Source organism: Drechmeria coniospora, chromosome 02, assembly GCF_001625195.1.
Source record: "Drechmeria coniospora strain ARSEF 6962 chromosome 02, whole genome shotgun sequence".
Taxonomy (NCBI): Eukaryota; Fungi; Ascomycota; class Sordariomycetes; order Hypocreales; family Ophiocordycipitaceae; genus Drechmeria; species Drechmeria coniospora.
Genome location: NC_054390.1, coordinates 1947714 through 2019802, shown reverse-complemented (window position 1 = coordinate 2019802; position 72089 = coordinate 1947714). Strand labels below are relative to the sequence as shown.

General features: G+C 36.6%; 5 protein-coding genes across 5 annotated transcripts; 2 read left to right on the top strand and 3 right to left on the bottom strand.

The window, feature by feature from the left end:
- Positions 1 to 57404: 57404 nt before the first annotated feature.
- Positions 57405 to 57868, bottom strand: DCS_03720 (histone H3; the record flags this gene model as incomplete). The annotated part of the gene is made up of 2 exons (XM_040801034.1): positions 57405 to 57602; positions 57656 to 57868. 2 exons carry the CDS (start codon positions 57866 to 57868, stop codon positions 57405 to 57407), a joined length of 411 nt encoding a protein of 136 aa, XP_040656067.1.
- Positions 57869 to 59660: 1792 nt separating this feature from the next.
- On the top strand, positions 59661 to 60100 carry DCS_03719 (Histone H4; the record flags this gene model as incomplete). Its single annotated transcript, XM_040801033.1, has 3 exons — positions 59661 to 59670; positions 59723 to 59860; positions 59937 to 60100. 3 exons carry the CDS (start codon positions 59661 to 59663, stop codon positions 60098 to 60100), a joined length of 312 nt encoding a protein of 103 aa, XP_040656066.1.
- A 4127-nt stretch (positions 60101 to 64227) lies between these two features.
- Positions 64228 to 65646, top strand: DCS_03718 (26S proteasome regulatory subunit-like protein; the record flags this gene model as incomplete). The annotated part of the gene is made up of 1 exon (XM_040801032.1): positions 64228 to 65646. One exon carries the CDS (start codon positions 64228 to 64230, stop codon positions 65644 to 65646), a length of 1419 nt encoding a protein of 472 aa, XP_040656065.1.
- Positions 65647 to 67009: 1363 nt separating this feature from the next.
- DCS_03717 (uncharacterized protein) lies at positions 67010 to 69737 on the bottom strand (the record flags this gene model as incomplete). Its single annotated transcript, XM_040801031.1, has 2 exons — positions 67010 to 67087; positions 67143 to 69737. The coding sequence occupies 2 exons, from the start codon at positions 69735 to 69737 to the stop codon at positions 67010 to 67012; spliced, it is 2673 nt and encodes an 890-aa protein (XP_040656064.1).
- A 1072-nt stretch (positions 69738 to 70809) lies between these two features.
- On the bottom strand, positions 70810 to 71787 carry DCS_03716 (uncharacterized protein; the record flags this gene model as incomplete). Its single annotated transcript, XM_040801030.1, has 1 exon — positions 70810 to 71787. The coding sequence occupies one exon, from the start codon at positions 71785 to 71787 to the stop codon at positions 70810 to 70812; it is 978 nt and encodes a 325-aa protein (XP_040656063.1).
- Between the last annotated feature and the right edge of the window lie 302 nt (positions 71788 to 72089).

The following is a 72089-nucleotide window of genomic DNA, read 5'->3' as shown; positions in this document are numbered from 1 at the left end:
ACTACTTCTCTAAACTATAACTCAAAGCAATATACAGCAGTACTACTACCGACTAACTTACTACTATAATATAACCTATATATATAGTAGCTAGTCGACTACTAGAGCTAATTAATTAGAACGATAATTACTACTCTCCTAATTGCTACTAGCGCTTACTAGCCTACAATACTAACTTAGGCCGGACTACCTATTTATTATATAATAGAATTAGCTAAGCTAATAACTAAAACAATCTATCTAACCTTATAACGGAAGCAGCTAACTAACAAGTAACTAAAACAATTATCCAACTATATAATAGTTTTAGCTATTTAAGCTATAGTATTATAGCGCCTTTAATCTACAATAGAATTTCTAATTAAGCCATTATTAGGGATTATTCTATAGATATAAATAGCTACTTTTTTCCTATACTATAGCTAGAATAAATAATTATATTTATTTATATAATTTAGTACTATTAATTATATACTCTTACCTAGTTACTAACTAGTACTCCCCTTATTACTATTACTAATAGTATAATTAATTTACTAGTCCGTACAATATACTTTTACTATTTCCTCCTCTTGCGCATTAATTGCAAAGAACAAAAACTACCTTCCTAAAAGTCCTAAAAGGTATCGGCCCTATCTCCTAAGGACTTTAATAACTACTAAGTCCTAGCCTTTAAGGACTAAAGTTAGAGGGGGAAATTAAGATAGAAGACTATACCTCGCAAAATACCTCTAGTCCCCTAATACCTAGGGAGACAAAGGGGGCCAACGGACCTACTAGTCCTACTAAGACCAGTAAGTTACAAGGAACTAATAGACCTACTAACCCTACTAGGGCTAGTAGACCTACTAGTCCTACTAGGACCAGTAGGTTATAAGGAACCAACAGACCTACTAGCCCTACTAGGGCTAGTAGACCTACTAATCCTACTAGGACTAGTAGACCTACTAATCCTACTAGGACTAGTAGGTTGCAAGGAGCCAACAGACTAACTAGTCCTACTAGGACTAGTATATTATAGTATTAGGCTTAGCCCAATATAGGAGAACAAAGAGAACCAAGGGACCTACTAAGAGGAATACATACAACTAGAAGCCCTAGTTACTAAGTAGTTTTCCTATCCTTTAAGTCTTTTAATAAATATTATTAAAAGTCCTAAAGCAATTGCCTAGTAACTCTATAATATTTAAAAGACTTTACTTATACCGGTTAGGAGGAAGGAAAAGCCTAACTATTGTAAGTTAAAATAGATAAGGGGAAGCCTAAAGAAATTAACCTTTAGTAAGTTATAAAGGACTTTATAGCAAAAGTCTATATAGAGTTTAGCTAAATATATACCTAAATAGAAATATACTCTATTTAAATCTTAGCTCTATAGAAGAATAAGTAGTAATAAGTATAGTAGGACCTAGGGTACTTATTAGCCTAGCTAATAGATACCTTAATAATTAACTCCTAGTAGGAATAAACTAGGGATAAATTAAGTATACTATAAGCCTATATTAAATATAAACTAATTCCAGTTAGGGACCTATATAATAGTAATAAGAGTACCTTTATAGCCTAGAAGTTCTATATAGACCGTAAGCTTTAGGTAGATAGGGACTTTATTAGGTCTACCTAAGACTAATAGATCTTTATTTAGTAAAACCTTTTAGCTAAAGTCTAGCAATAAGTTATAATATACTTTAAAGAAGGCTCCTATATTAGTTATAATTTATTTTAATTTTTAATATACCTTAAATTAACTTATAGTAACTCCTACTATTAGTAACTAATAGTTATTAAACTAAAGGATATTAGGCAAGGGACGTTAAAGTTATTCCTAGTATTCCTTATATATTTTAAAGAAAAGCTTATACTAATAGGAGGGATATATTAGCCTAGTAAAGTAAAACTTATAAAGCTTTATATTAGGCTAACTAAGAGAATAAAGAACTATATCCTTTAGTAAGGGACTATAATAAATAACTATAATAAGGTAGTTAATATATATAAATAAATTATATCTAAAATAGAATTGCAATATATAGAGAATAAAATTAAGGACTAAAGTAGGCCCGGCTAGGGAATAGCTAAAGTAACCACCTAACCTAATAAGAATAATAATACCCTAGTATTAAGGGTTAATACAGTAGGCTCTAGGGCTATAGCTAGGCCTAAAGTAACTATAACTAAGCTAATAATAAAAACAAACCGGAGCTAAGGCGGGCCCTAATAGTAGGTAAAATAAGTTATATAAAAAGAGAGAAATAAATATAAAGTAGCTAGTATATATATCTACTATAGGAAGGAAGGCTATTATATCTAATAATACCTATAATAAGTGTTATGGTATTGGGCTTAGCCCAATACAGGAGAACAAAGGGAACTAAGGGACCCACTAGGAGGAACATACATAACTAAAAGCCCTAGTTGTTAGGTAGTTTTCCCTCCTTTAAGTCTTTTAATATTATTAAGAGTCCTAGAGCAGTTGCCTAGTAACTCCGTAATATTTAAAAGACTTTACTTATACCGGTTAGGAGGAAGGAAAAGCCTAACTATCGTTAGTTAAAATAGATAAGGGGAAACCCAAAGAAATAAACCTCCAGTAAGTTATAGAGGACTTTATAGCAAAAGTCCATATAGAGTTTGGCCGAATGCACGCCTAAATAGAAACGTACTCTGTCTAAATCTTAGCTCTACAAAAGAATAGGCAGCAACAGGTACAGTAGGACCTAGGGCACTCGTTGGCCTAGCCAATAGACACCTTAACAATCGACCCCTAGTAGGAACGGACCGGGGATAAGTCGGGCATACTACGGGCCCGTATTAAACGCAAACCGATTCCGGTCGAGGACCCGTACGATAGCAATAAGGGTACCTTTGCAGCCTGGAAGTTCTGCATAAACCGCAAGCTCTAGGTAGATAGGGACTTTATTAGGTCCGCCTAGGACTAATAGATCTTCGTTTAGCAAAACCTCTCGGCCAAAGTCCAGCGATAAGTTACAACATACTTTAAGGAAGGCTCCCGTATTAGTTACAACCCGTTCCAATTTCTAACGTACCTCGAATCGGCTTATAGCAACCCCTACTGCTAGCAACTAGTAGTTATCGAACTAGAGGATATTAGGCAAGGGATATTAGAGTCGTTCCTAGCATTCCTTATACGCTTTAAAGAAAAGCTTATACTAGCAGGAGGGATGCATTAACCTAGTAAGGTAAAGCTTATAAAGCTCTATATTAGGCTAACTAAGAGAATAAGGGACTATATCCTTTAGCGGGGGACTACAATAAATAACTACAATAAGGCGGTCGATATATATAAACGAATTATATCCAAAATAGAATTACAACGCATAAAGGATAAAATTAAGGACTAAGGCGGGCCTAGCTAGGGGACGGCCAGAGCAACCTCCCGACCCAATAAGGACAGTAATACCCTAATATTAAGGGTCAATACGGCGGGCTCTAGGGCTACAGCTGGGCCTAAAGCGGCTATAACTAAACCAATAACGAAAACAAACCGGGGCTAAGGCGGGCCCTAACAGCAGGCGAAATAGGTTATACGGGAAGAAAGAAACAGGTATAGGGCGGCCGGTATATATATCCGCTACAGGGAGGGAGGCTACTATATTTAATAATACCTATAACGAGCTGCAATCCTATATACCCTAGGGATAAGTATTTAGGCCGCTTAGGGAGAAGAATATATTCGCAAGGAATTAAAGACTAAGGAAAAGGAGGGAAATAAAGCGCCTTTAAGCTAAGTCTTATACAAAGGTACAAAGGGTTTATAGGTAAGCGGACTATAAGGAACTAGGGGAATTAGAAGACTAAGTTTAAAAAGATTATACTAAGGATAAATAGACTACCCTTTCTTATTGCTATACTTATAAACTCTATAAGATTCCTTAATATTTAAATCGATAGTAGCTATAACTACTATAGGGCTATTAGTAAAAGGATAGCCTAACGCCTATAACTTAAGCTTATCCCTCTTCCAACAAAACGGCTACTCCAAACGGCTATTATAACTTCTTAGCGGAATATAAGCAATACCCTCGCCTACCCTACAATAACTAATATAGTCCGTACAACAATCAATATAAATAGCTAGGAGAGCCTAGTACTCCTATACGTTATCCTAGGCCTAAGTCGAGACACTATACTAGGTCTACTATAAATAGAATACTAACGGGTTACCCTAAATGCAATAGATCGGACCCTTACAATCGGGGCGGTAGGTAACTAAATCGTATAAGTAAACGACATCCGCCCCCCCAATAGGTCCCAGGAGGTATACCTTACGCTAGTACAAACCTTTTTACGGAAACAATAGGGAGTACTAATAGTAATAAGCTTGCGAGAAATAGCAATAAAACTACAAGAAACAGCACTACAAGTACCCAAAAGTACAAATATAACAGCAATAGCCCTACCCACTCTTCCGGTAGCCCTCTAGGACTATACTAATCTCTTCGATAAGGAACAAGCCTTAGGCCTACCACTATACTAGGGTTCCCAGAACTACTATATCCAACTATAACAAAACGATAAGGGAGAAATACTATAGCTACCCTAGGGCCTACTATACAATTTGCTATAAGACTAACTACTCGAAGTCCGAAAACAAATTACAGACCTACTGGACAAGGAATAAATACAGGCAAGTTTATTAGCAGTAGTAGCACTAATACTACTTACTAAAAAAGAAAACAAAGGATAAAGGCTATATATAGACTACCGGGCCCTAAACAAGATTATATAATAGGATTACTACCTACTCCCGCTAGTTAAAGAAACGCTACGCTTACTCTTAGGGGTACGCTAGTTTACTAAACTAAACGTATAAGCAGCATTCTATAAGTTACGTATAGCGCTAGGAGATAAACCGCTTATAGTATTCTGTATACAATTTAGTCTATTCAAATAGTTAGTCTACCCCTTCGGTTTAGCCGGAGCACTAGCTTTATTCTAAAGATATATTAATAGGGTATTGCAGGATAAATTAAGGGAGTAGGTTATAGCCTATCTAGACAATATCCTAATCTATACCTCCGGATCGAAGGCCGACTACCTTACTAAGGTTAGGGAAATCCTTAAGCGGCTCCAGGCAGCCGGTCTATACCTAGATCTCAATAAGTATACATTTACAATAACAGAAGTTAAATACCTTAGGTTTATTATCCAAGCAGGCATTAAGGTTAGGCCTAACCCAGCAAAAATTACTGCAATTTAAGAATAGCAACTACCTACTAAGGTAAAGGGGATTAGGAGCTTCCTAGGTTTTGCAAACTTCTACTGCAAATTTATTCCTAATTTTACAAGCCTTACGGAACTACTTATAGCCCTTACAGGGAGGGGTATACTATTTCGCTAGGGACCTAAAGAAAATATAGCCTTCCAATCCCTTAAGCGGGCCTTTTTATTATACCCAATCCTAATACAATAGGACCCAAATAGGAAGACTCTCGTTAAGACTAATTGCTTAGGCAAGGCACTAGGCGGATACCTTTTGCAAATTAATAGCAAGGGGGTCCTACGACTAATAGCCTACTACTTAGCCAAACTTACTCTAGCAGAAAGGAATTATATAATCTATAATAAGGAACTCCTAGTAGTTATTAGCTACCTTAAGGTATAGTTAGTAAACCTATAAGGCGTTATAGAACTATTTACTATTCTAACGGACTATAAGAACCTTAAATACTTTACTAAACTACAGGAGATATCGGAACAATAGGTACAATAGGCAGAAGTCCTTACAAACTTTAATTACTCGCTACAATATAGACTAGGCTTATAAGTATAACGGCCGGATACGCTCTTGCGTTAGGAACAGGACAAAAAGGACACACTACGCCTAGGACAAATACTTCGGCCGGTATTAATCTCTACACTACAGGAGGCGCCCAAAGGCCAACCCGCGCAAGAAGGTCCTAACGCCTAGGACATCTAGAATACAGCAATTATAAATACAAGAATAAATCGGGCAAATACGGGGACAAACCGGGCCCGGGCCGGCTGCAAAGTACCAAGCGCCCAAGATATAATAGCTACAAATACAGGGGCAGACCGGGCCCATCTAGAGACAGAAGGGGGACAAGGAGCTATTAATATATCCCAACTACTCCCAGCAGTACAAGGATAGACAGGAAAGGAGATACTATTTTTACAGGATACACTAGCCGGCCGACTGCTCTTCCCAGAACCCTACCTATAGGAATTATAGGACCAAGCGTTACAAAACAATACAATATACAAAGCCCAACGACAAGCAGTTGCAATAAGCATACGGAAATTCCCGGTAGAAGCAAAGACAAAAGAACAAACGGCCAATTATACTATTAGTACCTATAGCGCAATACACTATAGGGGACGCCTATAGTTACTAGTCTAGGAACTACTAATAACGCAAATAATATAATAAGTATACGAATTACCTATATCGGGCCACCCAAGTCAAAACGGAATATTCCAAGTACTTTAGCGGGACTTCCACTAGGATAGTATATTACAGGACGTAGTACAGTATATTCGGAATTACTACTACTACTAGAGCCGCAAGAGCCGTCTATAGAGATAAGGACTCCTATAACTAATCCCCCTACTAAACCATTATTGGAAGTAAATATTAATCGACTTTATAACTAACCTACTAGCATAGAACAATAAGGACCCCTAATTCTTAATAGTTATTACAGACCGCCTCTCTAAATTTATTTAACTAAAGGTAATAACTACAATAAGTACAAAGGCCTATACGGAACGGTTTAAGACCTATTAGTAGCAATTTAGGGGTTTTCCTACCTAGATTATAACAAATCGGGGATTAGACTGGCTTAGTAAGTTCTAGATATCCCTATACTCCCTTATTAGTACGGAATAACTCTTATTAACGTTATACTACCCCTAGACGGATAGGAGTACTAAGAGGGTAAATTAGGAAATTTAAGCCACCCTACGGATCCTAATCTCGTTTAAGCAATTCGACTAGCCGGCCTACCTAGCCGCCTACCAGCTTACCCTAAATAATAGGGAGTCTTTAGTTATAGGAGTTAGCCCAAACAAGCTATTGTTAGGCTACAAAATCGGTATAATACCTAAGGTAAAGGACGACTAAGTAAGCGTAATAACACCAAAAGGGAGGGCTATTACTTTCCTATAATACCTAAGGGAAGGAACAGAAATTATACAAGCAGCTATTACCTTTATACAATAACGCTTATATAAGTCGGTAGTAGCTTTAGGTCGCCCAGTAGAGAAGTTCCAAGTAGGTAATAAGGTCTAGCTTAGCCTTAAATATATTAAAACCAATAGGCCATACAGGAAGCTAAACTAAGTAGCTTTTAAGTTTACGGTACTAGCAGTACTAATACTACTTACAGTAATATTAAATATTCCTTAGGGCTTATACCCTACCTTCTATATAGACCTTATCGAAAGGGCAGTAAATAACCCCTTACCTAGTTAGGTAGTACGGAATTCGGAGCTAGGCCTACTATTAGTCTAAGATAAGGACGGTACCTTACAAGAGGAATACTAAGTTAAACGCATCCTTGCAATAAGGGGGGCCCAAGGCCAAGGGGGATAACGCAATACCCTTATAAAATAGCTAGGTTACAAACAACTAACCTAGGAACTAATAGAGGCTTTAGTATAAACAGAAGCCCTAAAGGAATTTACGCAGTAATAGGGAGATCCCTATACAAATAGTAAAGCGCAAGTAAGCCGCAAAACGAAATATAAAATTTTAACTATACCGAAGGAAAAAATTAACCCTAAAGCGCCCCCGATAAGGGCCTAACCCAATACTACTACTACGGATACACACTAGCCGTACTACTTAAACTTATCGGTCTCTATATCCTCCTTACTCTTGTCCTCCTTAGTATTCTCCTTAGGGAGGGTCTCGAAACTATCCGTTACGGTACTTAGGTAGGGGCGGAACGTTATCGAGGGGGGTAGGGGTAAGGGTATAAAACAAAGGCGCTAGGCAACTTAGGCAATATAAGAGGTAAAGGCAACAGGGCAGTATAACGGAGATATACTATCTATATAAGACGGGCGCAACCTACTAACGTTACGGGTAATACGGGGAGTAAAGGGGGCAGAACAGTACACTAAGGGGGAACTATCTACATAAGACTCGCGCAACTCGCAGATATTGCAGCGCATCTCGGCTAGGGTAGCTACTAACTCGGTACTAACGCCCTCCTGCGCTTACTAACGGCAGGTAAGGCTACGTACATTACTCTAGATACCCGTTAGGGCCCGAGCTACGCCCTAGGCAAAAACACCAAGCTATATGCTTAGTACAGTACCGGTACGACTACCCGCTTAAGTCGGGGTTAAGGCGTTAGCGGTAAGGATAAGAGTACAGTTCGGGTCGTTATTATCGTTAGTAGCAGCAGGGGGAAAGGCAACACCCGGTACAAGGGCAAAGGTATAGGTAGGGCATACGGGGGCAGGCTCCATCTCGGCCAGAGCCAGGGTACAAACCTAAACCCGGCCCAGGGCCAGAAATTCAGGCAAAAGGACAACGCAAGCGCCCGGTACGGTTCCGACCTTAGGGCGGGCCTCGACCAGGATATAGACGTTACGCTAGGCATAAGCACAAAGGTCGCACAAAGCGCAATACAGCTAAGGGCGCACAGTAAATAAATACAGTACCTAAACGCATTTAGCATACGCGCGCGCGCACGTACGGCAACTAGTACTACGGCCCGGTACGCAATCGTTGCGGCTACTAGTAATAAGGCAGTTAACGCAGGGGAGGTACATTCCGCGTACCTCCTCCGGAGGTACGAACTCCTCGTCGGAGGAATCACCCTCCACTAAGTATTCGCCTAAGGCGCAGCGACGGTCCGACTTATCGGTATAATGGCTATAATGCGGGCCCAAGCCGCATCCGGGGGGGGGGGGAGGAGTACCCGCAGCGGCAGATATAATAGCAGCAGCGGTAGTAACGAAAAGGTAAATAAGTCCTCCATAAGGGAGGAGCAACAATAGCAAGAGGGGGATTAACAGTTCCTATTATTACCAGCTTATTAACCAATAGCCCAAAGGACATACGGAACGGACCCAACAAGGAAGTAGCAACCTACCTTACAGGGGAGGAATAACAGCAATAGAGGAGTAAGTACAACAGAAGGCAGCAAAGGGGTTAACAATAATCATACAGCAAGAAGCTAGAAAACAAGTAGGTACAATAGTTAAAGGAAGAAAAACAATAAAGTACAATAGGAAGGGAACGGAAAGGGCAATATAGAGGGAGTAGCAAGGGGGAAAAGCAGGGTAACGCTAGGCGCCTTAGGCACCCGGTAAGCACCCGGAGAATACCTAAGGAGGGGATAGAGCGGGATAAAATTAGTCGCCCTAGGTAACTAGCAAACTCTAAATAAGGGACAATACAGGGAGAAAATAGTATACGCTAAGCACCCGACAAATACCCAAAAAAAAAAAAAAAATTTCAGGGGAGCTACAGATTAAGAAAACCAGCCTTAGGAAGGGCGGATTAGCTACAGCTATAGCTAAACCTTACTTCGAACGAGTAGAGCGAGACGGTATATTATAGTATCGGGCTTAGCCCAATACAGGAGAACAAAGGGAACTAAGGGACCCACTAGGAGGAACGCATACAACTAAAAGCCCTAGTTATTAGGTAGTTTTCCCTCCTTTAAGTCTTTTAATAAACATTATTAAAAGTCCTAGAGCAGTCGCCTAGCAACTCCATAACAATAAGCTATAATTTTATATACCCTAAGTATAAGTATTTAGACTACTTAGGGAGAAAAATATATTTATAAGGAACTAAAGACTAAGGAAAAAAAAATAAAGTACCTTTAAGCTAAGTCTTATATAAAAGTATAAAAGGTTTATAAGTAAGTAAACTATAAGGAACTAAGGGAATTAGGAGACTAAGTTTAAAAAGATTATACTAAGAATAAATAAACTACCCTTTCTTATTACTATATTTATAAATTCTATAAGATTCCTTAATATTTAAATTAATAGTAGCTATAATTACTATAGGGCTATTAGTAAAAGAATAACCTAATACTTATAACTTAAGCTTATTCCTCTTTTAATAAAATAGCTACTCTAAATAGCTATTATAATATCTTAGCAGAATATAAGTAATACCCTTACCTACCCTATAATAACTAATATAATCTATATAATAATTAATATAAATAGCTAAAAGAGCCTAGTACTCCTATATATTATCCTAGGCCTAAGTTAAAATACTATACTAAGTGTACTATAGATAGAATACTAATAAATTACCTTAAATATAATAGATTGGACCTTTATAATTAGGGTAGTAGGTAACTAAATTATATAAGTAAATAATATCTACCTTCTTAATAAGTCCTAGGAAGTATACCTTACGCTAGTATAAATCTTTTTACGGAAATAATAGGAAGTACTAATAGTAATAAGCTTATAAGAAATAGTAATAAAACTATAAAAAATAATACTATAAGTACCTAAAAGTATAAATATAATAGTAATAGCCCTACTTACTCTTCTAGTAGCCCTTTAGGACTATACTAATCTCTTTAATAAGGAATAGGCCTTAGGCCTACTACTATACTAAGGCTCCTAAAACTACTATATTTAACTATAATAAAACAATAAGGGAAAAATACTATAGCTACCCTAAGGCCTACTATATAATATACTATAAGACTAACTACTTAAAGTCTATAAATAGATTATAGACTTACTAAATAAGGAATAAATATAGGTAAGCTTATTAGTATTAGTAGTACTAATACTACTTACTAAAAAAGAAAATAAAGAATAAAGGCTATATATATACTACTAGGCCCTAAATAAGATTATATAATAGGATTACTACCTACTCCTACTAGTTAAAGAAATACTTTACTTACTCTTAGGGGTATATTAATTTACTAAACTAAATATATAAGTAGTATTCTATAAGTTATATATAGTACTAGGAGATAAACTGCTTATAGTATTCTATATATAATTTAGCCTATTTAAATAGTTAGTTTATTCCTTTAGTTTAGTTAAAGTACTAGCTTTATTCTAAAGATATATTAATAGGGTATTATAGGATAAATTAAAAGAGTAAGTTATAGCCTATTTAAATAATATTTTAATCTATACCTTTAGATTAAAGGCTAACTACCCTACTAAGGTTAGAGAAATTCTTAAGTAGCTATAAGCAGTCGGTCTATACCTAAATCTCAATAAGTATATATTTATAATAATAAAAGTTAAATACCTTAGGTTTATTATTTAAGTAGGTATTAAGGTTAGGCCTAACCTAGCAAAAATTACTATAATTTAAGAATAATAACTACTTACTAAGGTAAGGGGGATCTAGAGCTTCCTAGGTTTTGCAAACTTTTACTATAAATTTATTCCTAATTTTATAAGCCTTATAGAACTACTTATAGCCCTTATAGGGAGGGGTATACTATTTTGCTAGGGACCTAAAAAAGATATAGCCTTTTAATCCCTTAAGTATACCTTTTTATTATACCTAATCCTAGTATAATAGGACCTAAATAGGAAGACTTTTATTAAGACTGATTACTTAGATAAGGTACTAGGCGGATACCTTTTATAAATTAATAGTAAGGGGGTCCTATAATTAATAGCTTACTACTTAACTAAACTTATATTAATAAAAAGGAATTATATAATCTATAATAAGGAACTCCTAGTAGTTATTAGCTATCTTAAGGTATAATCGGTAGACCTATAAGGTATTATAGAACTATTTACTATTTTAACGGACTATAAGAACCTTAAATACTTTACTAAACTATAGGAGATATTAGAATAATAAGTATAGTAGGTAGAAGTCCTTATAAACTTTAATTACTTACTATAGTATAGACTAGGCCTATAAGTATAATAGCTAAATATACTTTTATATTAGGAATAGGATAAAAAAAATATACTATACTTAGGATAAATACTTTAGTTAGTATTAATCTCTATACTATAGGAAGCGCCTAAAGGCTAACCTATATAAGAAGATCCTAACGCCTAAAATATAGTAATTATAAATATAGAAATAAATTAAGTAAATATAGGGATAAATTAAGCCTAGGCCGGCTATAAAGTACTAAGCGCCTAAGATATAATAGCTATAAATATAGGAGTAAACTAGGCCTATTTAGAAATAAAAGGGGAATAAGGAGCTATTAATATATTCTAACTACTTCTAGTAATATAGGGATAAATAGGAAGGGAAATACTCTTTCTATAGGATATACTAATTAATTAACTACTCTTTCTAGAACCCTACTTATAGGAATTATAGGATTAGGTATTATAAAATAATATAATATATAAAGCTTAACAATAAGTAGTTACAATAAGTATATAGAAATTCCTAGTAAAAGTAAAAACAAAAGAATAAATAGCTAATTATACTATTAGTACCTATAGTACAATATACTATAGGGGATACCTATAGTTACTAGCCTAGGAACTACTAATAATATAAATAATATAATAGGTATATAAATTACTTATATTAGGCTACCTTAGTTAAAATAGAATATTCTAAGTACTTTAGTAAACCTTTTACTAAAATAGTATATTATAGGATATAGTATAATATATTTAGAATTACTATTACTACTAAAGCTATAAGAGCTATCTATAAAGATAGGAACTCCTATAACTAATCCCCCTACTAAATTGCTATTAAAAGTAAATATTAATTAACTTTATAACTAACCTACTAGTATAAAACAATAAGGACCCCTAATTCTTAATAGTTATTATAAACTATCTCTTTAAATTTATTTAACTAAAGGTAATAACTATAATAAGTATAGAGGCTTATATAAAACGGTTTAAGACCTATTAGTAGTAATTTAGGGGTTTTTCCGTTTAAATTATAATAGATTAAAGATTAAACTAGCTTAGTAAGTTCTAGATATTCCTATACTCCCTTATTAGTATAAAATAACTCCTATTAACTTTATACTACCTTTAGATAGATAGGAGTATTAAGAGGGTAAATTAAAAAATTTAAGCTACCCTATAGATCTTAATCTTATTTAAGTAATTTAACTAATTAGCCTACCTAGCTACCTACTATCTTACCCTAAATAATAAGAAGTCTTTAGTTATAAGAGTTAGCCTAAATAAGCTATTATTAGGCTATAAAATTAATATAATACCTAAGGTAAAGAATAACTAAGTAAGTATAATAATACTAAAAGGAAGAGCTATTACTTTTTTATAATACCTAAGGGAAGGAATAGAAATTATATAAGTAGCTATTACCTTTATATAATAATACTTATATAAGTTAGTAGTAGCTTTAAGTTACTTAGTAAAAAAGTTCTAGGTAAGTAATAAGGTCTAGCTTAGCCTTAGATATATTAAAACTAATAGGCTATATAGGAAGCTAAATTAAGTAGCTTTTAAGTTTATAGTACTAATAGTACTAATACTACTTATAGTAATACTAAATATTCCTTAGGGCTTATACCCTACCTTTTATATAAACCTTATTAAAAGAGTAATAAATAACCCCTTACTTAGTTAAGTAGTATAGGATTTAAAGCTAGGCCTACTATTAGTCTAAGATAAAAATAGTACCTTATAAAAGGAATACTAAGTTAAATATATCCTTATAATAAGGGGGGCCTAAGGCTAAAGGGGATAATATAATACCCTAATAAAATAGCTATATTATAAATAATTAACCTAAGAACTAATAAAGGCCCTAATATAAACGGAAGCCCTAGAGGAATTTATATAGTAATAGGGAGATCCCTATATAAATAGTAGAGTATAGGTAAGCTATAAAATAAAATATAAAATTTTAAATATACTAAAGGAAAAAACTAACCCTAAAGTACCCCTAATAAGGGCCTAACCTAATACTCTTTGTAATTAATGCGCAAGAGGAGGGGATAGTGGAAGTATATTGTACGGACTAGTAAATTAATTATACTGTTAGTAATAGTAATAAGGGAAGTACTAGTTAGTAACTGGGTAAGAGTATACAATTAGTAGTACTAAATTATATAAACAAATGCAATTATTTCTTCTAGCTATAGTATAGGAAAAGAGCGGCTATTTATATCTATAGGATAATCCCTAATAACGGCTATATTAAAGATTCTATTATAGATTAAAAGCGCTATTATACTATAGCTTAAATAGCTAAAACTATTATATAGTTAGATAACTATTTTAGTTACTTATTAGTTAACTGCTTCCGTTATAAGGTTGGATAGATTGTTTTAGTTATTAGCTTAGCTAATTCTATTATATAATAAATAGGTAGTCCGGCCTAAGTTAGTATTATAGGCTAGTAAGCGCTAGTAGCGATTGGGAGAGCAGCAATTATCGTACCGATTAATTAGCTCCAGTAGTCAACTGGCTACTATATATATAGGTTATATTGCAGTAGTAAGTTAGTCGGTAGTAGTACTACCGTACGTTGCTCTAAGTTATAGTTCGGAGAAGTAGTATATTGTATACTATTAGTTAACTTAATATACTTACTAATACTTATAGTATAGTATAGTATCCGTACTAATAGTACTAGTACTAATACTCTTAAAATGAAAAGGGGAAATACCTCTTGGAATAAAGGGGTAAAATAGGAAGGGTGCGCAGTGGAAGTTCAGTTGCACGGACTATCCAAAATGGATATCAATCGATGCTGTTAGTAACAGCAGGAAGTGCACCAGTTAGTAACTGGGCAGGGAATACAGATTTGAACAAGTCAAATAGTAGTGCCAAGGGACAATTCAGAAAAGAAAGACTGTTGTGTTTCTTGTGCTTGCTTGCGCGCGTGCGTGTGTTCAGCGTACGTCTTGTGTGTGTGTTGTACCTAACTATCTAAGAGTGTAGGAAAGGGAGGACCATTTTATACCTGAGAGGTAGTACCTCAATCAGTGCAATGTGCACGTGTTGGAATTCTGTCTGATTCCATACAATGCATCTCCGAACAATCTGCTTGCATTCAATGCAGCTCCAAATACTCTGGTTGAGTCATACTGCAAGTTGGTTGCAACTAGCAGGGTTGATCAGTATTAGGGTTCGGTCGCGACAGTACAGCAGCAGTGCTGCAGTAGTCGAGTGGGCCAGTAGTAGTACTGCTGGCAAGCAACTGCTAGTTGCAGTTGGGTGGGTCCTTCCGCGCAACAGTAGTACTGTTGGCGGGCAACTACTAGTAGTAGTTGGGAGCGCGTCAATTGACGGCCCGATCAATGATCTTGCTTGGTTGACCAAGTACCACTTTGCACGTGACGTGCGACAGTAGTAAATTGGCTGGGCAGTAGTACTGCCATCAATTGTACCAAGTCGGAGCGAGGAGAATTTGCATAGCAAGTGCAATTCGTCAACTCAATATACTACCTGTACGTGCAGTACAGTGGTAGTATATGGGCAAACAGTAGTACTGCTGCCCGGTGTTGCAAATGGCAACACATAGGATAGTATCCTATTTGGGTAGTCTTACTAGTATAAATACCAGTAATTTTAACAAATACTAATAGGATAGTATCCTATTTAGGTAGTCTTACTAGTATAAATACTAGTATTTTAATACTCCCTCTATTTAGCTAGTATAACTACTGCTAAATAGGGATTCCTTAGAGACCTAGTAGGCTAAGGTAGCGTTAGAAGAGATAGGCAGTAAGAGCCTTAGTAAGGCTATCGGTAGGTATAGACTTAGTACTTAGGTAGCTAATTTTGGCTAGTCCGTTAATTGCCTCTTACTGTATATACCGGAACTTTAGTAATATATACTTTGTTCGGTTATACTAATTAGGGTTATTAGTATTAGAGATAGATCTATTATTGTTATATAATAGTGGAATAGGTTTTTAGAGACCTTTGCCTATTTTAGTAAATAGACTATCTAGCTATTTAAGTTCCTAAATAGCTTCCAATAGGGTATCTAATTCTACCTCTACGGTAGAAAGAGTAATAGTACTAGCCCTTTTTAATTTCTAGTAAATAGGTCCGCCTACTAAGGTAAAGAGGTACCTATAGGTTAACTTAAAGGAATCTAAGTTACCTGCAAAATTACTATTAGAAAATCTAAATAAATTAGGTACTAGAGACTTAGACCTAAACTAATAGTAAATAGCTAGATCTATAGTTCCTTTTAAATATCGAAGAAGGTTCTTACTAGCTAATAGTTATAGGCTAGTAGCCTGGTGTATATACCGAGATAGCTATTGTATTGCAAAGGCTATATTTAGTCGGGTTAATAGCATAAGGTATATTAGGGTCCCTACTATTTATTAGTATACTAGTTAGTCGGTTGCGGATAAGGGAGTAAGGGGTATAGTAATAGCCTGTTTAAGTACCCCTGGCTATAGTGGGATTACTACTGCCTTAGCCTCTGTTAGCCTAAATCGGAATAGGGCTTCCTCGATATACCCTTTTTAACTAAGAGTAATTCCCTTAGTTGTTTGACTAATCTGTACGCCTAGGAAGAAAGCAGTCTGCCTGCAGTCTTTAATTGGGTAAACCTTATGTAGTTACTGTTTTAGCTGGTTGATATATGTAAGGTCTGGTCCAATAAGTAGGCAATTGTCGATATAGCTAACTATATAAGTACTAGTAGTATTATTATAGTAGATAGCTGGGTTAAATATAAGAGGGCTATATCCGTATTGTTATAGTAGTTTGGTTAGTACCTCTTGCTACTCTTTAGGTCCTTGTTTTAGACCGTAAAGTGCCCTTTTTAAAAGGATACCTTATTTAACTGCTAGGTTGTAGCCTAGCTTAGCTAGTAGCTTAGCTAAGTTATTATTCTTATTAAGACTAATAAATGCTTTTAGTCCCTTAGGAATTTTAAGATAATTAACTTTAGGTAGCTTACTATTTAGGAAGGTACTAATAAAGTTAATTTGCTCAACGTACTAGTTATTCTAGGCAGCTAGGGCTAATAGTATCCTTTGGGTAGGTAGAATGCTAGTAGTTATAAAAGTCTCTATATAGTCGAGGCCTTTAATTTGCATAAATCCCTTAGCTACTAGTTGTACCTTAAATTTAACGGGGTTATTTTACTAATCCTTTTTAACTTATAGTATAAGTTGGCTTTTTAGAAGTTGTTTACTAGTTAGTATTTCTTAAAGGGGAATAAAATAAAATACCCCTACCTAAATAAGCTGCTGGAATTCCGAGAATATAGTACTTATCTACTAGTCTTTGTTGTCTAACTTAAGTACCTGTTTCTAGCTAGTAGGCTTACTACTAATTAGTATTTGCTTTGCTTTGGCTTAGTAGTATAGGTCCTGGATCCAATACGTTAGGTTAAGATCTATTAGGTTAGGGTTGTCTTTTGGTTCTGGTAGTGCATTTAGGAGAGAGGTATTTAGTAGATCCTTTATTGGCTGGGCCAGGACCCCCTTTGTTGTACTAGTCCTAGTAGGACTAGTTGGTCCGTTGGCTTCTTGCAGCCTACTGGTCCTAGTAGGACTAGTAGGTCTATTAACCCCCTTTGTCTCCCTAGGTGTTTAGGGACTAGAGGTAGTTTGTAAGATATAATCTTCTATCTTAATTTCCCCCTCTAACTCTAGTCCTTAGGGACTAGGACTTAGTAGTCGTTAAAGTCCTTGGGAGATAGGGCTAATACCTTCTAGGATTTTTAGGAAGGTAGTTTTTGTAACTGCCCTTCTGGAAGGTATATATATAAGGTATGTTTTTGAACCTAGCGTTACTAGTAGCCTTACTGGTTCTGTGCGTTATACTAATTTAGTACTTTAAATCCGTTTCTAATAAGGGATTAGGACTTTGCAGTAGGTACTAATAGCCTTATAGGCTGTAAGGTTTGGTAGTATTTTTAGCCCTTATAGTTCCTGCTTAAGCAATTAATAGGGGCTTAGGTCCCTATTGGTAATTGCAGTATAGTTAACTAGGTTAACTATAGTAGGAAGTATAGTAGACTAAAGGAAAAGTAGGAGGCCAGCCTAAATTATAGTTACTTATAGCCGGTCTAGGATAACTTATATAGACCGTTTGGTAAGTCCGTTTTGTTCGGGGGTATACGGGTAAGATATATCGACTAGTATTCCTTTAGTACCCAACTAGTCCTGTAATAATGTATTGATTTTAGGTCCTCTATTATAGAATAGCCTTTTTGGGTAATGGCTATAGTGTGTTTTTAGGCTTTAAAAGAAATTCTTTATAGCCTGAAGAATTATTAGTCCTTCCTTATTGGGTAGGATATATACCTAACGGAATCGGGATTTTCGATTAATTAGTATTAATCCAATAGATTTTCGATTATAGGATATAGGTTTAATCCTAAATGTATCCCCTTCGATTGAGTTAAGTATATAGTCTGGGTCCTTAATTAGTTCCCTTAACTAGCGTTTTATAGATTTTACCTGTATATAGGCAATGTATTGGAAGTCGGTAACCTTAATAGATATAAAGTTAGGTAGCCTACTAGTAATTTTACTAGTCTTTTTTAAAAGTAGTAAACTAATATATTTTAGTCGTATGTGCTAAATGCCTGCTTATTGCAATAGTCTTTAGTAAGACTAGTTGCTGGATTCCGTACTGGTAGTCGGAATAGCCTGTTCCTTAGTACTAGTAGTTAGGGCTACTAGTAGGTTTGTTGCCTCTATAGGGACTGGGTCCTCTACAGGGTCTTTATATAAGGTAGCCTTAGTAAGGTCCCTTATACTAGCCGAACTAATAGTTGGGCTAGGACCTGGTCTTAGTCTAGGTCCCGGTTTTAGTATAGGACTAGGTACCGACTTAGGTACTAATCTAGGTACCGACCTAGGTACCGATCTAGGTGCCGACCTAAGTACTAATTTAGGTATTGTATAGTCTTTTGCCTTGTTGGCCTAGGAAGGTTATTGCATAGGAATTTCTACTATAATTCCGTAGCTGCTATAGTAGCAAAAGTAGGCTAAATCCGACTTATTTAAGGTAGGTATATCTAGACCTTCTTATTATAGGAAGAAGCCGTACCTTTAGAAGTTTAATAGGCCGTATACTTTTCGGTTCGAGTTAAATAGGGATTCCTTAATAAGTATTCCCCCTAATCCGTAGTAATATATCCTACTAATAATATTAACTTCTAGCTTCGGAATATATAGTGCCTCCTTTAGTATAAGTATACTATAGGTTGGTAGGTTAGTATTAATTAATACTATAAATTCTATATTCCTAATTCTACTAGGGTAGATAGGACTACCTCTAGTTGTAATTAGTTTTAACTGGGATTTTGCAATTAGTCGGAAATTTAAAAACTTAGACCGATTATTTACTAAATAGCAGGTCGAGCCAGTATTGTAGATTAGGCCCTAATTATATATATTAGTATTAGTAATACTATATAGTATACCGATATTATCTAAGTTAGGTAATATCTCTAATTCTTGTATAGAATTAGTATCTAATTCTTAGTAGGAATTAGGTAAGTCTATACAGCTAATAGTTAGGCTATAGTTACTAACTAGGAAACTAATAGTATCCTTTAGTTACTTAGTTAATTAGTTGGATTTATTTAGTTTCTTGGATTAAATTAGTTTATTGGGTTAACTCAATTGGTTAGATTTATTAAACTTATTTTCCTTCTTCTTTTTCTTAGGTCCTTAAGATATTTAGTAACTAAATGTATTCGTTCCAGTAGTACTAGAGTTTCGATTTTCTTTTAGTAAGTTAGCTATAAGGTATTATAGGTTAAAGATATTTAATTTAAGTCCTAGGGCTCTAGAAGATATAAGGTTATTTTCCTAAATAGCTGCCTATTGTAGAAATATAGGTTTAACTATTGTAAGATAATAACTAGTTTGGTCTAATAGATTAATTATTGCACCGGCTAGCAGTAGCTTAGTAAGTCAACTATTGAATTTAGTATTAAATGCATTAAGTGTTCCTTTATACCCCTTAAATGTAAGGTTATAGTAGGCCTTATATAGGTTGGAATGTTTATTTTTATATCCTTTGCAGTAATACTTCTTTAGTAGTAAATAAATTTAGGTTAGATTTTTAATATATATAGTTAATACTAAGATTTCTTTCGAATAACTATCCCATAGTAGTATAAGTAAATTAGCCTAATTCCTACCTAAAAAGCTTAATGCAATTAAGGGCTTGTCCAGAAAGCCTTCTAGATTAAGAGCTTAAAGTTATATTGCTAGGGATTACTCCTATAGCTTATAGTTTTTAGTACCTTTAAGTTTTGTATATTTAGGGAAGTTAAATACCTTTTTATTTAATGCATAATTAGTATAGGAATCCTCTACCCTATTGTTACTAGTAGTACTAGTACTAAGGGTAGACTTTATTAAATCTAGTTGTTCTTGTATCCTTAGGACTATAGTATTGAGTTACCGTAGTAGTTTGTCGATTTGTATTTATTGTTCCTAAAGATATTTTTTAATTTCCAATAAGTTAGTATTCTGACCTTAGTTATTAGGATCCATTTTTTAGTTAGTAACTAGATTCCAGTCTTACTTTACTTACCTAGCTAGTAATACTAGCAGTTAGGTCTCCTACTAGTAGTACTAGTAGGAAGAGGAGCCGTAGCTTAGAAACAACTAAGCGTTACTAGTAGTACTAGTAGAAATAAGAACCGTAGCTTGGAGATAACCAAGCGTTACTAGTAGTACTGGTAGGTAACTTAGTAGGTTACAGAGTTCGACCAAGAATTACTAGTAGTACTAGTAGGTAACTTAGTAAGTCGCATAGATTAATTCTAGGGGATTAATTATAGTCCTTCCGGGCTTATAACCTCTTTATAATTAATGCGCAAGAGGAGGGGATAGTAAAAGTATATCGTACGGACTAGTAAATTAATTATACTATTAGTAATAGCAATAAGGGAAGTACCAGTTAGTAACTAAGCAAGAGTATACAATTAGTAGTACCAAATTATATAAACGAATATAATTATTTCTTCTAGCTATAGTATAGGAAAAGAGCGGCTATTTATATCTATAGGACAATCCCTAATAACGGCTTTATCGGAGATTCCATTATGGATTAAAGGCGCTATTGTACTATAGCTTAAATAGCTAAAACCATTATATAGTTGGATAACTGTTTCAGTTACTTGTTAGTTAACTACTTCCGTTATAAGGTTAGATAGATTGTTTTAATTATTAGCTTAGCTAATTCCATTATATAATAAATAGGTAGTCCGGCCTAAGTTAGTATTATAGGCTAGTAAGTATTAGTAGCAATTAGGAGAGCAGTAATTATCGTACCGATTAATTGGCTCTAGTAGTCGACTAGCTACTATATGTATAGGTCACATTGCAGTAGTAAGTTGGTCGGTAGTAGTACTACCGTATATCGCTCCGAGTTATAGTTCGGAGAAGTAGTATATTATATACTATTAGTCAACTCAATATACTTACTAATACTCGCAGTATAGTATAGCATCCGTACTAGTAGTACTAGTACTAATACTAATAGGATAGTATCCTATTTAGGTAGTCTTACTAGTATAAATACTAGTATTTTAACAAATACTACTATAAATATATACTAGCTATATTACTTAGACTTATTAGTTTCTATATTCTTCTTACTTTTATCCTCCTTAGTATCCTCCTTAGGGAGGGTCTTAAAATAGTCCATTATAGTACTTAGGTAGGGGCGGAACGTAACTAAGGGGGGTAGGGGTAGGGGTATAAAATAAAGGTACTAGGTAATATAGGTAATATAAGGGGTAAAGACAATAGGGTAATATAATAAAGTTATATTATTTATATAGAATAGGTATAACCTACTACTATTATAGGTAATATAGGGAGTAAAAAGAGTAAAATAGTACAATAAGGGGGAACTATTTATATAAGACTTATATAATTTATAAATATTATAATATATTTCGACTAAGGTAGCTACTAACTTAGTACTAATACCCTCCTATACCTACTAATAGTAAGCGAAACTATATATATTACTTTAAATACCTATTAGGGCCCGGGCTATACCTTAAGCAAATATACTAAGCTATATACTTAGTATACTACCGGAACGACTACTAGCCTAAGTTAGGGTTAAAGTATTAGCGGTAAGGATAAGGGTATAGTTTAGGTTATTATTATTAGTAGCAATAGGGGGGGAAATAATACTTAGTATAGGGGTAAGGGTATAGGTAGAGTATATAGGGGTAGGCTCTATTTCGGCTAGAACTAGGGTATAAGCCTAAACCTAGCCTAAGGCTAGAAATTTAAGTAAAAGAATAATACAAGCGCCTAATATAGTTCTAACCTTAGGGTAGGCCTTAACTAAAATATAAATATTATACTAGGTATAAGTATAAAGGTTATGCAAAGCGCAATATAGCTAAGGGTATATAGTAAATAAATATAGTACCTAAATATATTTAATATATATATATATATATATATACAGTAACTAATACTATAGCCCAATATATAGTTATTATAGCTATTAGTAATAAGGTAATTAATATAAGGGAGGTATATTCTATATACCTCCTTTAAAGGTATAAACTTCTTATTAAAGGAATTACCCTCTACTAAGTATTTACCTAAGGTATAATAACAGTCCGACTTATTAGTATAATAGCTATAATACGGGCCTAAACTATATCCAGGGGGGGGGGGGGAGTACCTATAGCAGTAGATATAATAGTAATAGTAATAGTAATAAAAAGGTAAATAAGTCCTTTATAAGGGAGGAGTAATAACAATAAGAGTAGGATTACTAGTTCCTATTATTACTAACTTATTAGCTAATAGCCTAAAGGATATATAAAATAGCCTTAATAAGGAAATAGTAACCTACCTTATAGGGGAGGAATAATAATAATAAAGGAGTAAGTATAATAGGAAGTAATAAAGGAGTTAATAATAAATTATATAGCAAAAAGCTAGAAAATAGGTAGGTATAATAGTTAAAGGAAAGAGGAATAATAAAGTATAATAGGAAGGGAACGGAAAAAGCAATATAAAAAGAGTAATAAGAGGGAAAAGTAAAATAATACTAAGCGCTTTAGGTACTTAAGGAATACCTAAGGAGGGAATAAAGCAGGGTAAAGTTAGTTACCTTAGGTATTTAGTAAATACTTAGGAAAGGGCTAAGGTAGGGTAAAGTTAATAACTCCAGGCAACTAATAAGCTCCCAATAGGAAATAATATAAGGAGGAGGCTATATATACTTAGTACCTAATAAATACCTAAAAACTTTTTAGGAGGGAGCTATAAATTAAAAAGCTAGCCTAAGGAAAGGTAGGTTAGCTATAGCTATAGCTTAACTTTACTTTAAATAAGTAGAGTAAGACAGTATATTATAGTATTAGGGTTAGCCTAATATAGGAGAACAAAGGGAACTAAGGGACCTACTAAAAGGAATACATATAACTAAAAGCCCTAGTTACTAAGTAGTTTTCCTATTCTTTAAGTCTTTTAATAAATATTATTAAGAGTCCTAAAGCAATTACCTAGTAACTCTATAATATAGTACAACAAAGGGGGTCCTAGCCTAGCTAATAGAGGATCTACTAAATACCTCTCTTCTAGATATACTACTAAAACCAGAAGATAACCCTAACCCAATAGATCTTAACCTAGCGTATTAGATCTAGGACCATACTACTAAGCTAAGGTAAAGTAACTACTAAATAGTAGTAAGCCTACTAGCTAAAACAAGTACTTAAGTCAGACAATAAAGACCAGTAGATAAGTACTATATTCTTAGAATTCCAATAGCTTATCTAAGTAGGGGTATTTTATTTTATCCCCCTTTAAGAAATACTAACTAGTAGATAACTTCTAAAAAGCTAACTTATACCATAAGTCAAAAAGGATTAGTAGAATAACCCTATTAAATTTAAGGCATAACTAGTAGCTAAGGGATTTATACAAATTAAAGGCCTTAATTATATTAAGACTTTTGCAACTACTAGTATTCTACCTACCAAAAGGATACTACTAGCCCTAGCCGCCCAAAACAACTAGTACGTTAAATAGATCGACTTTATTAGTACTTTCCTAAACAGTAAGCTACCTAAAGTTAATTACCTTAAAATTCCTAAGGGACTAGAAGCATTTATTAAGCTTATAAAGACTAATAATTTAGCTAAGCTACTAGCTAAGCTAGGCTATAATCTAGTAGTTAAATAAGGTATCCTTTTAAAAAAAGCACTTTACGGCCTAAAACAAGAACCTAAAAAGTAATAGGAAGTACTTACCAAACTACTATAACAATACAAATACAGCCCTCTAGTATTTAATCCGGCTATTTACTATAATAGTACTACTAGTACTTATATAGTTAGCTATATTAACGACTACCTACTTATTAGACTAAACCTTATATATATTAATAAGTCAAAACAATAACTGCATAAGGTCTACCTAATTAAAGACTACAGACAGGCCGCCTTCTTCTTAAGCATACAGATTAGTCGAATAACTAAGGGTATTACCCTTAGTTAAAAAGGGTATATTAAGAAAGCCCTATTCTAATTTAGGTTAAAGGAGGCTAAGGCAGTAGCAATACTACTATAGCCAGGAGTACTTAAGCAGGCTACTACAATATCCCTTACTCCCTTATCCGCAACCGACTAACTAGTATACCAATAAATAGTAGGGACTTTAATATACCTTATACTATTAACCCAACTAAATATAGCCTTTGCAATCCAATAGCTATCTCGGTATATATACTAGGCTACTAGCCTATGGCTATTAGCTAGTAAGAACCTTCTTTAATATCTAAAAGGAACTATAAACCTAGCTATTTACTATTAGTCTAAGCCTAAAGTATCTAATCTACTTGGATTTTCTAATAGCAACTTTACAGGTAACTTAAACTCCTTTAAGTCTACCTATAGGTACCGTTTTACCCTAATAGGTAGACCAATCTACTAGAAATCAAAAAGGGCTAATACTATTACTCTTTCTACTATAAAGGCAAAATCAAATACCCTACTAAAAGCTATTCGGGAACTTAAATAGCTAGATAGTTTATTTATAGAAATAGGCAAAGGTCTTAAAAAGCCTATCCTACTTTTATATAACAATAATAGATCTATTTCTAACGCTAATAATCCCAATTAGTATAACCGAACAAAGCATATACTACTAAAGTTCTAGTACATTCGGTAAGAAGCAGTAAACAAACTAGCCAAAATCAATTACCTAAATACTAAGTCTATACCTACCGATAGCCTTACTAAGGCCCTTACCGCTAATCTCTTTTAATACTACCTTAGCCTACTAGGTCTCCAAGGGATCCCTATTTAGTAGTAGTTATACTAGCTAAATAGAGGGGGTATTAAAATACTAGTATTTATACTAGTAAGACTACCTAAATAGAATACTATCCTATTATTACTAGTAGTACTACTACTAGTAAAGATACTATACTATACTGTAAGTATTAGTAAGTATATTAAGTTAACTAATAGTATATAATATACTACTTCTCCGAACTACTACTTGGAACGACTAACGGTAGTACTACTACCGGCCAACTTACTACTACAATACAACTTATATACGTAGTAGCCAGTCAACTATAGGAGCCAATTAATCGGAATAACAATTACCGCTCTCCCAGTTACTACTAGTAATTTACTAGCCTACAGTACTACTACAAGCAATTAAACTATTATATAACCGAAATAGCAATCAAACTATTATACAACTAAATAGGTAATTAAACCATTATACAACCAAACGAGTAATTAAACTATAGTATAACTATACAGCTACAATCTAGACCTATACAGTACAACTCTATAGGCATAAATAGCTATACTTCCCTTGTACTTTAGGTAGAAGAATAATTACATTCGTTTATATAAATTAGTACTACTAAGTTTGTACTCTTACCTAGTTACTAACTAGCACCCCTTATACTATTACTAATAGCCTAATTAATTCCCTAGTCTATACAATATACTTCCACTACCCCTACTTCTTATATATACAAATTGCAAGAAATATCTTATAATATAAGTCTATTATAAGGTAATAAGTAGCCCAATTAGCCTAATAAGTATATTAGCAAAAGATAATATAAAGACTTCCTTCTAACTTAATATATACTTTATTTATATACTTAATACTAATAAGATAGTACTCCCTTTAGTACTACTCCTTAAATAAATTAAAGGACTTACCTAAGTACTAGGCGGAAATAGTAAGTTAGTACTATCCCTTAAGTAAAAGAAAAAATAAGTACTTACTATTATTATTATTACTACTATTAATACCCTAAAGCAATATATTACCTACCTTTAGGAATACTTCTACCCTTTAGGAGTAAAGGCAATAAATATAATTATAGACTATAACTAAGTTATAATAATCTATAGCTATAAGTACTACTACTTATACCTAAAAGAATTAGTAAATATAAACCGATTCTAAGGAGCTAAGAGCTATATACCTAAGAGTAAGTAGTATACTACTTATTATACTACTAGTAATAGGAGGACTAAACTATAGGATAAGTATAGTTAGTCAAAAAAACCTAGGGCTCCTTTAGTTTAAACTGCTTATAGGTAGTAATTATAGTATAAAAATATACTATATACTAAAGGTAAGAATTCTATACTATAATACTATAAAAGGGTTATACCTAAATATAGGATTAATATCGATAGGGAGTTACTAACTCCTTAGCTCCTCCTATAGAAGAGCTATCCTTAGAGACTAATCCTATACCTTTAACCTTACCTATATTATTTAATAAAGCCTAACCTTTATTAGTATTATCCCTAGGACTAGCCCTTTTAACTATACTAGCCCTATCTATAGCGGAACTCCTACTACCTATAAGTAGGCTATATCCTAGGTAAAAGGCTACTAACTTAGCTTTACTTACTAACTCTTTAAATAAGGGGAAAGAAAAAAAGAAAAAGGAAAGGGAAAATAAAGGGAAAAGGAAAAACTAAATAAACTTAAGGGAAAAGCAAAAAGGAAGTAAAAAGGAATATAAAACTACTATAGGCTACTTACCTTTATTAACCTATTAAGGAGTTAGTATACTATTAATACTACCTATATTACTATTATTATTATATTAGGAAGCCCTAGCCCTAGCCCTATTAATAGAAGGGGATATAAGGAGGGACTTACCTAAGGGGATTTTATTCTAAAGTTATAAGAGAGCCCTCCTCTATATAGACTAACGCTAGGCCTCCCTATATTAGTAACTAGGGCTAGTAGTCCTAGGAGAGGCTAAGGTCCCGCTTAGTATAGAATGCTTATAAGAAGGAGTTATACTAAGTATTAAAAGAATATTATTATTACTATTATTATTATTACTATTACTATTATTATTAAATACTACTAAAGAGCTATTAAATTATTATAGTAGTAGTCTTAAAGAAGAAAAGAAAAAAAAGGAAGTTAATAAGAATATAATAAGATATATATATTAGAGCAATAGCCTTAGGCTAGAATCCCTAGGGTATTAAAACCTAAGGCCGCATTAAGTATAATATAGCAATAAGTATAAATATAATAAGCACTATAGTAACCGATTAACGGCCTAAGGTAGTACTAACCAGTAAGTATACTATAATAATAATTAAATATAAGAAATACAATAATAATTAAATTAATAAGCTAAAGGCAAAGGATAACTAAACTAATAGTAGGAATAATACAATAAGGTAAGTCTACCTAAATTAAATTAAATAACGCTAGCCGGGGAGTCTCCGAGACAGTACTAAGACGGTCCCTATAGGAGGAGGGATAATTATAAGGCTACGCGTACGGGTAAAGCCTAAATAGATAGGGGCATACGAGTAAAGCCTAAGTAGACAGGGGTATACGGGTAAAGCCTAAGTAGATAGGAAGGTAGGATAGCCTAAGAGTAGGGTATACTCCGGCTACAAAAGGAATATAAGCCCAAAAACTTAAAAAGGGCTAAGCTTTAGTCTTAAATACTACTCGATGTCTAAAAAAAGGCTTACTTACTTACCTAACTATTGTTAACCGATCCGTACGTTATATAGCTTAGTTCCTACCTAAAAAGCTAGATACTATTAAAGGTTTATCTAAAAAGCCTTCTAGATTAAGGGCTTAAAGGTATATTGCTAAAGATTACTCCTATAGCATATAGTTCTTAGTACCTTTAAGTTTTATATATTTAGGGAAATTAAATACCTTTTTATTTAACTTATAGTTAGAATAACCTTCCTCTACTCTATTAAGACTAATACTAATACTAAGGGTAGACTTTATTAAATTTAGTCGTTCTTATATCCTTAGGACAATAGTATTAAGTTACTATAGTAGTTTATCGATTTATATTTATTATTCCTATAGATATTTTTCAATCTCCAATAGGTTAGTCTTCTAACCTTAGTTATTAGGATCCATTTTCTAGTTAGTAACTAAATTCTAGTCTTACCTTACTTTCCTAGCTAGTAGTACTAGTAGTTAGGTCTCCTACTAGTAGTACTAGTAGGAAGGAGAGCTATAGCTTAGAGACTAAGCATTACTAGTAGTACTAGTAGGTAACTTAGTAAGTTATAGAGTTCGACTAAGAATTACTAATAGTAAGAATTCGACTAAGAATTACTTATAGTACTAGTAGGTAACTGAGTAAGTTATAGGATTCGATTAATCGTTACTAGTAGTACTAGTAGGTAACTTAGTAAGTTATAGAATTCGACTAAGAATTTCTAGTAGTACTAATAGGTAACTTAGTAAGTTACAATAGTTGTTCTTATACGATTTACTAATAGTACTAGTAGGCGACTTAGTACGTTGCATAGATTAATTCCGGGGGATTAATTATAGTCCTTCCGGGCTTATAACCTCTTTGCAATTAGTACGCAAGAGGAAGGAATAATAAAAGTATATCGTACGGACTAGTAAATTAATTATACTATTAGTAATAGTAATAAGGGGAGTACCAGTTAGTAACTAGGCAAGAGTATATAATTAGTAGTACCGAATTATACAAACGAATGCAATTATTTCTTTTAGTTATAGTATAGGAAAAGAGCAGCTATTTATATCTATAGAATAATCCCTAATAATAGCTTAATTAGAGATTCTATTATAGATTAAAGGCGCTATTGTACTATAGCTTAATAACAAAAACTATTATACAGTTGGATAACTGTTTTAGTTATACTTTAGTTAACTACTTCCGTTATAAGGTTAGATAGATTATTTTAGTTATTAGCTTAGCTAATTCTATTATATAATAAATAGGTAGTCCGGCCTAAATTAGTATTATAGGCTAGTAAGCGCTAGTAGCAATTGGGAGAGCTATAATTATCGTTTAGATCAATTGGCTCTAGAGGTTAACTAGCTACTACCTATATAGGTCATATTGCAGTAGTAAGTTAGTTAGTAGTAGTACTACTATATATTGCTCTAAGTTATAGTTCGGAGAAGTAGTATATTGTATACTATTAGTTAACTTAATATACTTACCAATACTTATAGTATAGTATAGTATCTATACTAATAGTACTAGTACTAATAGTAATAGAATAATATCCTATTTAGGTAGTCTTACTCTTGCAATTTGGATGCGCAAGAAGAGGGGTAGTGGAAGTATATCGTACGGACTAGGGAATCAATTAGGCTGTTGGTAACAGCAAAATGGGTGCCAGTTAGTAACTGGGTAAGAGTGCAAATTTGGTAGTACCAAATTATACAAACAAATGCAATTATTCTATTAAGTACAGTACAGAAGAAATAGGACTATTTATGTCTTGGAGGTAGTACCTCGACAACCTTAGGTTCCTGGGTCGAGACTATAACTGCTATACTAATGTGCGCATATACGATCTGCGACAACTTAGTGTACCTGGGTCGAGACTATAACTGCTATACTAATGTGCGCATATACGATCTGCGATAACCCAGTGTACCTAAGTCGAGACCATAATTACCGTACTAAGGTACGCATATATGAGCCTGTTAAGTCAGGTGGCCAGTCCATTATACCGCGCAGTAGGTTACCTGCTTGGTCGTATTTGCACGGTAAGTTACCGGCTTAGTTGTCCCTGTACTATAGTTCAAATTGCCAAGAGTAGTACTCTTAGCTGGCAACGGCTGGTAGTCGTTAGGAGAATGTCAATTGGTGTTCCGATCAATTAACTCCAGTAGTTAACTGACTACTATATATGTGGGTTAGGTTGTAGTAGTGGGTTGGCTGACAGTAGTACTGCCGGCAGTCGCTCCGAGTTGTAGTTCGGAGAAGTAGTATGTTGTATACTATTAGTTAACTCTATATGCTTACTAATACTTGCAGTATAGTATAGCATATTTACTAGTAGTAGTACTCCTAGCTGTTGCTACTAGTAGTAGTAGCAATAGGATAGTATCCTATTTAGGTAGTCTTACTAGTATAAATACTAGTATTTTTAATACCCCCTCTATTTAGCTAGTATAACTACTGCTAAATAGGGATCCCTTGGAGACCTAGTAGGCTAAGGTAACGTTGGAAGAGATTAGCGGTAAGGGCCTTAGTAAGGCCGTCGGTAGGTATGGACTTAGTGTTTAGGTAACTGATTTTGGCTAGTCCGTTTACTGCTTCTTGCCGAATACACCGGAACTTTAGCAGTATATGCTTTGTTCGGTTGTACTAATTAGGGTTATTGGCATTAGAGATAGATCTATTATTGTTATATAGAAGTGGAATAGGCTTCTTAAGACCCTTACCTATTTCTGTAAATAGACTATCTAGTTATTTAAGTTCCCGAATAGCTTTCAGTAGGGTATCCGATTCTACCTCTACAGTAGAAAGAGCAATAGTATTAGCCCTTTTTAATTTCCAGCAGATTGGTCTACCTACTAGGGTAAAGAGGTACCTATAGGTAGACTTAAAAGAATCTAAGTTACCTGCAAAGTTGCTATCAGAAAATCTAAGTAGGTTGGGTACTGCGGACTTAGACTAGTAGTAGATAGCTAGATCTATAGTTCCTTTTAGGTATCGAAGGAGGTTCTTACCGGCTAATAGCTACAGACTAGTAGCCTAGTGTATATACCGAGATAGCCATTGGATTGCAAAGGCTATATCTGGTTGGGTTAATAGCATAAGGTATATTAAAGTCCCTACTATCTGTTGGTATACTAGTTAGTCGGTTACGGATAAGGGAGCAAGGGGCGTTGTAATAGCCTGCTTAAGTACTCCTGGCTGTAGCGGTATTACTACTGCCTTAGCCTCCTTTAACCTAAATCGGGTTAGGGCTTTCTTAATATACCCTTTTTGGCTAAGGGTAATACCCTTAGTCGTTTGACTAATCTGTACGCCTAAGAAGAAGGCGGCCTATTTGCGGTCTTTAATTGGGTATACCTTATGTAGTTATTATTTCAACTTGTTAATATATATAAGGTTTGGTCCAATAAGTAGGCAGTCGTCGACGTGGCTAACTATATAAGTACTAGTAGTACTGTTATAGTAGATAGCCGGATTAAATACTAGAGGGCTATATCCGTATTGGTGTAGCAGTTTGGTAAGTGCCTCCTGCTACTCTCTAGGTCCTTGTTTTAGGCTATAGAGTGCCTTTTTTAAAAGGATACCTTATTTAACTGCTGGGTTATAGCCTAGCTTAGCTAGTAGCTTAGCTAAATTATTAGTCTTATTAAGACTAATAAATGCTTCCAGTCCCTTAGGAATTTTAAGGTAATTAACTTCGGGTAGCTTACTATTTAGGAAAGCACTAATAAAGTCAATCTGTTCGACGTACCAGTTATTCTAGGCGGCTAGGGCTAGTAGTATCCTCCAGGTAGGTGGAATACTAATAGTTGCAAAAGTCTTAATGTAATTGAGGCCTTCAATTTGCATAAATCCCTTAGCTATTAGTCGTACCTTGAATTTAATAGGGTTATTCTGCTGATCCTTTTTGACTTGTAGTATAAGTCGGCTTTTTAGAAGTCGTCTGCTAGTTGGTATTTCTTAAAGGGGGATAAAATAAAATACCCCTGCCTGGATAAGTTGCTGGAATTCCGAGAATATAGTACTTATCTACTGGTCTTTATTGTCTAACTTAAGTACCTGCTTCTAGCTAGTAGGCTCGCTACTATCTAGTAGTTGCTTTGCCTTAGCTTGGTAGTATAGGTCCTGGATCCAATACGCTAGGTTAAGATCTATTGGGTTAGGGTTGTCTTCTGGTTCTAGTGTATCTGGAAGAGAGGTATCTGGTAGATCCTCTATTGGCTGGGCCAGGACCCCCTCTGTTGCGCTAGTCCTAGTAGGACTAGTTGGTCCGTTGGCTTCTTGCAACCTACTGGTCCTAGTAGGACTGGTAGGTCTACTAGTCCTAGTAGGACTAGTAGGTCCGTTGGTTCCTTACAACCTACTGGTCCTAGTAGGACTAATAGGTCTACTAGCCCTAGTAGGGCTAGTAGGTCCGTTGGCCCCCTCTGTCTCCCTAGGTATTAGGGGACTAGAGGTATTTTGCGAGATATAGTCTTCTATCTTAATTTCCCCCTCTAACTCTAGTCCTTGGAGACTAGGACTTAGTAGTCGTTGAAGTCCTTGGGAGATAGGGCCGATACCTTCTAGGACTTTTAGGAAGGTAGTTTTTGTAACTACCCTTCTGGAAGGTATATATACAAGGTATATTTTTGAACCTAGCGTTACTAGTAGCCTTGCTGGTTCTGTGCGTTGTGCCAATTTAGTACTTTAAATCCGTTTCTGGTAAGGGATTAGGACTTCGCAGTAGGTACCAATAGCCTTATAGGCTGTAAGGTTTAGTAGCGTTTTTAGCCCTTGTAACTCCTGCTTAAGCAATTGGTAGGGGCTTAGATCCCTATTGGTAATTGCAGTATAGTTAACCAGGTTAACTATAGCAGGAAGTATAGTAGACTAGAGGAATAGTAGGAGGCCGGCCTAGATTATAGTTGCTTGTAGCCGGTCCAGAATAACTCATATAAATCGTTCGGTAAGTCCATTTTGTTTGGGGGTATACGGGCAAGACGTATTGAATAGTATTCCTTTAGTACCTAACCAGTCCTGAAGCAGTATATTAATTTTAGGTCCTCTATTATAAAATAGCCTTTTTGGGTAACGGCTATAGTGTGTTTTTAGGCTTTAAAAGAAGTTCTTTATAGCCTGGAGGATTGTTGGTCCTTCCTTGTTGGGTAGGATATATACCTAACGGAATTAGGATTTGTAATCGATAAGTATTAGTCCAATGGACTTCCGATTGTAGGATATAGGTTTAATTCCGAATATATCCCCTTCGATTGAGTTAAGTGTATAGTCTGGATCCTTGATTAGATCCCTTAACTATCGTCTAGTAGATTTTGCCCGTATACAGGCAAGGCATTGAAAATCGGTAACCTTAATAGACGAAAAGTTAGGTAACCTACTAGTAATTTTACTAGTCTTTTTCAGAAGTAGCAGACTAATGTGTCCTAGTCGGATGTGCTAGATACCTGCTTGTTGCAATAGTCTTTGGTAAGACTAGTTGCTGGATTCCGTACTAGTAGTTGGAATAGCCTGTTCCTTAGTACCAACAGTAGGGACTGCTAGTAGGTCTATTGCCTCTATAGGGATTAGGTCCTCTATAGGGTCTTTGTATAGGGTAGCCTTAGTAAGGTCCCTTAAATTAGCCGAACTAGTAGTTGGGCTAGGACCTGGTCCTGGTCTAGGTCCCGGTCTAGGTACTGGACTAAATACCGACCTTGGTACCGATCTAGGTGCCGACCTAGGTACCGATCTAGGTGCCGACTGGGGTACCGATCTAGGTACCGACTAGTCTTCTGCCTTGTTGGCCTAGGGAGGTTGCTGCGAGGGAATTTCTACTACTATTCTGTAGCTACTGTAGTAGCTTAAGTGGGCTGAGTCTGGTTTTCTTAAATAGGGCGTATTTAGGCCTTCTTGTTGTAGGAAGAAGCCGTACCTCTGGAAGTTAAGTAGGCTATATACTTTTCGGTTTAAGTTATATAGGGATTCCTTAATAAGTATTCCCCCTGATCCGTAGTAACGTATCCTACTAATAATATTGACTTCCAGTTTCGGAATATATAGTGCCTCTTGTAGTATAAGAGTACTATAGGTTGGTGGATCGGTATTAATTAATACCGTAAATTTAGCGTTTCCAATTTTACTAGGGTAAATTGGACTACCTCCAGTAGTAATTGGTTTTGCCTAAGATTTTGCAATTAGTCTAAAGGTTGTAAACTTAAACCGATTATTTACTAAATAGCAGGTTGAGCCAGTATTGTAAAGTAGGCCTATATAGTATATATTAGTGTTAGTAATACTATATAACCTTTGGAGTATTGTTTTTTTAATAGCAGGAAAACCTTAGTTAGGTTTTTAATCCATGCAATAGATGCTAAGGTTTCTTCCGTATAGCTATCCCGTAATAGTATAAGTAAACGGGCTTAATTTCTGCTTAAGAAGTTAGATGTAATTAAAGGTTTATCCAGAAAACTTTCTAGGTCTAGGGCTTAAAGTTAAATTAATAGGGATTGCTCCTACAGCTTGTAATTCTCGGTGCCTTTAAGTTTTGTATATTCCGGGAATTGATAGACTTTTTTGTTTAACTTATAGCTAGAGTTAGAATCCTTTGTCTTTGTAATAGTAGTACTATTACTAAGATTGCTAAGAGTTAACTTAATTGTATTTAGTTAATCTTATATCTGTAGAATAACAGTATTAAGTTGTTGTATAGATTGAGTATATTGTTGTAAAAGTTTATCGATTTGCATTTACTGTACTAGTAGACGTTTTTCGATTTCCGATAGGTTAGTTCCCTAACCTCGGTTGGTAGGATCTATTTTCTAGTTAGTAACTAGATTCCGATTTTACCTTACTTACCTAGCTAGTAATACTAGCAATTGGGTATCCTACTAGTAGTACTAGTAGGGAAGGGAGCTATAGCTTGGAGACCAAGCGTTACCAGTAGTACTAGTAGATAACGTACTAGTAGTACTAGTAGTTAGGGGAGCTATAGTTTAATAACTAAGAATTACTAGTAGTACTGGTAGATAACGTACTAGTAGTACTAGTAGTTAGGGGAGCCGTAGTTTGGTAACCAAGCGTTACTAGTAGTACTAGTAGGTAACTTAGTAAGTTATAGGATTCGATTAATTGTTACTAGTAGTACTGGTAGGTAACTTAGTAAGTCGTAAAGATTAATTCCAGAGGATTAATTATAGTCCTTCCGGGCTTATAACCTCTTGCAATTTAGATACGCAAGAAGAGGGGTAGTAGAAGTATATTGTACGGACTAGGGAATCAATTAGGCTATTGGTAATAGTAAAATAGGTACCAGTTAGTAACTAGGTAAGAGTGCAAACTTAGTAGTACCAAATTATATAAACGAATGCGATTATTCTATTAAGTACAATACAGAAGAAATAGGACTATTTATATCTTAGAGGTAGTACCTCGACAACCTTAGGTTCCTGGGTCGAGACTATAACTGCTATACTAATGTGCGTATATACGATCTGCAATAACTTAGTGTACCTGGGTCGAGACTATAACTACTATACTAATATACGCATATACGATCTGCAATAACCCAGTGTACTTAAGTCGAGACTATAATTACCGTACTAAGGTACGTATATATAAGCCTATTAAGTTAGGTGGCCAGTCCATTATACCGTACAGTAGGTTACCTGCTTGGTCGTATTCGCACAGTAAGTTACCGGCTTAGTTGTCCCTGTACTATAGTTCAAATTGCTAAGAGTAGTACTCTTGGCTAGTAACGGCTGGTAGTCGTTGGGAGAATGTTAATTGGTGTTCCGATTAATTAACTCTAGTAGTCGACTGACTACTATATATATAGGTTAGGTTGTAGTAGTAGGTTGGCTAATAGTAGTACTACCGGCAGTCGCTCCGAGTTGTAGTTCGGAGAAGTAGTATATTGTATACTATTAGTCAACTCTATATACTTACTAATACTTGCAGTATAGTATAGCATATTTGCTAGTAGTAGTACTCCTAGCTATTGCTACTAGTAGTAGTAGCAATAGGATAGTATCCTATTTGGGTAGTCTTACTAGTATAAATACTAGTATTTTTAATACTTACTAGTATAAATACTAGTATTTTAATACCTTCTATTACTCCTAATACCCTTTAGTAACCTTTAGTATACCTTTAATACCTTAGGTACCTTTAGTACCTTTAGTACCCTCTATTACCCTTAGTACCCTTTAGTACCTTTATATAGCTTTTATTACCTTTAATACCTTTAGTACCTCTAGTACCTCTATTGCCCTTAATAGTCTCTATTACCCCTAGTACCCTTTAGTATACCCTATAGCCTTTATTACCTTTAATACCTCTAGTACCTTTAGTACTTTTAGTACTTTTAGTACCCTCTATTACCCCTAGTACCCTTTAGTACCTTTATATAGCCTTTATTACTTTTAATACTTTTTGTTGGTTCGGTTCTGGGGGAAACTAGTAATAAGAGATCTCTTTTAATGGATTTAATTTAGTACGAAAGGAGGGAAAAGAGGCTGCCCCTAAGCGGCTACTTTTATCCTCTTTATAATCGTACCCTATACAATTACGTAATCCTAGTCTACTATTGGCCACTATATATATACAATACATATAGGCAGCTCTTTAAAAAGTACTTAAATCCTACCTGCTCCTTTTACTCCCTATCGACCCAACCTTCAATATATATATCTATTTAATTTGTAGATACTAGCCGTTCTAGTACCTTATTAGGCTGGACCTTTGTTATTGCGTCGGCTGGATTATCGCTACCGTTAATCCAACGGATTTCAGATATCTCCTGTCGCTTATAGCTCTATCGTATTGCTATAATGTTAATTATTAACCTCTTCTCGGTTATTGATCCTAGTTTAACTAGGTATTTGTAGAGCGAATATGAGTCCGTATATATAATAAGGGGGATAGTTGGTATCTGTAGTCGGCTAATAATAGTATTAACTGTTTGGGTTAATATATAGCCTATATCCAGTACCGATACTATACTGTATATCTCGGAAGTAAGTATACTTCTAGTAACTCGTTTATACTTAGTGGATGACTAATGTATAATATTACCCTATATTTTGAACTGCTTATTTGTGTATTTAATTTCGTTAGCCAATACAATAATATAGCCAATCTGGGAGGTTAAGTCTTAGTTGTTAGCAAATGATCTATCCGCAAATATAAATATCTTAAGGTCCGTTATAGCTAATGGTAAAAATCGTAGTCTACGGTCCTTATAGTCTAATTGCTATTATATGCGTTTGTTAAGTGTAATAATATTGCTATCGGTAGGTAATTGTACCTGTACTGCTACCGAATAGTCCGTTGCTGCCTTTGGTTGATAAATTGAGGCTAGGTAGGCTCTACGTACCCGTTGTTGGATATATTACTGGTTGCGGTTGGGATTATCTATATCGACTAGTTAAAGGTTATTTGCCTGACCTTTCTGGCGTGTATTGATAGTACCGTTTTCAATATTAATCTGCAGACTATTAAAATCCTTAACGGATCTATCTGTTAGTATTGTCTTCGGCTTTGTAGTAATATTGTGTTTCTGTAGACTGTAGTCTTCTCTTTCTATAAATACATTATTACCTAGTTGTATTGTATTATTAGTCTATATGCCTATAATACCAATAGCTGTATTATTGGGATGTAATACTATTAGGTATAGGTCGTAGCTGCTTTAATCTATCCCTAGCTGTTCCCTATAGTAGTTCTGGTACGCAAGGAACCAATATGCTCCGGCCTCTGGGATCCCGTATAATAGTCGCATAACGCGGAATATAGTACCCTCTGGGTACCTATTTTTAATTTCCCGAGGCGGTCTTGCTAGGATTTCCCGGTATAATGGTATAGCCGATTGGGTGTATGCCTGCGTAATGTCCCGTAATGCTAGGTGGAATCCGTAATGTTACTATAGTATTGGGGCAATAGCCAATATTAGGTACTGGCTACATTAGAGGATAGTCGGAGACTATATTAAAATAAACCGTTTATTGTAGTTACTATGGCCTTGTACTACTAGTTGGGATTTCTTAAACGGAACATTAGTAGCCTTATCCTTTATTTCCCGTACTAGTTGCAGGCTAAATATTCTGGTCTTATGTACCGTAGGGTCGAATTGGATAGGTATAATAATACTACGGCCAATAAGGCTATCAATTTCAGTAGCATTAGATAATTCAAACGGTTCGCCGGCAGTAGTAATCTTGCCCTGTGTACGTAACTGTAGGGATAATGCCCTGTCCTTGTGTTCCTTCTGCGATAGGAACGTATTATGCATATCCAGTATCTATATAGTAGTAAATAGCTGTACAAAATCCTCGTTATAGGATATCTACTGCCGTATAGTCCGTAGAGGGTAACGACGTATAGTAGGTACTGTAACTGGTATGCTTAGTGTATTTGGCTTACAGTGTATAGTACTAGTTGCAGTACTTAGTGTATTTGGGTTACAGTTTATAGTACTAGTTGCAGTACTTAGTGTATTTGGGTTACGGTTTATAGTACTAGTTGTGGCTACTGGTGTAGTTACTGCAACTAGTGTATCTGCGTTACAGCGGGTAGTAGTTGTAGTAACTGGTGTATCGGTTACCTCTACTGTACTAGAGTCTTCGTAATACGGTTTAACGTAACTATTCCGGAAGGTCGATATCTTAGTACCAATATCTATACGAATATTAGCGTTATTAATACCTATAACCTTATAAGGTCCGGTCTATCCCGCTCGTTCTGATCCTTTAGCCGTACGGTATACTAAAACGTTACTACCAATCGGTAGTAATAATGGTAGTACTGCAGTAGTATTGGGACCGTTACGGGCCCGTAGTGTACTATTTACCTTTGTCTTAGCATACATAGCCCGCAGTTCCCGCATTGCATTATCTAAAGCCTTTGCGCATTTTACTGTTCCTGCTAAAGGTAGTAAATCCATATGCAGTCTTAGTAATGCACTAAAAACAAGGAGTATTAGTACTAGCCTATTAGGTCCTGCCGTATTATTTACAGCCTTTACAGCCATTTGTAATACGGCCTCCTTTGTAGCTAATTCTCCTAGTTCTTTACCTATAATTTAGTAGGCCCGGCGTAGTAGTTGGTGGTACCGTTTAATTTTACCAACTGACTAATGTACCTCTATCGGTACTTGGTGGTATATAATTCCCATTAATTGTACTTCTGCCCGGAATGCAGATGCAGTAAAATTAGTACCCGCATTTGTAGTTAGTATATTAGGAGGTCCTAAGTATGTATTAATCCAGTATTCTCGTAACTTTTCCTAGGTAGCCTGTAGAGTTATATTAGGTAGAAATCTTGCAGCCTAAAATACAGTTACGGTATCTACTATATATAGGGTTTTATTGCTATCTAGATCCATAATATCTACTATAATATTATAGTTAAATTCTATATTGTCCTTTAACGTAAATTTAAATCTAGTAGGTGCGTTCCCCTTGATTTGGTAATATTGGTAGAATTTATTCATTAATGCAATCCGGTTATATTCGATATCGTTACCGGAACGTTGCAATAAATTGTATAATTTAGCAACTAATGGGTGCCTAAATCGTCGGTGTATTTAGCGTATTTGTATATCTGTTAAATAGATAGCTGCATTTTCTTCCGGTCTTAGTAAAAACTATAGGTATCCCTATTTCCTAGTTACTGGTATTGTAATCTTGCCGGTCTTAGTGTATTTAATGATTTTATTTTTCTGTAAATTAAAGTATACCCTTAGTCGGTCTAGGTCTCGTAGGTATAGTAGAAATAGTATTTTAGTTCGTATAATATGGAATGTTATTATACCAATTGGTGTAATAACTTCTACAGTACCAATAGATTTAATTAGTTCTGTATCTCCAAATTGTATAGTTACTTCCCCTGTACGTATTTAGTTAAGTTGTAATGTAGTTTCTTGTTATAGTACCCGGAATTGGTTATACCCTCCAGTTGAGTGTTCTGCTGCTCCTGTATCTAGAAGAATGCCTTGGAATTAGTAGTCTGAATACCTATCGATAAGGAAGTATTGTACCTGGACTACTGTATCTGTAGTCTTAAGAGGAGGTACCTTGCCTAGTAGTATATAGTATACTGCTTGGGTAGTTAGGTACGTGTGTATTAAGAAGGAATTCTGGACCTAATTGTTGTACTATATAATTACTGTATCTTCGGGTATTACAGTACCTATAGTGCCTTTGTTACTATTATTATTATCTGGTCTACCTTTGTATTCCGTAAGATATAATGCAAACTGTTGTATATTATTGCCTGAGAATTTATATTCCTATTTCCATTAACTAATTGCGTATTATTGTTCCTCTAATGTATGGTTCCGCATTTAGTACCTAGTCTTATTGCAGATATAATACTTTTTCTTCTACCTTTGCTGTGGCCTATTTGGTGTGCTTTGGTAGGTGCCTTAATTGGTGCCTTTGTAGGTGCCTTGGCTGCTGCCTTGGTAGGTGCCTTGGTTAGTGCCTTGGTTGGTGCCTTAGTAGGTGCCTTGGTAGGTGCCTTACTTGCTACCTTAGTAGGTGCCTTACTTGCTACCCTGGTTACGGTAGTTGTTATTATTATTATATCTCCGATTAATAAAATAGGTCTCTGTATGTTTTTCGTTATATGTATGTATTAATATACGTAAATTGGCGTATAATGCCCTAAATGTTATTGTAGGTCTTGTAAAAGTCTGTTCCAATTCCGGTACATTCCTATATACCCGAATTACTGCAGTAATTAATATATTGTTTCCTATAAATCCAGGACCTAATGCTTACTGGTATAATTGTATTTTGTCCGTTAGTTCCTATAAGATATCCTGTAAGTCCTTGCCTATACTTAATTCTTGGTTTCTAATTGCTGTAAATGTAATTATTAACTATTCGTAGAAATATACCTGTTTAGTAATATTTGACTTAAATTCCTGCTTAACTGTATTGTATATTTGCCCGAAAGTCTACTTTAATTGCATATACCTTTGGACCTATCTCTGTACCTTGCCTGTAAATACCTTTTTAAAAACTGTATAATACTAGTTTGGTTATATTCCTGCCTCTTTATATACTTCCTGAAACTGTTTAACTGTATCGTCCAAAATATAATATAGTTCTCCCGAATATATATATTCTGGTTTCTACGCCTTTAAAAATTCCCGGTAATTCTTAGCATTAACTAGTGTATTCCCTCCTCGATATATCTATAGTACTTATAGTACTAAGTCTATATTTTCTGTAGTTATAGTATTTGCTGGAATTGTATTTTGTTGAATTGTAGTATTTGCTAGATTTGTTAGAATTGTATTTTCTGCTGTATTTATTGGAATTGTAGTTTTTGCTGTTCGGAATCGGTACGATATATTGTATTGTGTTTTTTCGGTCGGTTGTACTGTATCGTACTATGTATTATCGGTCGGTTGTACGGTATTGTATTGTATATTCTCGGTCGGTCGTACGGTATCGTATTGTATATTCTCGGTCGGTCGTACGGTATCTGTATTTCCTAAATTAGGTGTTTGTAAAACTGTACCTTTCGAAAAATCATTCCCTGTACTAGGGGTTGTATTATTAACAACAATAGTTAACGAGCTATAGTTAGTACCTGTATTTATTATTTTATTAATATAGTTCCTAAAGAAAGGTAAGTATTTATAAATACAGTCCTTAAGGTCCTTCTTATCCTATTCTTATAATATTTTACTTTGGAGTACCTGTTCTAGCTAGCGGGATATACCTGCCCGTAATGGACCTGTATAAATACCGTAGTACCTTAGTGTATTCCGTAGCATTTTCCTTACTAGTAGGTGGACTTTTTGGAACATATTGACGTCCCAATCCTTAAAGTTATCTTGGAAGTCTGCCTGTATTTCTGCCCTTATTAAGCTGTTGTTCCTTCTGTAACGAGCGATTATTCGAATAACGTAATTATTTAGAAATACAATTAATGCAGTATTGTCTAGGATTAAGTTAAAATCCAAGTATTCTACCTATAGTAGTTTTTCGGTTTCCTTATTGCAACCTACCCCTTTACTAATATATTCCATTAACGGATCCTGCTCTTCCGATATCGTTAGCTAGTATTTAATTAATTCTTCCATTATTATTTTTCTTTATTTATATTTGTTTTTAATTGTTTTTCTGTATTGTAGTTTTATTCTAACTTGTTGTACTTGTACTGTAGCGAGTAGGGAAGTAGGTTACGTATCCTTGTTGGAAGCGTACACTTGTTGCGGGTTGTGCAGTATAACGTATTTCGGTACGGGGTAATTGGAGGCAATAACGTTATCGTACTGGGATTGTTGGTTTGTGTAATATAATACTCCTAGAAATCTAGTAAATAGGTCTCTAGGTATAAGGTAAATATATCTAACGGCCTGCAATAGACGGAAAGATGTTCTTTATCTTACTATAGCAATTAGATTCTCGGTATCGGCTCGTAACGAACGGATTCCTCCTAAATCTGACCCTTTTAGTCGCGTACTACTGCTAGGCTTCTCTAGTAGGAAACAGGTAGTAGTATTGTAATCCTCTTTAAGCCTTACCAATCTACGCTATTCTTTATACATAGTACTAATTAGTATTGGTTTGGTTCTAGGGGAAACTGGTAACAAGAGATCTCTTTTAATGGATTCAATTTGGTACGAAAGGAGGGAAAAGAGGCTGCCCCTGAGCGGCTACTTTTATCCTCTCTGTAATCGTACCCTACACGATCACGTGATCCTAGTCTACTATTGGCCACTATATACATACAACACACACTTTTAGTACCTTTAGTACCTTTTAGTACCCCTAGTACCCTTTATTACCCCTAGTAGTCTTTATTACCCCTAGTACCCTCTAGTATACTCTATAGCCTTTATTACCTCTAATACCTTTAGTACCTTTAGTACCTTTAGTACTTTTAGTACCTTTTATTACCCTTAGTACCCTTTAGTAACCTTTAGTATACCTTTAATACCTTAAGTACCTTTAGTACCTTTAGTACCCTCTATTACCCCTAGTACCCTTTAGCAACCTTTAGTACTCTTTAGTACCTTCTAGTACCCTTTAGTTAATTAAACTAACCCCCTTATATACCTACCGACTCTATTAGTAGCCTGGCTATACTAAATATAACGTATTAGCTACTTTTTATTTTCTATAAAATTTATTTACTTTTAAATTAATCGAACTAAGCGACCTCTACCTAATACCCTTTAGCGCCCTTTAGTGCATTTTACCTAGTACCCTTTAGTATCCTTTAGTACCCTCTAGTACCCTTTAGTTAATCGAACTAACCCCCTTATATACCTACTAACTCCGTTAGTAGCCTAGCTATACTAAATATAGTTTATTAGCTACTTTTTATTTTCTGCAAAATTTATTTATATAGTAAAACGAATAAATTAACTTATAGCTACTAAACGCCTACCCTTAACCTACCCTATACCTATTATATACCCCTAATTATTAACTTATCCTATACCCTAAATTCAAACCTACCCTATACCTACTCTATACCTCCTATTGCTCTACCTACTTATACCTACCTTATACCCTAATATCTAACCTACCTACTTACCTTATACCCCCTATATTTTCGAACTTCCCGTACCTAAAGGAGGGGGGTATTATAATAATATTATATATTGTACTCTCTTCCTAGCCTACCCTATACTCTTTATTATATAATGCGCGGACCGTCTAGGTATATAGCCCCTTCCTCTTTATACTTACTGTTTTCTATCTCTTTTCTTCCTCCTTAGTTCGAAAATTCTATAGTCTTTACGCATACTGCCTTCTTACTAGTTAGCTTTATAATAATAATATTTATAAGTTATAAGAGTTTTATATAAATAATTTACTCTTTTTATATTATTCTATTACCTTTACTATTTATATTAATTACTATTCTAATTTTATATACCTTTTAATATTAACTATATACTATTCTTTTTTAAGTACTATAATAAATAGTTTTAAAACCCTCCCTAAAAAGAATACTAAAAAGGATAAGAATAAGAATAAGAATAAGAAGGACTTAAAGGAGTCTACTAGTTTTAAGTAATTTAACTAATACATAATTATATTTTAGGATTATTATATAGCCGGTTTACCTATAGTAGTATTAAATTAGGTCTGTATTAGAACTATATTATATTTAGCTTTTTCCTTTAGAGTATTTATAGTTTATATTTTATTATATAGCTTACTTATAATTTACTATTTATATATGGATCTTATTATTATATTAATTCCTTTAGGGCTTCTATTTATATAAGGGCCTTTAATAGTTTTTATATTAGTTATTTATAGCCTTATTATTTTACAAGGGTATTATATTATTTTAGCCTTAGGCTACTACTAAAATATATTTAACTTAACATTCTTTCTATTAGTTATTATTCTTATTGTAAACTAATAATAGGCTTAGTTTAAATTCTATATAGTTTAATTAAGTAAGGGGTTATTTACTACTCTTTTAATAAGGTCTTAAAATAAAAGGGAAAAAAATAGAAAGAAGAGTATATAGTAGAAGTATGGTTATACGGACTATCCAAAATAAATATTAATCGATACTATTAGTATTAAAATTACTAGTATTTATACTAGTAAGACTACCTAAATAGAATACTATTCTATATATATTGCTACTTGTAATACCTAGTAGTAGTACTACTACTTACTAATATACTACTACTGTACTGTATATATAAGTAGTATATCGAGTTAACGAATTATACTTACTATATAAATTCTCTTCGCTTAGACTTAGTATTACTAATAGCAGTACTACTACCCAGCCAATTTACTACTGTTATACGTCTCGTACAAGTAGTACTTAGTTAACTAAGTAAGATTATTAATCGGGCCGTCAATTAATGCGCTCCCAACTACTACTAGTAGTTACCCGCTAATAGTATTACTATTGCGCGGTAGGACCTACCTAACTGTAACTAGCAGTTACTTACTAGTAGTACTACTACTAGCCCTCTCGACTACTGCAGTACTCCTACTGTACTATTACGACCGAACACTAATACCAACTAAGTCTGCTAGTCGCATATACCAACTGTACAACTTACAGTATAACTCAACTAGAGTATTTAGAGCTGCATTAAATATAAGCAGATTGTTCGGAGATATATTGTATGGAATCAGACAGAATTCCAATACGTATATATTGCACTAATTAAGGTACTACCTCTTAGGTATAAAAGGGTCCTACCTTTCCTACACTCTTAGATAGTTAGGTACACAGAATATACACGCAAGACATACATACTATAAATATACACGTACGCGCGCAAGTAAGTACAAGAAACACAATAGTCTTTCTTTTTAAATTATCCCTTAGTACTACTATTTGACTTATTCAAATCTGTATTTCTTGCCCAGTTACTAACTAGTGCACTTCCTGCTATTACCAACAGCCTTAATTGATATCTATTTTGGATAGTCCGTACAACTGAACTTCTATTGCGTACCCTTCCCATTTTACCGCTTTATTCCAAGAGGTATTTCCCCTTTTATTTTAAGAATTAGTAATAGTAAAAAGAGTACAAGTTAGTAATAAGGTAGGGAGTATAGATTTAAATAAGTTAAATAGTAGTACTAGGATATAACTTAGAAAAGAAAGACTTATATATTCTTATTATACTTACTTATATACTTACTTCCTATTTAAGAATATATAAAAGGTAGGACTATTTTATATATAAAAGGTAGTACTATAATTAGTATAATATATATATATTGGAATTATATCTAATTCTATATAATATGTTTCTAAATAATTTACTTGTATATAATATAGCTCTAAATACTCTAGTTAAGCTATACTACTAGTTATATATAATTAGTAGGGTTAGTTAGTATTAGGGTTCGGTTATAATAATATAGCATAAGTACTATAGTAGTTAAGTAAGCTAGTAGTAATACTATTAGTAAGTAACTACTAGTTATAGTTAGGTAGGTCCTAACGCGTAATAGTAGTACTATTAGCGGGTAACTATTAGTAGTAGTTAGGAGAGTATGTATTAAATAATAGTCCGATTAATAATCTTACTTAGTCGACTAAGTACTACTTATATAGGATATATAATAGTAGTAAATTAACTAAGTAGTAGTACTACTACTAGTAGTACTAGGTTAGAGTAAGGAGAATTTATATAGTAAGTATAATTTATTAACTTAATATACTACTTATATACATAGTATAGTAGTAGTATATTAGTAAGTAGTAGTACTACTACTAAGTATTATAAGTAGTAATATATATAGGATAGTATTATATTTATGTAGTTTTACTAGTATAAAAACTAGAAATTTTAATATAAGGTTATTATAAAGGGTAGAGTATAAGCCCTAGGGAATACTTAGTATTACTATAAATAGTATTAGTATTATTAATACTATAAACTTAAAATTAACTTAATTTAGCTTTTTATATAGCCTATTAATTTTAATAAATTTAAGGCTTAGTTAAACCTTATTACTTATTTGAAACTTTTTTATTAAGTAACCTAAAGCTATAGCTAACTTATATAAGTATTATTATTTAAAAGTAATTACTACTTATATAATTTCTATTCCCTTTTATAGGTATTATAAAAAAGTAACTACTTTTCTTTTTAGTATTATTATATATACTTACCTATCCTTTAGTTTAGGTATAGTATTAATTCTATAGTTAAGTAGTAGTTTATTTATGTTAACTCTTATAATTAAGAACTCCTTATTATTTAGGGCTAATTAATAGGCGGTTAGTGTAAGGCGCGCTACAGGCGTGTAGGCCTTATAAGCGAATGTGAGGTGCAGTACCCGCACTAAGTGCGGATACTGGCGGATCTTTTGACAGTTTGGCCATTTGGTCGAACGGTTAACTGGTCTATTGTCTATATGGGCATACCTCCCTATATGTATTACAATTGTATCCGTACTTAGTAGGTCTTCTGGGTCGCGTGCGCATGCGAGCGAGGGTTGTAGGTTCGAGCCAAAGCGCTGCTACAATACCAAAAAGAACTCCACAGCAACGGGCTCTACGTTAGGCTTACAGGAACGAGGAAGGTATAGGCGCGCTGGCCGGGCCGCGGCTTATTTGCCTAAGAACCTGGGGGTTCGCATTCGTCAGACCCTTAACCTCAGCCAACTGAGGTACCTAGCAATACGAGGGACCGCATTGTTAGGAGAGGGGATAGTTGTAAGGCGCGCTACAGGCGTGTAGGCCTTATAAGCGAATATAAGGTGCAGTACCCGTACTAAGTGCGGATACTAGCGGATCTTTTAATAGTTTGGCTATTTAGTCGAACGGTTAACTGGTCTATTGTCCATATGGGTATACCTCCCCATATGTGTTACAGTTAGGTAGGTAGGTTAATCGAATTACTTAAATAATATTAATATCTATAGGGTAGTTTAAATTTCTTAATTTACTCTTTTAGTACCTTCATTTATCTAGGGGTAGTATAATATTAATAGGAGTTACTTTATTTCTATAAAAAAGTATAAGAATATCTTAAACTTATTAAATTAGTTTAACCCTTAGTTTATTATAATTTAAGTAGGAATACTCTTAAATTACTATTAGTAAAGTTAATTAAGATTTACTTTTAGTATTAACTCAGTAGGGTAATTAGTTATAAGAGTTTTTATCTTTATAGGTAACTCTTATAGCTTTAGTAGTAATAGTAATTCTAAATATATTATATTCCGTTTTATAATATAATATTTTAGTAAAAATCCTATTAAAGTACCTAAAATGTTTTGTTTTAATTAAAGTAGCTCAAAATAAGTAATTTATATACTTATTATATTATTTATATTATTAATAGTTCCTTGGCCGGTAGCTATAGGTATTTCCTATAATATATTATACTATAGTGTTATAGTATCGGGCTTAGCCCGATATAGGAGAACGGAGGGAACTAAGGGACCTACTAGGAGGAACGCATACAACTAGAAGCCCTAGTTGTTAAGTAGCTTTCCCTCCTTTAAGTCTTTTAATAAACATTATTAAGAGTCCTAGAGCAGTCGCCTAGCGACTCCGTAACATACAGGTACTAATTATATAATGAATAGTTTATTTTTTTTAACATTACTTTTACTAGGAACTTCTATACTCCTATTATAAATATATATTATTAAGCTTTATATATAGTATTATTCTATAATACTTAGTCCTAGAGTTCTTATAAGTAGGGTTCTAGAAAGAGTAGTTTATTAACTAGTACTTTTTATAGAAGGAATATCTTATTCCCTATTTAGGTTGTATTAATAGCTCCTTATTCCACTCCCGTTTTAAGGGGAGCTTAGTTTATTCCTATATCTATAGTTATTATATCTTAAGTATCTAATACCTTTTGTTTAATTTAGGTCCTAAATGCCCCTTATAATATTAGGGTTATTTTAAGACGAGTCCTATTAGTCCTTATATTTATAGTTATTATATTTTAGGTACTAAATGCTTTTTGTTTAGCTAAGGTCCTAGGCGACCCCTATAGTATTAGGGTTATCTTAGGATAGACTTAGTTAGTTCCTATATCTATAATTATTATATCTTAGGTACTTAGTACTTTTTATTTAGATTAGGCCTAGAATACCTTTTATAGTATAGAGACTATTACTAAATAGGATATTTATTCTAAATATAGTATATTATTTTTATTGTAAGGCGCGCTACAGGCGTATAGGCCTTATAAGCGAATGTAAGGTGCAGTACCCGCACTAAGTGCGGATACTGGCGGATCTTTTGACAGTTTGGCCATTTGGTCGAACGGTTAACTAGTCTATTGTCTATATGGGCACACCTCCCCATATGTGTTACAATTGTATCCGCACTTAGTAGGTCTTCTGGGTCGCGTGCGCATACGAGCGAGGGTTGTAGGTTCGAGCCAGAGCGCTGCTATAATACCAAAAAAAAAGAACTCTACAGCAACGGGCTCTACGTTAGGCTTACAGGAACGAGGAAGGTATAGGCGCGCTGGCCGGGCCGCGGCTTATTTGCCTGAGAACCTGGGGGTTCGCATTCGTCAGACCCTTAACCTCAGCCAACTAAGGTACCTAGCAATACGAGGGACCGTATTGTTAGGAGAGGGGATAGTTGTAAGGCGCGCTATAGGCGTGTAGGCCTTATAAGCAAATGTAAGGTGCAGTACCCGCACTAAGTGCGGATACTGGTGGATCTTTTGACAGTTTGGCCATTTGGTCGAACGGTTAACTGGTCTATTGTCCATATGGGTACACCTCCCCATATGTGTTACATTTATCTTATTCCCTTTATAAAAAAGTATTTAGCTACTATACTTATAATTCTAGTTTATATTACAGTAAGTAGGTAAATTTTATAAGGACTTTTACTTACTATATATATTGTTTAGATATTTCCAATAGCTTAGTAAAGTATTTAAGGTTTTTATAATCTATAAGGATTATAAATAGTTCTAGAATACCTTATAGGTTTACTAACTATACCTTAAGGTAACTAATTACTACTAAGAGTTCCTTATTATAAATAGTATAGTTTTTCTCTATGCGTATGAGTTTAGTTAAGTAATAGGCTATTAGCTATAAGATTCCCTTATTATTAATTTATAAAAGGTACTTACTTAGTACTTTACTTAAGTAGTTGATTTTAACTATTAATTTTCTATTTTTAGATCCTATTATAAGGGTTAATGTTATAATATTAGGCTTTGCCTAATAGAGCTATGTCCTAGGATAGAGTTACGTACTACCGTATGTAACTTGTACCCTATGACTAAGCAGGCATTAGAGTATAAGTACTCCAATGCCTAGTACTTCGAGTTAGAGTTCCGTAGATTTCTTAATAACTATTTCCGACCACTAGATACTAGTAGTACTAGTAACTCCATAACAGTTAAGTATAATAAAAAGGTGTACTTAAGGGATTAAAAGGCTATATTTTCTTTTAAGCCCTAGCTAAATAGTATATTTTTCCCTATAAGGGCTATAAGTAGTTTTATAAGATTTATAAAATTAGGGTTAAACTTATAGTAAAAGTTTATAAAGCCTAAAAAGCTTTAAACCCCCTATACCTTAATTAGGAGTAGCTACTCATTAATTACTATAAATTTTGCTAGGTTTAGCTAAACCTTAATACTAGCTTAAATAATAAACCTAAGGTATTTAACTTCTTTTGTTATAAATATATACTTATTAAGATTAAGGTATAAGCTAATTGCTTAAAGCTACCTAAGCATTTCTTTAACTTTAGTAATATAGTATTATGGAGTCACTAGTACTACCAGTATCTAGTGGTCGGAAATAGTTGTTAAGAAACCTACGGAATACTAACTTAAGGTACTAGGCATTGGAGTACTTATACTCCAATACCTGCTTAGTCATAGGATACAAGTTACGTACAGTAGCACGTGGCTCTATCCTAGGACATAGCTCTATTAGGCAAAGCCTAATATCATAACATATAGTTAGCCTTTAATCCTAAGGTACAGATTAGGATATTATTGAAGTAAGCTATAACTTACTTCCCTAACTTATTTTATAGTACCCTATTAATATATTATTAAAAGAAAGCTAGTACTTTGACTAACCTAAAGGGGTAAACTTATTAAAATACTGGTATTTATACTAGTAAGACTACCCAAATAGGATACTATCCTATTGTTACTAGTAGTACTACTACTAGTAAAGATGCTGTACTATACTGCGAGTATTAGTAAGTATACCGAGTTAACCAATAGTATACAATATACTACTTCTCCGAACTACCACTCGGAACGACTAACGGTAGTACTACTACCGGCCAACTCACTACTACAATACAACTTGTATACGTAGTAGCCAGTCGACCACAGGAGCCAATTAATTGGAATAACAATTACCGCTCTCCCAGTCGCTACTAGCTATTGTCAGCCCACAGTACTACTGCGGGCAATCAAACTATTGTGCGACCGAAACGGCAATCAAACTATTGTGCGACTAAATGGGCAATCAAACCATTATGCGACCAAACGGGCGATCAAACTATGGTGTAACTGCGCAGCCACAATCTGGACCTACACGGTACTACTCTATAGGCATAAATAGCCGTACTTCCCTTGCACTTTAGGTAGAAGAATAATCGCATTTATTTGTATAATTCGGTACTACCAATTGTGCACTTTTGCCTAGTTACTAACTGGTACCCCTTATGCTATTACTAACAGCTTGATTGATTCCCTAGTCCGTACGATATACTTCTACTACCCCCTCCTCTTGCGCATACAAATTGCAAGAAAACTAACTATTTAAATAGGCTAGATTATATATAGAATACTATAAGTAGTTTATCTCCTAGTACTATACATATCTTATAAAATACTACCTATATATTTAGCTTTATAAACTAATATACCCCTAAGAGTAAGTATAGTATTTCCTTAACTAATAGAAGTAAGTAATAGTCCTATTATGTAATTTTATTTAGGGCTTAGTAGTCTGTATATAACTATTATTCTTTATTTTCTTTTTTAGTAAGTAGTACTAGTACTACTATAGTTAATAAATTTACCTATATTTATTCCTTATTTAATAGTTCTATAATTTACTTATAGACTTTAAGTAGTTAGTTTTATAGTATATTATATAATAGGCCCTAGGGTAACTATAGTATTTCTTTCTTATTATTTTACTATAGTTAGATATAGTAGTCTTAGTGTTATAGTATCGGGCTTAGCCCGATATAGGAGAACGGAGGGAACCAAGGGACCCACTAGGAAGAATGCACACAACTCGAAGCCCTAGTTGCTAAGTGGTTTGCCCTCCTTTAAGTCTTTTAATAAACATTATTAAGAGCCCTAGAGCAGTTGCCTAGTGACTCCGTAACACTTAGGAGCCTTAGTATAGCGGTAGACCTAAGGCTTATCCTTTATTAAAGAAATTAGTATAGTTTTAAAGAGCTATTAAGAGTATAAGTAGTATTATTACTATTATAGTTATACCTTGAAGTACTTATAGTACTATTTCCTATAATTTTATTACTATTTCATATAGACTTATTACTATTAGTACTTCCTATTACTTATATAAAAAGGGTTATATTAGTATTAGGTATACCTTTTAGGACCCTTAGGGGTAAATATTATTTGCTTATATAATTTAGCTACGTACTACCCTAATTATAAGGGTTTAGTCTATTGTATTTAAAGTATCCCTTTGGTATTCTATTTATAGTAGGCCTAATATAAGACTAGGCGCCCGGGTAAAGCTCGGGTAGATAAGAAGGCGGGGTTGCCCTAAGAGTAGGATACGCCCCGGATACAAAAGGAGTATAAGTACGGAAGCTTAAAAGGGATTAAGCTTTAGTCTTAAGTACTACTCGATTTCTAAAAGAAAGCTTACCTGCTTACCTAATTGTCTTTAAACCGGTCCGCCTATTACACTTAATATAGTATTTTAACTTAAACTTAAAATAATATAAAGGAGTATTAGGCTCTTTTAACTATTTATATTAATTATTGTCCAAATTATATTAGTTATTGTAGGGTTGGAGAAGGTATTGCTTGTATTTTGTTAGAATACTATAATAGCTATTTAAAGTAGTTGTTTTATTATAAGTGTTACAGAGTCGCTAGGCGACTGCTCTAGGACTCTCAATGATGTTTATTAAAAGACTTGAAGGATAGGAAAACTACTTGGCAACTAGGGCTTCTAGTTGTGTGCGTTCCTCCTAGTGGGTCCCTTGGTTCCCTCCGTTCTCCTATATCGGGCTAAGCCCGATACCATAACAATAAGAGGGATAAGCTTAAGTTATAAGTACTAGGTTATCCTTTTACTAATAGCCCTATAGTAGTTATAATTACTATTAATTTAAATATTAAGGAATGTTATAAAATAGCCCTATAGTAATTATAATTATTATCAATTTAAATATTAAGGAATCTTATAGAATTTATAAGTATAGTAATAAGAAAGAGTAATTTATTTACTCCTTGTATAATCTTTTTAAACTTAGTCTCCTAGGTTTCCTAATTCCTTATAGTTTATTTACTTATAAACTCCTTATTCCTTTATATAAGACTTAATTTAAAGGTATTATTTTCCTTTCCCTTCCTTAGTATTAAACTCTTCACTATTATACTAATCCCTTTAAGCTATTTAAATACTTAACCATAATAAGTATAAAAGTACTAGTTGCTATAAGTATTATAGAATATAGTATTCTTCCTTTCTATAGTAAATATATATATTAGTTACTTTATACTTATTTATTTCTTCCTATATAGTATTATAGAGTTACTAGCACTACTAGTATCTAGTAGTCGGAAATAGTTGTTAAGAAATCTATAGAACTCTAACTCTATAAGGCATTAGAGTACTTGTACTCTAATGCCTGCTTAGTTATAGGGTGCGAGTTACGTATAATAGTACGTAACTCTATCCTAGGACGTAGCTTTATTAAGCAAAGCCTAATATTATAATATATAGCTTATTTTACTTATTATTAGGGCCCGCTTTAGCCTTAGTTTACCTTACTATAAGCTAGGTTGTAGTTATTCTTAGTTTAAGTATAGCTCTAGAGCCTACTATATTAACTCTTAATATTAATATATTACTATTCTTATTAGGCCGAACGGGTACCCTAGCTATCTCCTGACTAGGCCTACTTTAGTCCTTAATTTTATTATTTATATATTATAATTCTATTTTAGTTATAATTTATTTATATATATTAACTACTTTATTGTAATTATTTATTATAGTTCCTTACTAAAGGATATAGTTCCTTATTCTTTTAATTAGCCTAATATAGAACTTTATAAGTTTTACTTTATTGGGTTAGTATATCCCCCCTATTAATATTAACTTTTTTTAAAGTATATAAGTAATACTAAGAATAATTCCAATACCCCTTACCTAATATTCTTTAGTTTTATAACTACTAGCTACTAATAGTAAGAGTTACTATATACTAAGTTAAAGTATACTAGAAATTGGAATAGGTTATAACTAATATAGGTGCCTTGTTAAAGAATATTATAACTTATTATTAGACTTTAGCTAAAAGGTTTTACTAAATAAAAATCTATTAGTCCTAGGTAGAACGAATAAAATCCTTATTTACTTAAAGCTTATAGTTTAAATAAAACTTCTAGGCTATAAAGGAGCTAGCCCTTACTACTATTATATAGGACCTTAGTTAGAATTGGCTTACGTTTAACCCGGGCCTATAGTATATTCGTTTTATCCCTAGTTTAGTCCTACTAAAAGTCGGTTGTTAAAGTATCTATTAGTTAGGCTAACGTATACCCTAGGTCTTACTATACCTACTAGTACTTACTTTTTATAGGGCTAAAATTTATACAGAGAGTATTTCTATTTAGGTATATATTTAACTAAACTCTATTTAGACTTTTACTATAAAGTCCTCTATCTAGGAGTTAATTTCTTTAGGCTTCCCCTTATTTATTTTAACTTATAGTAGTTAGGCCTTACTTTCCTCCTAACCGATATGAGTAAAGTTTTTTTATATATTATAGAGTTACTAAATAATTATTTTAGGACTCTTAATAATATTTATTAAAATACTTAAAGAAGGGAAAACTACTTAACGGTTAGGACTTTTAGTTCATATATATTTCTTTAGTAGGTGTATTAGTCCTTTTATTTTATGTCTTATATTGGGTTAAGCCTAATACTATAACAATCCCATAATTAATAGCCTATTACTTAATTAAACTTATACTAACAGAAAAGAACTATACTATTTATAATAAGGAACTCCTAATAGTTATTAATTATCTTAAGGTATAGTTAGAAAACCTATAAGGTATTATAGAACTATTTATAATTTTTACAGACTATAAAAACCTTAAATATTTTATTAAACTATAAAAGATATTTAAATAGTAGGTATAGTAAATAGAAGTCCTCATTGTCACGATGCTGACTAGCAGGAAGGCAGTATGCGCAAAGACTGTAGAATTTTCGAACTAAGGAGGAAGAAAAGAGACAGAAAACAGCAAGGGCGGCGAGGAACGGCCTATATACCCAGACGGTCCGCGCGTCACGTGATGGAAGGTGTAAGGTAGGCTAGGAAGAGAATACGATATACGATATCGTTACACTCATAAACTTTAATTACTTACTGTAATATAGACTAGGCTTATAAGTATAATAGCTAAATACATATTTATAAAGGGAATAAAATAAAAAGAATATACTATATTTAGAACAAATACTCTATTCAGTAATAATCTCTATATTATAGGAGGTACTTAAGGCTTAATCTAAACAAAAGGTATTTAATACCTAGAATATAATAATTATAATTATAGGAACTAAGTCCGTATTTCGGAGTCGCTAGGCGACTGCTCTAGGAATCTTAATAATATTTATCAAAAGACTTAAAGAAGGGAAAACTACTTAACAGTTAGGGCTTTTAGTTTATATGCATCCCTCCAGTAGGTCCGTTAGTCCCTCTATCTTATATCCTATATCGGGCTAAGCCCAATACTATAACAACTCTATATAAATATCTAGTAATACTGTCTAGGCCTATTAATATACTAGATTTACTTTAAATAATAATTAATATGATTCTTAGGGAATATATTAATAGGTTTTTTTTTATATACCTTAGTAGTACCCTTATATACTATATAGACTTTAAAAAGACTTATAGTTACGGATCTGAAGCCCTTTGCTTGAAATAGTAGCTTGAATAAATATACTAGATGTTTCTTTTTATTTATAACATTTAGTTGTATGTTATTTTATTGCTTTGTACATATTGTTTCTTTGGTATTATAGGGGCCGTGGTAGTGGGGAGTCTGTCACTGTATGTAGTCCGCATTCTGCAGTCAGGTTACTGTGCGTCAACACACCGCGCTACTATTTGCCCTATTGTGCTGTATATACTCCGTATATAGCATTGGAATACAAATGAAGTCAGATGCCAGGCATGTTTGCTTAATCAACGACTCCTATAGCGTTCTGTACTGCACATACCCGGGCACACACCCAGGCACACAACCTTAGGCACTATCCAGGCCCCAATCTGCAACCCACAATGCCGACAAGACAAGCAGCCGACACTAATGCGAGGGGAAGCACGCAAACGTTCCCCGCTCAGTGAAGGCCAAGATGTGAGCGAATGGCTGCTGCTGCAACTTGCGTTTCTTCACAAGTCGATGCCGTTATTGAAGACATGCAGACAACCAGTGATTATGTCATGTGTACTTGCGGTAGATAGACATCGACTTGCCCGCGATAATACTAACGTGTGGTGCTGGAAAGGTGCTGGATATGCAGTTCGGACCTGGAGCAATTCCTCATCAGCTAATTTAGCCGTATCTCGCACTGGGGAAAGGGCTCAGGAGAACGAGCAATGTCGTGTTGTTACGAGGGCTCAAGTTTCACATCCGACATGCCGTTCAAGAAAACGAGCACAAATTACTTGAACGTACAGAGTACACCACTTCGGCGACAGAGAACTCCAACTCGTGATAGATTACCCAATTGGGTAGGATGGTTCAGACCCCTGACTTTGCATGGTGCACTACCCATGCATGCAGAGTACGGGGTACAACGCATATTATTACCAGATATACCTTGTTGCAGATATGCGCCCTTGTAGGTAAGACGCACCTGTTGTAATCGGCAACATTCGTCCTTAAAGAGGAGGACTCCATACAACCTGCTCGCATGCACCCATTCTGCCCTTCACAAATTTTCGACTGCTCACACTCCCCCACAAGCGTGCTACGACGCAAAAAAAAAAAAAAAAGGTAGATCAGCGCCAGACTGTGTGGTTGGCATTCTGAGTGCCAGGCTTACTTAAGTTCTCATTCTAAATCAAACTGGGGAGTTCAGACAAGAACGAATGCTCGCCCCAACATGATTAACCAATTCGTGCATGATGTACCGACGTACGCAGTAAGCAGTCATCATGCCTGTCTACCTAGGTAGCTACTTGTAATGTAACTCATCAGTATTCGATATACTTGTACACAATACTGCCATAACGGCGAAGGGTATACAAGAGATAGCCCAGACATCAACGAGGACACATCGACAGTCTCCACAGACGGCAAGAGGTGAGTGCTGTCCACAGAGGTGCTTTGGAGTATTATTCCGCACATGCTCAATACACCGATTCACGCTGGGGTTACCCTACGCTCAGTTCAGAAATATAGCACTTTTGCATCACTGAACTGCGTGCCATTTCACTGACGGTATGCAACAGCTGACCATATCAATTCGGGCACCACGTGACCAACGCCGCAGTTGTTGTTGTTATTGTTTTTTTGCGTCGCAATATATTAATGTACTAGTTTGCAGAGTCCACATCAAGGCGCAACACAACACGTGGAACTCGAAACGATCGCGTCTCCAGGACGCACACACAAGGATAGTCAATGGCCTGACTCGGCCCCAATCGATTCCGCTTCCTTGCGCCGGCCTATTAAGCCGACATAATGTACACCCGAGCAATCGTGCAAAGCAAGTTTCTCAATGTAACGCCATGACTAGCACACCCATACCATGAAATCCATCGCACCAAAAGCAAAGTCGTGAACACGCCCGTTGGCCACCCCCGCCTCACATGATTTAATTACGCTCGCCACGCAGACGACGGGCAAGCTGAATATCCTTCGATTGGATGGTAACACGCTTTGCGTGAATCGCGCAGAGGTTGGTGTCCTCGAAAAGAGAAACCAGGTAAGACTCGACGGATTCCTGCAGAGCGCCAATGGCAGAGCTCTGGAAACGAAGATCACTCTTGAAATCTTGCGCGATCTCACGGACCTATCAGGTGGGTCAGCCAACAGTGCAAAAATCGCCTACTCATATCAACTTACCAGGCGCTGGAAGGGAAGCTTGCGAATCAGAAGCTCAGTCGACTTCTGGTAGCGACGGATCTCACGAAGAGCAACGGTACCAGGCTTATAACGATGAGGCTTCTTGACACCGCCAGTGGAAGGTGCGCTCTTGCGAGCAGCCTTGGATGCAAGCTGCTTGCGAGGAGCTTTGCCACCAGTGGATTTGCGAGCAGTCTGTTTGGTACGAGCCATGGTTGCGGCTGACGGATGATGTGTGATTTGATTGTGGGGTGTGATGGAGAAGTGGGTGGGTGGGTGAGATGCAAGAGGAGGGATTCGAAGTCTTGGTGGCGGGGGGGAGCGCTTTAATACCTGTTGCTAGCATGGTAAAGGTGCGGCGGCTGATCTGGCAAGTGGTGCAATGGGTAAGTGGGTCCCGCGCACTTGTTCCCGTGTGCCCGATTTTTCATAAATCACGCTTCTACAGTTACGGGACTCTGGATAATGGGGACCGGAAAATGGGGCAGGAAATTAGGGAAGTGCCAACACTCTCTAACTAGTACAAGACGAAAACAGGCAAATTTAGTTCGAGGCTAGTTGTCGCTGTCATTGACTGCTAAGTATATGAATTTCGGCCGCGCGAAATTCCTCACTTAGTGTAACACGAAAACATGTTGTAAGTACGCGTCAATAAAATGTTAGTGTAAGTACATGTACATGTACTCCATACAATAGTTGAAAATAAGTACCTACACACATATCGTACTGTGCACGTCAATGTACTTAGTAAGTACGTTCGTACGGAGTACTTGCGAGTACATGCCGTCGTAATACATATACAACAGCTATATATGTTGTAATTCTGTGCCGCCTTGGCTCTGGAGTAGTCACGGGATAATTGGATGAATGCACTTAGTGCAGCGATGCTTTTATAGGTAGTGTGATTTGTACGTTCTTGGTTGCACGATGCATCTTGCATTTTTCGTCTGGTCAGCCTATGTACTTACTGGAAGATATTCCTTATACAAAGTATTTGCGGCTGGTTTGCTAACCCCTGCCGCGTCCTCAGCCTGCCTACCCTAATCCATATACTTATAAGTACTCCGTAAGTAATACAAGCAGTACCTGACTGTACACGTGCTAATGCCCTCATAGTTGGCATCGCTAAGTTACAAGGTAACCAAAGGGTTCGGCCGCCCCCAATCGTTTACTTTCCTAAATCCTCCATGGCAATTGTCTCAGGGAATACAATAAAATGCTCAGTACTCCGTAGTACACTAAACACTCTTCCGAGGTAAGCAGTTTCGAGTGGCAGCAGTACGGATGAGGCCGCTCCTCTCTACTAGAGCGTTCATATTGCGTTTCGATTGCGGGTTATGTCATAAATCATGGCTTGATAATACCAGACATGTTCCACATACAGTATACATGTACATATTGTGCTGTGGGTATTTACGGTATTGTCTTCACCTTTTTATTGGTACGCAAAGTAGCAATCATGTACTTCCAGTATCATCCGTACTGTAAGAACCAATTATACACATGTAGAGTACGGAACACTGTACGAAGTACTCCGTACATGCAGTAGATATACTGTAAATACTTACAATGTTCAAGTCCTGTACGAAGTATTACAGTAAGTACAAGTACGGAGTAGTTGTAAGTATAGTACGGAGTACTCCGTGAATATTTGGGGAATTACACATGTACTGTAGGAGAATAATACTGTACATGTACAAATCCGTATTAGCGTACATCGTAGCATGCGTTAGCGACTGAACCTGTCCAATGGTGGTCCAGCCTGCTGCAACTGGCGTGTTTTTTTTTGTCGATGCGAGAATCAGCCGCGTAACAATAAGCTGAGCGAGCATTTCGATGGGAATAATACAGAACATCAAAGCTGATTTGCAATTCGGCCCACTTGTACTTAAGCTTGCCCGCCGCCTTCCCTGCATTCACATGCGCCCCTTCACGACCCGTTTTGCAGTAATATCATATTCATCAACACGAAATAACCACAAACCCCCTATCACTTCATCTTACAATGACTGGTCGTGAGTGCAATGCCCCACGCCAGTTTCGAAATCAAATTCTAATGCTCCTCAGGTGGCAAAGGTGGCAAGGGCCTGGGCAAGGGTGGTGCCAAGCGCCACCGTAAGATTCTCCGTGATAACATCCAGGGCATAACGAAGCCAGCGATCCGACGTCTCGCTCGCCGTGGTGGCGTGAAGCGTATTTCTGCAAGTACGTACTTTCCCTTGCAAATAAATGGCCGGCTTTGCATACTCCGGGAATAGTTCCTAATTCGACTCTACTATAGTGATTTATGAAGAGACTCGTGGTGTTTTGAAAACTTTCCTCGAGGGCGTTATCCGGGATGCCGTTACCTACACAGAGCATGCTAAGCGAAAGACGGTCACATCGCTGGATGTTGTGTACGCGCTAAAGCGACAGGGCCGCACCCTGTATGGGTTTGGCGGCTAAGACCTGCATTGTTTTGGTGTGTTTGAGTCGCTGCTTCGACTGCATTGTGGTTTTGTCCGGAGTTTGGCTTGCAAATCAATCGTTGCTTCAGTCGAGTTTATGTATTATGACGGAATGGCACAAGGCCAATGTTGTGTATTATGGGAATAACATTTCAAGCCAAGCCCCTTTTTCGTGTTGCAAGCATATAACACTATCTTGACTCTAATTTTAACTATTTGACATTTATTTGTACTCTTCGTAAGTTAATCATACTTCAGCTAAGTAAATATTCGGATGTATAGTTATATACTGTTACGATACAGACTAGTAGGAAGGCAGTATGTGTAAAGACTGTATAATTTTCGAACTAAGGAGGAAGAAAAGGTAGAGAACTATGGGTATAAGAATAGGAGAAGCTATATATATAGGGTGGCTGCCGTATATTACGTATTACGTAATGAAGAGTATAGGGTAGGCAGGAAAACACATGAATATACGATATCGTTATATATACTATATAACTAGGCTACTTTTATAAGGAATAGTTATTTATTGAGTATAATAATACTTCTACGCTATAATAGTTCCTTAACTAATAGTACTTCAACTGCTTAATATCTTTATAAAAACTATAGTAGTTTATTCGTTCCCTAACCAATAGTTAGCTATTTAAAACTAATTAGTTCTATTAGCTAGTTAAGCTAGTAATATATTAAGGAATAATTATTTAACTAATTGTTAAGGAGTCACTAGGCAACTGCTCTAGGGCTCTCAATGATGTTTATTAAAAGACTTAAAGGAGGGAAAACTACTTGACAACTAGGGCTTCTAGTTGTGTGCGTTCCTCCTAGTGGGTCCCTTGGTTCCCTCCGTTTTCCTATATCGGGCTAAGCTCAATACCATAACACTAAACTACAATACTAAATTACTTATATACTATACTAGTATAAACAATAGTCATAATAATATTATACAGGTTAGCAATAAGTAATATATTTACAATAATTGTAAATCATAGCAAGTATAATTATAAAAATAATATAACTAAATATTTTATATATTATTACTAGTTTATTTATAGAATAAGTATTTATTTTTGGAAAATATATATTATTATAAGATAAAAGTTATCTATTACAATAAAGGCTTATTAATATACTGAGTAGTTTATTGCCTAAGTAGTAAGTTGGGCAATTACTGAGCTTTTGTATTTATAATATGTCTATTATGGAGCGTTTAGTTACTTCTTACTTAACTATAGCCTAAATACTTAGACTAACTACTAAGGAATTCAACTATATGGCTAATAATGGAGACTATATTATATATACTATTACGGACTAATCCCAGTAGGGCATAAGTAGTAGCTATACTACTAGCCGCTGCGCTATGCGGCGCTCCCTTAATACGTTTAGCAAAAGGGTACGTATTAATAAAGCTAACGCTTTATCAATTAGCCACGCTTATAAGGGCCATTACTACTCTTCTTGATAATTGTACTTAGGCAAAGCCCAAGACTATCACATATACTTATTTATCTATTTACTATTATTATTAGATTACTTAAATTACCTTACTCTGAAGTATACAGTAAGGTTTGCCTTTTTGTATAGCTTCTCTGTATTTTACTATTATAGCCTTTAAGTAAGTTAGTTACTTTAGCTATAGTTAGTTTATAATATTATTTATTTTATTACAGTTTCTAGATAGCTACTTTAATAATTATAATAATATTTACTGAAATACTTAAAAACCTACTTTATAAGTTAAGGTACAATAAATATATTAGTATTTATACTTAGTATAAGTACTATACCTTATTTTTACTTATATGGCTTATACTTATAGTATGCTTTATATCTTACTTCAAACTTCTTGTTATAGTATCGGGCTTAGCATAATATAGGAGAACGGAGGGAACCAAGGGACCCACTAGGGAGAACGCACATAACTAGAAGCCCTAGTTATTAAGTAGTTTTCCTTCCTTCAAGTCTTTTAATAAATATTATTAAGAGCCCCAGAGCAGCTGCCTAGTAACTCCGTAATACTTCTTAATTAAGTATTTTAATACTATTCTTGCAATTTGTATACATAAGAAGTAGGGTAGTAGAAGTATATTATACGGACTAGGGAACTAATACCTATATAGTTAGCTATATTAATAACTATTTACTTATTAGGCTAAACCTTATACATATTAATAAATTAAAATAAAAACTATATAAGGTTTAGTTAATTAAAAATTACAGATAGGCTATATTCTTTTTAGGTATATAAATTAATTAAATAACTTAGGGTATTACCCTTAGTTAAAATGGGTATATTAAAAAAGCTATATTGTAAGTTAGGCTAAAGGGGGCTAAAGTAGTAATAATACTATTATAGCTAAAAGTACTTAAATAAGCTATAATTGTCACGAGGCTGATTATGTAACGATATCGTATATCGTACTCTCTTCCTAGCCTACCCTACACTCTTCATCACGTAATGCGCGGACCGTCTGGGTATATAGCCCCTTCCTCTCCGCACTTACTGTTTTCTGTCTCTTTTCTCCCTCCTTAGTTCGAAAATTCTACAGTCTTTGCGCATACTGCCTGCTAGTCAGCTTCGTAACAAAGAAGATATATTAGAGATATAATAGATTAATAGATTTAATAATTCAGTTAATATAATAATAAAGGTATAGCTAAATTTAGTATTAAAACGGGTTATATCTACTAATAAAATCGATATATATATTAAAGGTTAGGTCGATAGGGAGTAAGGAGAATTAGTAGGAGTTTCCGAGTATCTAAAGAGCTACCTATATATATATATATAAACTAAAGTAAGTTAGTATATAGGTAGAGAAACTTAAACTAGGATTCTATTAAGTATACTCTATACAATAAAGATAGAATAATTTAGCTGTATTACTATAGCCTCCTTTTCTTTTCTTTATATTAATCTAATTTATAAAAAGAGATCTCTTATTATTAGTTTTCTATAGAACTGAACTAATAGTTTTAGTAATAATATATTATATTAAGTATTTATAAAAAATTTAATTTGGAAGCCTAGGGAGATAAATTATACTATTCAAGTATTATGTACTAGCTGAACTACACAAGTGCCTCCCCGTTATAGTAATGTGCCTATTGCAGTAAGCAGAATAGTGTTATGGAGTCACTAGTACTACCAGTATCTAGTGGTCGGAAATAGTTGTTAAGAAATCTACGGAACACTAACTCAAGGTACTAGGCATTGGAGTACTTATACTCCAATGCCTGCTTAGTCATAGGATATAAGTCACGTGCGGTAGCACGTGACTCTGTCCTAGGACATAGCTCTATTAGGCAAAGCCTAATATCATAACAAGTAGATCGAGACACGAGTACTCCGTGCGGAGTACAATATACTTACATATAAGTAAGTACTGTAAGTATAGTACACAAAGCGGCGGCAGCCTGTTCCGTTCGCTTTCTAAGAGTGGGGTCTGGAACAGTCATACGCACACCCTCCAACTGCAATGCCACCCCCCTTACCAGACAAATGGAGAGGTGATCGACTCATCGAGCCTCTGACGCTGTGGCCGGATCTGCCGTTTCCTTGGCTTGCTTTATAAAAGGAAGTGGCCGTCCCGTCTAATTGCCACACTCTCAAAGGAATTCCGAGTATATACACACCACAGTCAACCTCATCCTTTTCATTAGAATGATATCTTTCCTGTCTCACGGTACCCCCGGTAACCATCACCAGAATTCGCAGTATTATCAACAGCACAACTCTCGTGTCCATACCCGCATCTATACGTCGGATGTCCACCCTCCCCATAACTGGCAGCAAGCACGACCAACCGAAGGCAATATCGCTACCGCTCCTTGATAAAGAAAACCTTAGGACCTATTTAAATCGCGAACCTGAGCAATCAGATGCAGGGCACACAATTCTTCATTTCACATCCACTCCCAACTGCATCCCACGTAGGCACAAATCGTTGTCGTCATCCCTCGGTCCAACCACTGGCCGGCCCCACGTCGCCATTTACTGGCAACTCTCGAAACCTCCGATCTGCCATGACAGTTTCTGCCATCGAAAATATGTATTCGCACGATAGCACAGTTTCCTATAGCAGCCCTTCCCGCCATCTCCCCAATCCTACGAAGATGTACACTGGCTACCACACTTTGAATGGAGTCATATCTGAGATGGCCTATCCTATCGGAGCATCGGATTTGCGCAGGAGACCGCGCACCGACGGGGATCTGCTGAATGCCTCGGGTTGTGTTGGCCCCAGAATTTGCTCCCATCCTGCCTTGGTGGGGACTTCAATTGCCGGCGATGGTTCCGCTGAATCTGCCGAAGGAGACGCTGGTGGGTCGGGTGAGCATGCTGTTAGTGGAAGCAGAGGCAGGTGCCCCCCATGTCCTCCACTGCTTGTGCACACAGCAAGCTCATTGATATCTTCAGACTATAACAGCATACCCAAGCTCAATAGGACGATGACCGACATATACGGCGACGAACTATATAGCCCCAACTTCACTATCACATCAACATGCCAATCACAGCCATATAATGACTCATCAGTGAGCAACAATGTCTTTAGTCAACGCATCAACGCCGCCAACACCCATCACCTGAGCGTAGCCCGCTCGCCCTCATTCAGAACGCGGTCGCCATTTCGCGCAGGGTCCCCGTTCGCCGCTTCATCAACCCATAGCAACTTCCCAGTCGACACGAACGAAGGATCACCGGGGCAGGTGGCACCCGACGATACCCCGCGTCCTCAAGCTATTGAACCAGGAACTCCAGAAACGATTTCACCCCGGGATGCCATTTTGGAATTCAGCGACCCCGAGGGCGATGAAGAAGATCCCCCGCTATTTTCGCAGAGCGTGGAGCTGGGTTCGAATGCCATAGTGAACGAGGCCATGGAGTCTGTACATTCTCATTTTCATCCAACCCAGAATGTTGCCAGTATTCCCACCTCGGCAGCATTTTTACCCACGCAGAACTTAGTCCGCACTGGTGTGCCTCGACAAGACCAGTTCATTTCCGACACAGGAGAAAGCCAGAGAGCGCCGTTTCCACTTGATTCGTCAGGGTCGAGCTCGACAGGATCAAGAGTTGACACGCCATCGTATAGCCCCCGGCTAGCGAGTATGAGGATTGGCGGCGGTACCTACACATGCACTTATCATGGCTGCGCACTCAGGTTCGAAACTCCCTCGTTACTGCAGAAGCACAAACGGGAAGGTCACCGGCAAATACAAGGCCTGATTTCCCCGCGAGAAGTCCCTGGCATGGTTACGACGCTTCACAACACGCAGGCTGGGCCACATCGCTGTGACCGAATTAATCCATGTACTGGAAAACCTTGTTCCACATTATTCTCACGACCGTATGACCTTACGAGACATGAGGATACGATACATAACCTGCGGAAACAAAAGGTTCGTTGCGACTTGTGTAAGGAAGACAAAACGTTCAGCCGCGCCGATGCTCTGACAAGGCACTACCGTGTGTGTCATCCTGATATTGAGTTGTTTGGGAAACGTCGCTATGGAGGCGGAGTTGGCTAGCCAGTCGATTGAAGTTCATGGCCAAATGCAAAGTTCTATTGGCACACCGGCCATCGAAGCGACCTGGTGCAGACCTTACGTCAATAAATATGTACTAGTGTAATATAATGTCGTCTTGGATGGAACTCTGAGCACATACTATAGTAGTATTCGTTGAGAGATATCTGTAATTCCAACTATGCGTTATGTTGTCTGCACTTACACGCTCGCATGCACAGTACAGCAAACATGAAGGAAAGGTGGAGACGGTGACATCCATGTACTTAGTGTGCGGAATACGGATACATTGTGCCTTGTTGCATGCATATTGGATAGCGGATCCAAGGTATTCCCTGTCAGATATGAGGTCCTATATTACCAATCGGTACTCGTCTGAGTACTAGGGTTGTACGCTAATGGCTGGTGACGTCACACTCTCTTGGCTGCCACAACCGCTGACATCATTGTCAGGGAGTTCGCACCATGGGTGTAAAACTAATATGGGGAACGATACATTCACCCCCACCCCCACCCCTTCTCCGTACGGAGTACTCAACCCATATTTGCATCGCTGCGTTCTCGTAACCAACGTGACATCACCCCTCGTGTGAATGTGAGCATGTGCTGTCCGTCTCTTGTTCGCCCACCGACAGAAGCTGTGCAGGATCATGTCACCAGTTAGCTGGCACAGGAGCTTATCAAATTATTGCAAATTACATGTAGTCCTCTCATCACAATGAAAGCCCGGGGTATCCTGGTACACGTTTTACAGCTCCTCAATGTTACTAGGTGTAGCTCATTCATACACACCTTAGGCTTCAACTGTTACGCATATATTTCCAATAGACTAGTCAGTAGCGTCATGGCTATATCCTGTCACATCAATGTTGTCCTCATGCGGATGATGCATCTCCCATATTTGGCATTTTACTGGGGGTCCTGTATAGCAACATATTTATGCAATCAGTGCCATGTAGTAGTCAGTGGCATTCATTTCATGATTACGCTCTTAAAGGTTCTATGTCAGATTCGTCTCCTGTGCGTACTTCGTAATGCTCACTGAATTGCTTAGAAGGATGCATGGAAGGATGCATCGGATACAAAATCAGACAAAATTTGATTGCACCAAAGCTTGAAGATACGACCATGGACCGAGTAGACAACGAGGCTGGCCACCTGGCATGTTTAATATTTACTCCTGTACCCCCTCTTCTGGATGCAAGCTTATCACTTGACACGCCTCTAAATGTCTAACTGCCAAGGAGGATCGTGCACCAAGCCTTCCACGTGGATGGGCTTTCTTGCAAAAAAAAAGTGAATGATTCTACATGTAGTCCTAGTCCCCCCTAATCATTTGTTTTCGTTGCGAGTGTGGACTTGAAGTCTATGCTTTCGCATCGATGCCAAGCACAGCGTCAAGTGCGTCATTATACAGTGGTTCGATGCCTGTCCAAATGGTGAACTTCAACCAATGATTGTTAGTTTATGTTGCATGCTTCGCCAAAGGCTGGACACACCTGACAGCATCCCTGGGATGCCAATACGTCCAAGCCAGAGACAACTTTCCAGTCAGCAGCGTGCTTAGCCATCTGCATCACTGGTGTACAGTGTGGTTTGTAAGCCATGTCAAGCAGAATGCGACACTCTGTACCGTCAAGTGATGCCAATGACAGCACCATGACGAGTACCTTGTCCACCGTGGAATCTACAGGCTTGTCAGCTGGAATCGTGCTGATAATAACCGCCGGAGCATGTTTCAGATTTTTGACGTCCGAAGGTCCGACTAAAACTTGGACATTATAATCCGGAAACTCTGCTGCGAGGCGTTTGGCCTTGTTCGGATCCCGCGCCAAAATGTAAATTGAACGGAATCCCATGGAGTGTAATGCATAAATAGCAGCGCGCGTCGTACCCCCCGACCCAACGACCAGTGTTGAGGAGCCATTGCTTGGCATGTACCGAGCATTCTGGCTCAATACATACACTATTCCTTTCCAGTCAGTATTGTCGCCAAGGAAACGGCGAGGACATTTGGGGTCCCTGATGTGATCGTCAAGTGGTACCACGGTGTTGACAGCTCCAATCTTCTTGGCAGCTGGGGTTAGGGCATCGACAATTTTTGTGACTTGTTGCTTCAGTGGAATCGTGACAGAAGCGCCCCCAAAACCGTCGCTTTGCAGCATGCTCCTGAAATCGATCTCTTGGTTGGTCTCTCGCAGTTCATATCGATGAGGCAGTCCAGTTCGCTGAAAGAGGCTGTTATGGAGGGCTGGCGACCTTGACTGCGAAATGGGCGTGCCAACGAGATAGAAACTCAGCGGCTTTACTTCACCTAACAGTGTCAGGCCCTGCCAGATCTCAGCAGCGGACATCTGACCTGGTGCTGCTACTTCGGGAAGACAAGGGTGCGAGACTGGTGTAAGGAAGCCGTTCAGAACGCGGCTGAGCCTGCCAGGAGCCCCCATGTTTATGGCGATGAGAGGAGTTTTGTGTGCTGCCGACATCCTGGCCTTAAAGCTATCCAGATGAAAGTTGTCTTCCATCGTTAGCGCAACACCAACAAGTTTGATGATGTCGCCATATTGTAGTGCCCTGTTGAAAAATTCTATCCAGGACGCATTCCGCCATGACAATGAGCCCGATATGTCATGGTGCGAGGCGATAATAACAGTGTGTCTCTGGGAGTTCGTGACGACTTGCCAGATATCATCGGACGATGTCACCTCCACGTCCAAGTAACTCACAGCCAACTTCAACGCTAGACGATACAGATCGAGACGCTCCTGCACTAAATTGTCTGGAAACTTCCCGCCCTGTGATTCAGTGCGGACCGTGAAGATGATGGGTATGCTTACAGCGTGCCGTAATATCGACACCTGCTCAGATACGGCATCTAGACTTTTGTTTTCAAGAAGATCGACCCGAAGCTCGATAGCGTCAGAACCGACAGCGACACGGGGTATTTTCTCCAACGCTTGGGCGAGATCAGGAAACGTCAGCGACACAAAAAAACTATGCTTCTTCTCCAATATCGTAGCGAGTTGGGGTCCTTCGCCACGGATGAATGAAACGAAGCGTTGAAAGTCGTCAGGGATACGCGCGTCGCAACCGAGATCCCCTGCATGAGGGCTGTAGTAAAGGTAGTTGCTGCACTCCCGGTACCATGGCTCGCGTTCTAGATACACCTGCTCCGGAGTCTTACTCGTCGTGAATGCCGGTCGTGACTTGTCTCTCGCTAGATATTCTCCCAGCTGGTCAATGTTTCGATGAACTTGCACAACCCGACCGCCGCTGCGTCCGAATGCTAGCAACAAGGCCCGAGCTTCAGATGTCTCCACTATCCCTCCGCCACAGGAGATGACGTGGCCTCGGGGTTTGGAGTCCATCACATCACGCAACAGCGCCGCCTCATCTGCTCGGAACCCTACCCACCCTCGTGGGCCCTCAACCATTTCCGGGATGGACTTCCCAGACCGTCTTTCCAGCTCTTGGTCAAGGTCGATAAACTTCCATTGCAGTAGCCTTGCCATCCAATTACCTGCAGTGGTTTTCCCCGCGCCTCGCATCCCGATGATGAATATTGATCTTTGAAGATCGCCATCAGATGAGAGAATGTGCTGGGTATTAGCGTCTGTGTCGGAGCCCTCCAGCTTGACTTTGAACGATTGAGAAAGGGTGTCCCACCATCCTGGCCATGTCTTGCCAACACACTCTCTTTCAGTGACCACGACGGGGCCTGGAGATACTACAGATAAAACACTGAAGCTCATGGCAACACGGTGATCGTCGTAACAATGAATGCCTTCTTTTGGTACGCGCAGCTCGGCCAGAGGTTTTCCGAATATCTCGATTCCGTCGTCGAGTTCTGTGCATTGTACCCCAAACTTTGCCAGTTGGTCTTTCATGGCTACAATTCGGTTGCACTCTTTTACTCGCTGGTTGGCAATGCCCGTAATTTGGGTCTTACCATCGGCAACAGCCGCCAGCACTGAGGCCGTTAGGAAGGCGTCGGTCATTGTTTCCATGTCAACGTGTGGAAGTGCCAGCAGGGTGCCAGGTGGGGGGCCGGTAACTGTTGTCGAATCTTCGCTTTGATAAACAGAACAGCCCATCCGCCCCAGAATGCCCACAGCAAATTGCGCATCTCCTTGTAAGGACCGAGAACCGATGTTAGGGACGGTGCATGTTGTCCCTGTGATGGCCGCCACGGCCAGAGGATATGTAGCAGAGCTAGCGTCGCTCTCAACGGTGTAATTGGGGGGTTCTGGTAGACACCCAATGGAATATGGTAGGTGTCCGCTTCTGTAGTCGATCTTGTAACGAGTATGCCGAAAGTGTGCATCATCGATATGGTCATATCGATGTATGGCTGAGAGATTGGCTTGCCACCAATTAATCGCAGAGTGACCGGGTTCTTTGCATATGGGGCAGCCATAAGAATAGATGAAACATACTGCGAGGAGATGGTCGCAGAAAGCTCAATCAGGCCGCCTCTAATGCCCCCTTCAGAATGAACTCGGATTGGCAGGCTACTTTCCTTTTCCAAGTATTCGATCTTGACGCCGTTGAGGCGTAAAGCATCGACAAGAGGGCCTACGGGGCGCAATTTCATCCTGGCATTGCCCGTAAGAACCGTTGAACAGACTTCGCCAGTCGCGGAGTAGGAGCAAAGAGCAAGAACTGTTGTGAGAAAACGCGAGGCCGTGCCAGCATTGCCGACGTAGAGAGATTCTGCGCTAGCTCGAAGCTGGCCGCCTTTTCCTTGAACCTCCAGAACCTCACCAGCGTTCTGCCACGAGTACGATGCACCGCCAAGTTGAGCAATGGCAGATAGCATGTATTCGGTGTCGTCAGAATGCAACAGGTTCCTAATGCGACAACAGCCGCGTCCAAGAGCGGCCAGTACCAGTGCCCTGTTTGATATACTCTTGGACCCTGGTGGGGTGACAGTGTTGTTGAGTAATTTGGGGACTCCGGAGACCAAGCTCACTGAGTGCGAGAGAACAATTCTGATGCTCTGGTCATCTACGGAGATTGCTTTAGCCTCGCAAGTCTTGCCGATGGCAGACAGCAGAACGATTTTTTTCTTGTCACCATCGTTCTTCTTGTCGATGGCCATATTCTGAAGTACTTGATTGACGGTGCACTTCTTCCCTCCAGTTAATTTGATGACGCAACTGTCATCTAAACCCGTCGGAAGTCCATAAGCGGTGATGCACATGGTAAGTCTTGCAACGGCATGGGGCTGACCTTGCCAAGAAAACGGGCAAGTTCGGCTTCCTTCACCATGCCAATGGCCACAGCCTCGCCGTGAAGAAGCTGGGGGGTCAATATCGCCTCAATGGCATGGCCAATCGAATGACCAAAGTTAAGAATATTGCGCAACCCACCTTCGCGCTCGTCCCGGGACACTACCTCGGCTTTGACGCGTGCTGAGCCGATAACAATCCGCTTCAGATCCTCCTTGATGGGCCCTATGCGGTCCTTGCTTGAAGAACGAACACATGCCATAATTCTGCCGGCAGATTTCTCTAGAAAGGAAAACTCAGTTGCATCCCAAATAGCTGCTGTTTTGATGACTTCTGCCATTCCATTGATAAACTCGCGGACTGGGAGCGTTTGAAGAAAGTTGAAGTCGATAAAGATGCGACATGGTTGCCAGAAAGCGCCGACTAGATTTTTGCCCACAGGTGTGTCTATGGCCGTCTTGCCGCCGATGGACGAGTCCACCATAGCTAGTAATGTCGTCGGCACCTGGACAAATCGAATTCCTCGCATGAAAGTCGCTGCGACGAACCCAATCAAGTCGCCAATGACACCACCACCAAGGGCAATAAGGACTGTGTCTCGTGTGCACTTTTGCTGTAACATCCAATCCTCGACATCGGCCTTGGTTTCGCGGCTTTTTGAAGCTTCACCCGGCGGTATGGTGTACGTCAAAAGACGGGCCTTTTTCTCGCCCTGGTTGGTTTCGAACCAATCTTGAAAATGCGGCACATACTTCTTGTAAAGATGCGTGTCGGTGACAAGAACGTACGTGGATGAAGGAAAATTTTCGAGGAGATCCGTCCCAACGTAATTTGGCCACAGATCAAAATCGGAAACAATATTGGCCTCGCCCAGTATAGGAATCACTTCTGGTTGCCTCTCGAGTTGTACCATAGTGGAAGATATTTGCGCGATGCCGGGTTTGGGCGGCTTCGGCGCGATGGATGGACCCAAGTATTTAATGAACAGACGTGTACGTACGTGGTTGCAGTCAGTTAGTGCTGGTGGTATTTTGACGGGGTGATCAGATTCCCCAGCGCGATTGATTACAGGTAAAGAACTTTATGCGGCTATGTTGGTGCTGAATGCTGCAAGAAAATTGTTTTGGGTGTTCTAAGTGGAGCGGGACCCTTGACGGCATCCACATACCACCAATTATGATGTGTACTCCGTTACGCTCTGCTTGAATTACGTCG